The sequence below is a fragment of the Eucalyptus grandis genome, chromosome 3, assembly GCF_016545825.1.
Source record: "Eucalyptus grandis isolate ANBG69807.140 chromosome 3, ASM1654582v1, whole genome shotgun sequence".
NCBI classification, from domain to species: Eukaryota; Viridiplantae; Streptophyta; class Magnoliopsida; order Myrtales; family Myrtaceae; genus Eucalyptus; species Eucalyptus grandis.
The window spans coordinates 64,117,090-64,180,133 of record NC_052614.1 but is presented as its reverse complement, the minus strand read 5'-3'; the positions used below and the strand labels follow the sequence as shown (position 1 = coordinate 64,180,133).

Here is a 63,044-nt window from a genome sequence, read left to right as displayed (position 1 = left end):
CCACTTTTGGTTTCACAATGATCGAGGAAGATCACTATGTATATGTCAAGCGGTCCGAAGATAAATTTGTGATTTTATCACTTTATGTGGACGATATTCTATTGGCTGGAAATGACAAGATTTTGGTTATCACCATAAATGTGACATCCTGAAATTCGACCTCGTTTCGATAAAGTGAAATGAGCATTTTGTCGACGTGCCTATGGTCCTTTTTCTCTAAACTGATCACTCACGAGTTAACTAACCTATTGGGTGAAGCCTTTAAGGGATGTATCCGCGGTAAAATCCCTAAAAGCTACCTAATTTGTTGGAATGGACTAAAATCGCGTTTGAATGATTCTAACCATGAAATTTAATTTGGTTTCGGGAATCGAATATTCAAGCGTGTCTCAATTCATTTTTAAGACCTCATTTCATCGTCCGTCAAATTATTGACGAGTCCAAAATTTCGGGAAAGAAATTATCGGAGGAAAAATCGAAGACCAGAAGAAAATAAAAAGGGAAAGAGAAATGAAAAATAATAGTAGCTCGCCAAAGACCGGAGCAGCCACCATCCCCCATTTCCGACGTGACCAAACTCTCTTCTTCCCTTCTTCTTCGTGCAAACCAGCGGACTGAAGACAGAAGTGAAAGAAGAAGACAGCAGCTCGCCAAAGACCGGAGCAGCCACCATCGCCGCCCACGCACTGCCGCGCGAGCCCGGGCATCCACCGCTCGTTGCCGTCCCCCTGCTTGCTGCCGCCCGTCCCCTCGCGCCACCGCCCAGCTTCGTTCGGCCATCGTCCGACCTCGCCTTGCCGTTTTGGCCACCGGACTAGCTTCGGCCAGCCAAGGGCAAAAACCGACCGAGTGGGTTTCCAGTAGCTTCGGGCTCGCTTTTGGGCCGTTTTTGGGCCCCGAACCCGAGCCGTGCTTTAGAAGGAATTGATCCTCGCGCCGTCCCTGTCAGATTGATTCGAGTTGCACGCGATTCCAATGAGTAATCTCACTAATCCTTGCTTAGTTTACTAATTATGCTTAGGGATTGGTTAGGTTTAATTAAATGCAATTAGGTGGTTAGATTATAATAGATTTGTGGTTATTAGACAATTGTGATGCATATTAGACATTTTGATTGTTCAATTAGCAAGTAGACGTAGTCTACCATTTATTGAAAGTATCTCGGGATTTTTCCCGACCCTTAGCGGGCTTCAATTAGGCAATTCGGGCCTAAATTGGATTTTTAGTAATTAATTATTAATTTTCGAAATTAATTAATTATTTATTTATTTTTCTGGAAATTCAACCGGAATGGCCGGTGACCGGAATTTTGTACTAATTGTCATGGTGCAGTCCGTTTATTTATTTGAGCTCTACGTTGCATGAAATTAAATTAATTGTGATATTTTATCAATTTATCTTAAATTGATGAAAATTGAGTGAAATTGAATGATTAATTAGTAGATGGTCGAGTATGTTTATTTAGCATTTATAATGCTTTGATGAGTTGTAAAGTAAATAGAATCATGAGAGTAAACTGGAAATACTCTAGGCTATAATCGATCAGGTACGGTGTTGTGGGCCTACGTGGTTCAGTGGATAAGGACGTTATTGGCGAAAACGGCGTCTTAAAGAACGCACGTATCGGTCTAGTATTTATTTTGTTGTAGATATGTATGGTTCGGTGATTAAGGATATCACTGGCGTAAACGGCGCCTTAAAGAACGCATGCAATAGTCTATTGAAAACATCGTCATAGGCATGTGTGGTTCGGTGATTAAGGACATCACTGGCAAAAATGGCGCCTTAAAGAACACATGCAATAGTCTATTGAAAACATCGTCATAGGCATGTGTGGTTCGGTGATTAAGGACATCACTGGCGAAAACGGCGCCTTAAAGAACGCATGCAATTGTCTATTGAACACATTATTGTAGGCATGTGTGGTTCGGTGATTTAAGATATCACTGGCGAAAACGGCGCCTTAAAGAACGCACGCAATTGTTTAGTAGATACGTCACCTTGGCAAAGTTGACACCCGAGAGGATTAAGATGGCTCTGTGACTGAGAGTGTTATTGAAGGTCACATGGTATGAGACGAATAACCTAGTGAGGGTCCGACTGACATGTAATCGACTAAGTCGATTGAACTGTGATTTGGCTAATTGTTCATTGAGATATATAAAGCATCTGTATATAACCTTGAATTGCAGGTTGGGACTGATGCTAAGGTACGTCTTTTGACCTGTGCATGTTTAAGCAGCCTATAGTATAATGGTTTACTAATCGGGCCTTAGTGGGGTAGAACTTGCTAAGACGTAGTCTCATCCCGGTTGTGGAACAACATTTTAGGCCTGTAAATGAACCTAAGGAGGAGGAATCGAGAAGGAGAACACTGAAGTGAAACCTGAGGAGGAGAAAATTTTTTGAAGAAGAAGATGATCCATAAAGGGATCCTAAGTATGATCGGATGAGGACCGAGGTCCCATCCTCTTTTGGGAATCCTGTTTTGATGTGAATAGAGTGAAATTAGAAAGTCGTGAATCGTTTGTGAAATACTTTGAGTTATGCTCGTATAAAAGTATGTTTGTGAATTTCAATATGAAAAATATGGCATTGCTTTTCTATCCCATCGATTTACGTCTCGGTATTTATAATTGCTTCTGTATGTGCTTAATAAATGAAAGGGTCGGCGATACATAGTCTTAGGATATCGCATTATAAAATCAACCAATCGAGAAGGATGTGTGCGTGCCCGAGAATCGGGGCGTGACATCCCATTTTTGTGGTATCAGAGCGAAGTTCAAGATTGGAGTAATAAGGAGCGTTGACCATGGGATAGTTGGTAGGAAAGGCCTTTAAATTCATGCCGGTGCATGTCTGTGTTAGCTGAGTGCTAAAATTGTTTGCTGTTTGGATCGCTCCGTTTCTAATTCGGTGTTGAATTGGAAACAGGTGTTAGTTGAGTAAAGATACACTATGAGCGATCAAGAGCCGAGAACTCTTGCAAAGAGGACCAGTAGGGCCGTTATTCGGGGTAGAGCTCCGACTCGTGTCGGGACCCGAGGCGGACGTGGTTGAGCACCAGTATAGGCTAGCACGAATGGAGTGATTCCACCTATCGTAGATGTCAGGGTAGCAGCCCCTAATGATCCTTGGGTGGATGGGATCTTGCGTGTTCTGGAAGCGATGGGTACTAGAATGGATCAGCAAGTCGCTACCATTGAAGCTGTTGCTCAGGCTACTGCAACTGCCGCTACCGCCCCTGCTGCCGTACCTGCAGTCACACCTGTCGTTGCTCCAGCCGCTGTGAATGTTGAAGGTCCACTAGGGATAGTGGTCGCTGCAAGACCAATCCATAAGCTGATGGAGCATTTCCTAAGGTTAAATCCGCCGTTGTTTACCGGGATAGAAGATCCCGAAGCTGCCGCTTCATGGGTTCAGAAGCTTAAGAAGGTGTTTGCACTGCTGATGCGCAACTAGACTGAGAAGGTAATGTTAGCAACTTACCAACTGGAGGGAGTTGCGAACACTTGGTGGATGACTACCCGTGAAACGATCTTTCCAGAAGGCGCTGTTCAGGACTGGACCACTTTTCGTGAAGCCTTCAATGATAAGTATTTCTCCGAGACTGCCAGAGAGGTGAAGATGGCAGAATTTCAACGTCTTCGCCAGGGTTTCCTATCTGTTGATGAGTATGAGGCGAAGTTCGCTGAACTTTCGTGATATGCCCCCGAGTTAATTGAGAATCCTGTGAACCGAGCGAGGAAGTTCAGAGATGGATTCAGACCGGATTTGAGAAGTGCCTTAGTCCTTCTGGATCTGAAGACTTATAACTAGGGGTGTGCAAAATACCTGGGAACCGCCCGGACCGCCCGGAACCGGATTGGAACCGCCCAAAACTGGCGGTTCTTGAGGGAACCGGTTCGATTCCTGATTCCAATTTTTCGGAACCAGTGAGTACCGGTCCAGTTCCCAGTTCCATTGGCGGATCCGCCCACTCGGACCGGACCGGAACTTTTTTAATATTAAAAAAAAATTACTAAAAGAAACCCTAGATTAGATCTCATCTCCTCACTCCCTTCATCTTTGGTTCTCTCTGTCTTTGTCTCTTCCTCGGTTCCTCCTAGGTTCCTCCTAATCCTATCGCCATTTCGATTCCTCCCCGAGAGTTTACGCTGCCACCGCTGCTCCTCCACCGCTGCTATTCGCCCCCTCGCGTCGACCGCCACCCGCCACAGCCGCGGAAAATTGTTTCGCGACTATTCTATGTTGAAAACCCGACCATAGACCTCATCCCCCTCCTTCCCAACTCATAGACCTGACCGTTCTATATTGAAAACCAAAATTGTTTCACGTCAAGATCGATTCTATGGATCCACCCGAGAACCGGACCGGACTAGCGGTACGGTTTCCGAGTGGATCCATGCAACAAACGGGTGGATCCCGGTTCCAATTTTTCGGAACCGGTCCTTAGCGGGCGGTTCCCGGTTCTAGGTTGGGAACTGCCCACCCAGACTATGCACACCCCTACTTATAACGACATATATCGGAGAGCTCAAAAGATTGAGAAAGATAATAATGATAAAGCTACCTCATCTGGATCGAGGTTTAGCTCTCATAGAGACAATATCCGCCAAGGAAAGAGGCCGATCGTGCCTGCCCAGCAAGAAAAGTGGATTTAATAGGCCGGTACCCAGTAGTGTTGGTGCGTGTCACTTTTGTGGGAGAAGAAACTGGACAGCACCGTGCCTAGCTAGGACGGGTGCGTGTTTTGAATGTGGTCAGTAGGGCCATATGGTCAGAAATTGTCTAAGGAAGCAAAGAGGACAACCTCAGTTGCCGCCGCCGCCACCGATAAGACAGATAAGAGGGTATGCCCCTCAGAATGCACTGCAAGGAGGACAGCAGAGACCTCCAGTTCAGGGCACCGTGTACGCAATTACACAAGGTCAGGCAAAAGCTGCACCTGACGTGATTACAGGTACGGTCTCGCTCAACGACCAACTTGCTTATGCTTTGTTTGATTTGGGAGCAACCCATTCCTTCATTGCCGAGCAATATGTTAGGATGCTAGGGTTGAGTCATGTATTGTTGGAGTCGGCAATTTGCATATCTACACCCTTGAAAGATAAAGTTATTGCTGATTTGGGATGTTCGGGGTACAAGTTAGAGATTGGTGAGCGAATGGGGAAAATTGACTTGTTAATCCTAGCCATGTATGATTTCGATTTGATAATTGGCATGGACTGGCTCACCAATCAACGAGCTAAAATGGACTGTTATCACAAGGCGATTCAATTTGACCCGTTGGGGGGTAAAAGCTTCGAGTTTGTTGGGAATCAATGAGGACCTTCGATTTCCTTAATCTCGCCGCCGAAGTAGCTCGTTTGTTAGACGAGGGTTGCCGAGGATACTTAGCAACTGTCGTAGATACGACAGTTGAGGAGCTGAGAATGGAAGATATTGCAGTGGTACGGGAGTTTCCAGATGTCTTTCCAAAAGAATTGCCAAGGTTACTGTCAGAAAGAGAGATTGAATTTGTAATTGAGCTAGCACTAGGGACAGAACCGATCTCAAAGGCACCTCATCAAATGGCGTTATCTGAGTTAAAGGAATTGAAGGTGCAGATGCAATAATTACTAGATAAGGGATTTATTCGTCCTAGTGCATCACTTTGGGGAGCACCAGTTCTGTTTGTTAAGAAGAAAGATGGTTCATTGCGTTTGTGCATAGACTATTGGCAGCTCAATTAGGTAATGATCAAGAACAACTATCCATTGCCGAGGATAGATGACTTGTTTGATCAACTGCAAGGGCCGTTAATATTCCCGAAGATCGACTTGAGGACAGGATATCATCAGCTGAGGAGGAAGGAGGATATTCCTAAGTCGGCATTTCGTACCCGATATGGTCATTACGAGTTTACAGTGATGCCGTTCGAGTTGACGAATGCTCCAGCTGCCTTTATGGATTTGATTAACAGAGTGTTCAAGGAATATCTGGATTAGTTTGTGATCATGTTCATTGATGACATCTTGGTCTATTCGAGAAGTGATGAAGAGCATGAGAATCATTTGAGAGTAGTACTTCAGACCTTAAGAACTCATCAGTTGTATGCTAAGTTTAGCAAATGCGAGTTTTGGTTGACTCGTGTTGCGTTCTTAGGTCATATCATTTCCAGGGAAGGAATCTCCATCGACTCGAGCAAGATAGAAGCCGTGATCAAATGGCCGAGACCGACGACAATGACAGAGATAAGAAGTTTTCTGGGGTTAGCAAGTTATTACAGATGTTTTGTGGAAGAGTTATCATCGTTAACGTCGCCTCTGACAAAGCTCCTAAAGAAAGAAGAGAAATTTGTATGGTCAGATAAGTGCGAGCGTAGTTCCCAAGAGCTAAAGGAAAAGCTGACTACCGCACTTGTGCTAACGATTCCATCTGGCCCTGGAGGATTCAAGATCTATAGCTGATGCAACATGGCAGGGTTGTTGCATATGCTTCCAAGCAGTTGAAACCTCATGAATTGAATTATCTGTCGCATGACTTAGAACTCGTAGCTATCATATTTGTGTTGAAGATTTGGAGGCACTACTTATGCGCGGAAAAGTTTCAGATCTTCACAGACCATCAGAGTCTCAAGTATTTGTTCTCTCAAAAGGAGTTGAACATGAGACAGCGCCGATTGATGGAATTGCTGAAAGATTACGACTGTGATATTCTATATCACCTAGGAAAGGCGAATAAGGTCGCCAATACTTTGAGTCAAAGTCTTCAGTGGCTCATATACTGATTAAGGAATGGAATTTAATCGAAAGAGTACGAGATTCGGTGTTCAAATTTGAGGTAGGCCACCTCTCGAGTCTTATGGCCGCCCTCAAACTTGAACCGGATGTGCAGGTCAGAATCAAGCAACTCCAACCGACAAATCTAGACATACAGAAAATTCTTCAAGAGGATACCGATAAAAGAAGGGCTGATTTTCAAGTTTTTGATGATGGGGTATTGAGGTTTCGTGAACGTTTGGTTGTACCTGACGATGTAGAGCTTAGAGATGATATTTTATCTGAAGCACATCGTAGCAATTACAACTTTTCCCATGTCCTTCATTTGCGATGGAGGCAAAATTTATTGCATGTTCTGCCGTAGTGCAAGAAGCAGTATGGCTAAAACGTTTCTTAGAAATTTTAGCCACTGTCACTAAGGTTCCAAGACCGGTGGTAGTTTATTGCGATAGTCAAGTAGCCATTGCCTATGTGAAGGATCCCAAGTATCATGGAAAGACAACACACATTAACATAAAGAACAATTTCATAAGAGATATAATAGCGCAGAAAGAAGTGATCCTACAATATATTTCAACCAATAGAATGGTTGCCGATCCATTTACGAAGGCTATTCCTAGAGACATATTCTTGACCCATAGGACGTCATTGGGATTGCGTAGAATGTGACATGTGTTATTGTAAATGATCGTTGGTTTATGTATTTGTGAACATATGTATTGTACTTGTTTGTTTATTAGTGACTTGATGTTTTTATCAATAAGTATGAATACAGTATGAGACAAGCACTACACACATATATTATTAAAAAGTATGTCAGCAGGCAAAGATTGGCTCACTTACACGAGCAATCGCCTCAAGTGCTTTAAATAGCACATTAAGATGAGACATTATGTACAAATGAATGCTGAAGAGCAAGTTTGGTACATAAAATATGTCGCCTTGATTGGAGTCAAGATGAGGTCTGTGATTTGTTTATAACAAGACCGAACATGATAGTCCCACAATCATGTATGCCTGAATGATGCCGGATGCGAGTACTTAATTGGGCACTATAGAAATCGAGCTGATATAGCACTCAGGCTAAACATGAGTACGTGAGAAGCACATGACTATGTTTAGGTTAAGATCAATATAGTGGATATATTTGATAAATGACATATGCTCTTATAGAAAGAGAAATCCACTATAACATGTAATTCATACTACATGTACATTATACAATCGACAAGGGAATTTGAGTAAAATTATTCCTATTTATTCATCGTGTGAGCCATTGAGGTAATTTATAATTTACCTCAAGTTTGTGCCCTATGTTACTTTTGATTATGTTCTCAAAGTGAAAGATCAAAGTTGCTACTTTAGCATATTACCGGCGGTCATGAATAGATATAGCCTTATGGGACGTGTCTAGGAAAGCAACTATTCTGAAATAGAGAGAGACATGAGTGCAAAGGAAAACTATTATTGTTTTACATCTATCACATGTATTTACTGGTCGACTAATTATATCGCCCTTTTATGGTTGCGGATATAATTGTAAGTACATGGTATTTTTTAGAATAGTCAAGTATGGCCTTTAAGGGATAGGTATACTTGGATTGATGTAACAAAATATGTTTGAGGCACTGTGAGATATCAATTATTTATTTCTTTTCGGTGTTGTAGCCATTATGTCATCCCTAACAGGTGCATAATTTGAGCTCCCAAGTGCAAGTGTACTCACTGGTCGCACGGCTTACTTGCCAGTATGAATTGTTATGTAAAGTTGATGAATGTTGAACGCCTTGCCTTATATTCTTGATAGAGTGCTATCAAGCCCATCATGTCCAAGTGAGAGATGTTGTGCTTTAGCTAGTACGTCCATGATGGGGTGCAATTGGAACGCACCGTTTCGTCTTGATGCGTTATGATGGAAAGACACTAATGGAGGGGTACGAAGGAAAACGTATAAAAGCCTCCCAAACACAACCGTTGGAAGTGTTGGCAGATCATTCGCACCAAAATTTCTCTCCCTTTCCTTCAAAGAATAAGGCATTTCATTTCACTTTTACAAAGAACAACTGGCATTTACGCTATGAAAATCGGGTGTTTTCCTCGTGATTGCATTCAGACCAAAGTGAAGTGTTTTTGTTCGTGATTCATCCGCAATTCAACGTTCGTTCTGGGGCTAATTGCTGTTTGCGCATCAGAATCAGGTAAGTCGTCTTCCACCGACACGAATTCCAACACTAACTAATTGCATCTTCCGTTTCTAAGAGCTGCTGCTCAACCACCAGCCACCAGCTGATTACAGGAAGCTATCAAAATCATCAGCTGTTCATCTAAATCCATTATAAGCAGCAAAATTTTCAGTAATCTGACACCGAAAAAACTGGAACAAATGAAATCATCAGACACAAACCCTGAATCTAATTCGCAGCATCGAGGACCTCATAGAACAGAGGAGTATAGCCTTGGTGCTTCTCGTTCCTCGACAGCTCCATCTTTTCGCCCAAAGGCAAGCCGAAGAACCGCCTGCTCTGGACGAAGACCTCCTCCATTCAGTCCTGGCCGATTCCATGATTGATCACGTAGAAAAAGCCAAAATCCAAGCCCGCCTGAGGCCAACAGATCAGATTCATCCGCCAGCGTTGTCACGAATCGAAAAACCTTAGTTTCCTCGGTTTCCGGTACCGAAAATTGTATCGGAACATTGGAAAGACTCGAGAGAATCGAGGACCTCTTTGAGCAGGGACACCAACTGTCGGATATCGGAGCTCGAGAGATCGATGCAGTGGAGAGCCGAGGTTGGAACTCCAGCGACTTCGACGGCGTTCGCGTCATCCATGCTCGCTGATGCTTCTCCGCCCGGCAGGTCGTTGCTCGCTTGCTAAGATTGCCGTCCGTTCGCCCGTCTGATTTCGCAGCGATGATGACGACGACTGACGATGATCGAAGACGGACGGGATTTTGAGTTGCTGGTGATTGGAGGGAGTGGGGGAGGGTTGAAAAGAAGAATAAAGCGACGGCGTCTCTGAATTTAAAAAAAGTTAGTAAAGATATTTGGCGCGACATTATCCTTTTGACAACTCATCATGTGGGACAGGCGTCTAGGAGGCACCAAGTCCGCCACTAACAAAGATATTTCTCGTAAAATTCACTGGAAGTGATGACCTCAAATCATTCTACGTGTACTTCAAGGAAAAAAACAATGGTAATAAGTTTTTAATCATATTCCTATGGTATAACGTTTTTTTTTTCTGCCGATCAAAACAAAAATTGCCCTTCATCTATATATTTAACTCAAAAATGGGTTTTATCTCACTTTTTGATTTCCCATTTAGCCCTCATATTGTAATGTAATTAAACTTGAAAGAGAACAATGGAAAACTAGCCAAAGAAAGAGATAATAGACAAAAGAAAAAGCATGTTATATTTCATCGTTTCTATAAGGCCCTTGAATAAATGCTTGTTTTAATCATTGAAAGAATAAGAAGATATTATTTGATGTTTGCCTTCAAAAGAATTATAACAATAAGAAAATGAGTTTTGATACTTTATTTCTCCATGCAATTGAAATGATAGTCTTATTACCATCCATTATGACATTGCATAGGGAATGAAGATGATTGTATAGGTGTGTAATGCAGGCATGATAACTCTATTTTCTTCTTTTTTTTCTTTTTTAAGGCCAAGCTTACTGTCTATTCCATTTAGTTTGATTTTGCTTTACAATTTTAATATGGAAAAGTTAAAATAATCTTTTGTTGGATTAAAATAAATTATAAGTATCTTTTTTGTAAAAATAAAAGGAAAATTGTAAAATAGAAAAGGGGTTGAAATTGGTCCAAACAGCTACTGGGCCCAAGCTTGGCATGCGGGCTGGAAAGGCTTTGCCCTGCCGAGCTGCAAGGGTCATGGGTTGTGCTGACCATGACGCGAGAAGAAGTCAAGCTTCAAGGAAACAATGTTTGTCACTAGCAAATCTACCAACTCTCAAACGAAGTTTTTACTTAGAGAACATGGCAGCTGCTACACCTTCTGAAGTTGGACATGAATTAGATTCTCAGTTGCAAATCTAGTCACGTTTTGAATTGTTTTCCTTTGATTCAAAAAGCTTAAAAGAAGATTAGGAACTATGTTGCAGAGTAGTCCACACAATGCAATAGAAATGAAATTATTGAGTACAAAATATGAAAAGGCTATGTTCAAATTCTCTAAGCTACTCTCAGCCTTGTTTTTTTGTCAAGGAAGTGACAACTTGATCTTGTTGAGCTTAACCCCAACAGTTTTCATGTCCATTCTTTCCTCGGGCAAGTCCTTTGAACATTCTAGTCCTAATTCTAGTATCAATAAAACTATGCTATTGAATTTCAAAAGCATTGGATCTTCATGTTTCGTGCGAAGGATTTTGCTATCCACAATGTCAAGTACTCTATTTGGAATTGATGCACCTACCCATTGCCTCAAGCTGATATCGGCATTGAACATTTCATCAGTTGGCTTCCCAGTAATAACTTCCAATAACAATATGCCGAAACTATATACATCTCCTTTTGTCGTGACTTTACCTTCCGAACCATACTCTGCAAGCATCATAGTTTGAGACATAAGAACATTGGCAATTGATCTATTTCTTTTTGGGACATTAGTAATAAGATCAAGAGGCAAACGAGTGCTAACATATCTGTATTACATTATACCATTATATTGGCAATCAAAGGCTTGAATTAGCTAATATTCGACAAATGTACCTAGAGCAATGTAACCAATCGTGCCGAGAGTTCGGGTTTGTGTTTCAAGCTTGTTCTCAACCAAAATCTTGGAAATTCCAAAGTCACAGACTTGTGCGACCAAGTCCTCACTTAGAAGAATATTGCTAGGCTTTAGATCGCAGTGCACAATGGGTTCCGGTTGGCCATGGTGGAGATACTCGATTGCCATTGCGACGTCGACCATTATCTTCACTCGTTGATGGAGATCCAAGTTGTGGTTGTCGGAGTATAGCCACTTCTCCAAGCTCCCACAAGGCACGTATTGCAACACCGAGCTCTTAGATTGGCATTCGTGCAGGTGCTGATCACCTTGACGAGATTGCGGTGTCGGATCATACGAAAAGCATCGCATTCTGCATCAAAACTTTTCAAAACACCTTCGATATAGAGATTTAGTACTTTGACCGCGATGTCTATCCCGTTGGCCAGAGTCCCTTTATATACAGAGCTAAAGCTTCCTTCTCCGAGCAAATTGCTCTCGCTGAAGTTGTTAGTAGCCAAGCAAAGATCCCGATATGATATCATTGGGTGGTCATTTCTAGGCAAGTTCTCCATCAAAATTGAAGCTTTTTCACTAGTGTTCCCACGCTTTCTAAACAAGCAAATGATGAGGACTAGAAGTATAGCTAATACAATCGGCACAATAATGTATAGTATATGGAGCCGCTTGTCCCTTGATGATTTCATTCCATTTACCTTGCAACGTGGGACTTGAAAAATCTCATTTCCACAAAGTGCTTCATTCCCAATGAAAGAGAGAGCCGAGAAATTTCCAAATGGCCCGCCATTAGGAATCTCTCCTGATAGCTTGTTAAAGGACAAATTCACATTTTGCAGATATGCAAGTCCTTCCATGGACTCAGGTATCATGCCCGATAACTCATTGTAGGAGAGATCGAGGAAATCCAACCCTTTGAGATGGCCGATTGATTGCGGTATTGATCCTTGAAAAGAGTTCCTCGACAAGTTGAGAGAAGCAAGGCTCTCAAACTCCTGGATGGAACTTGGTATGGCACCAGTAAATCGGTTCCAAGAAAGATCGATGCTCACTATAGCTCTCATCTTCCCTACTTCAAGTGGTAGTCCTCCATTGAAATAATTGAGTGACAAATTGAGGAAGATGAGTTCTTGAAGGCCCCACAAACTAAATGGTATAACCGATGTCATGTTATTCGAGCTTATGAGAAACTTTTGAAGGCTGCTAAGGTTTTCAATGCAATTTGGGATTGATCCCGATATCCTGTTTTGCTGGAGCAGCAACTCTCCTAAACCTGTCAAATTGCATATCTCATCAGGGATCGATCCTTCGAGATGGTTGTTGTCAAGATACAACCTTTGCAAACTTTCTAGTCCTCCTATCGATGATAGGATGTTGCAGTCTAGAGCATTATTGCCCAAATCTAGCCAAGTCAATCTCTTCAAGAAACTTATTTCCTCGGGAATACGACCTCTTATTTGACAATTGTAAGCAGTTAGAATTTGTAGGGAACTGGAGAAGTTTTTGATAGATTTGGGTATGGAGCCACGAAGCAGGTTGCCTTCCAACCCCAAGACTTACAACGATGGACAATTAGATAATTCAGAGAGAAAACCGAGCTCCGAACCGTAAGTCTCTCCTGTTAGCTGATTAGACCGAATACCAAAGACTTCAAGGTTCTTCAAGTTGCCCAAACCCGTAGGTATGGGTCCGCTGAGTTGATTTTTCGAGACATCGAAAAGGATTAGGTTCGAAAAATTCAAGAAATACAGGGGGATGTTGCCGCCAAAGACATTGCTTCCTAGATATAGTTCTTCCAAATTCGGAAGGCTTAGATCACTACCTGAGGGAAGGCTTCCGGAGAGGGAATTGTCCACCAAATTAAGCATTCGAAGCGAAGAAATATTAAAAACCTCTTGAGGCACTTCGCCAATTAGCAAATTTTCCCTAAGGACCAGTGATTGCAGATCGACCAAATTCCCAATCTCACTCGGAATCTCCCCTTCAATGGGGTTAACTCCTATTTCTAGTTTGTGCAAGCTCGACAAGTTACCGATGGTTCGAGGAATCGTGCCAGTCAAGTTGTTAACAGAAATATAGAGCGTTTGTAGCTTTTGCAAGCTACCTATATCTCGAGGAATGCTTCCCTGAAAACAATTGTATGACAACCACAATATGATAAGCTCTTTGCATTGGGGTAGCGTCTCTGGTAGCAGGCCGCTGAATTGATTTTGACGCAGTGAAAGAATCTGAATGTTAGGCCAGCGGTAGCAAAGATCGGAGGGAAGGCTTCCAGAGAGATAATTATCCCTCAAATTGACCCACGTGAGCGATCTATTGAAAAGTGCTGAAGGAATCGAACCTGTGAGAGTGGCATTGGCCAATTTAATGACTTGCAATGTGGATATGTTGCCCAGGAAGCTTGGAATTTGACCTCGTAAGTCATTTGAGCTAAGATTCAGCTGTTGCAACTTAGTGAAAACGCCAAATTCTCTTGGTATGCCGCCCGTTAGCCTGTTTGTCGCAAGTGACATGACTTCAAGGTTTTGACACTGGGTTAAGATAGGAGGAATGTTTCCTTCGAATTGGTTCAATTCGAGTATAAGTTTTTTGAGGCGACGTAAATGGCCAATTTCTGTCAGAATCATGCCATAAAAACTATTGTTGCGGAGATCAAGAGAAGCCAGGAGAGAAAGATTCCCAAGGTAGGGAGAGAGCTTTCCTTGGAGGCCCATGTGCGAGAGGTCTAAAGCTATGACTCTGTGCCTGCGGTTGCTACAAACGACACCAATCCATTCACATAAATTTGCTTCCACGGTCCAATTGCCTCCTTTGATGGTGTTTGTTGGGTCGACTTCCATCATCGATTTGAAGTGGAGGAGAGCCTCTTGATCAGTGAAGTTGCTAGAACAGATGACGGGTTGAAACATCAATAGGGAAGCCAACAGAACATCAATAAATGCTAGAAAGATGAACTTCTCCATAATGAACAAAGTCTCTTTTGATTGCATCAATAGATGGTTCACTAATTTTGACATGTTCTTAGTATTTAATACCAAAACTTACCAAATGGTTGTCTCAAATAGGGGAAGAAAATAATGTAAAGAAAGACTAACTATCAAACGATGTCCCTCAATCACATCTATGGCTTGTTCTTTACATTTTCGCTTTTAGACCTACTTTCAACTTTGTGAGCATGCAAATGGACCTTTGGACCAATGCTCCAAGGCATGAATGTGAAAAGGCTTTGTGATAACTGTCGTGACTTTCCCACAAAGACAATATCAAGTGTCTCATGGGGAGTTGACTTATTGAAAGTTCCTATTGCTGGAAGAGATAATGTTATTAGTAGTCTATCAAATTTTATCCAATGTTCATGTCATATTTGAACTTTCAATCGATTCCATTAAACCACTTTTGATTAATGTGAAATATCTTCCCACAACTTTCTGTCAGTCTAATTAGATCTGTAATATATTTAATATGTTTTTTTGTCATCCTTTCATTTGTCAGTTTAAATGAAATACGTCATGGATAACAATTTTGTGAAGCTGATGTTTGATGGAGAAAATTACGCGGACTTGGTGCGTGTCATGATGAATTTAAATTGTAAAATTACAATACCCGTTCCTTCGTCCTCACCCAGATCTAGTGAAACATCAATTTGGAAGCCAAGAGAACATCAATAAATGCTAAAAAGATGAACTTCTCCATAATGAGTATAGTCTCTTTTGATTGCATCAATAGATGGTTCGCTAATCTCGACATGTTCTTAGTGTTCAACAACAAAACCTACCAAATGGTTGTCTCAATCAAAAAAAAAAAAAAAAAAAAAAAACAATGTAAAGAAAGACTAACTTTTAAATGATGTCCCTAGATCATGTCTATGGCCCATTCTTCGCATTCACACGTTCACACTTACTTTCACACTTATTTTTGGACCTTTTGAACTTTCAATCAATTCAATTAAATCACTTTTGATTAATGTCAAATATCTTTCCACAACTTTGAATTGGTCTTAGTGGATCCGTAATATCTTTAATATGTTTTTTTGTCATCCTTTCATTTACTAATTTAAATGAAATATGTCATGGATAACAATTTTCTTAAGCTGATGTTTGATGGAGAAAATTACGCAGACTTGGTGCATGTCATGATGACTTTAAATTGTAAAATTATAATACCTGTTCCTTCGTCCTCACCCAGATCTGGCGAAACATCAATTTGGAAGCCAAGAGAACATCAACAAATGCTAAAAAGATGAACTTCTCCGTAATGAGTAGAGTCTCTTTTAATTGCATCAATAGACAGTTCGCTAATTTCGACCTGTTCTTAGCGTTCAATACCAAAACCTACCAAATGGTTGTCTCAATCAGAAAAAAGAAAAAGCAAACAATGTAAGAAAGACTAACTATCAAATGATGTCCCTCGGTCATGTCTATGGCCCATTCTTCACATTCACACGTTCACACTTACTTTCACACTTACTTTTGGACCTTTTGAACTTTCAATCAATTCAATTAAGTCACTTTTGATTAATGTCAAATATCTTCCCACAACTTTGAATTGGTCTTATTGGATCCGTAATATATTTAATATGTTTTTTGTCATCCTTTCATTTATTAATTTAAATGAAATATGTCATGGATAAAAAATTTCTTAAGCTGATGTTTGATGGAGAAAATTACGCGGACTTTGTGCATGTCATGATGACTTTAAATTGTAAAATTACAATACCCGTTCCTTCGTCCTCACCCAGATCTAGCAAAACATCAACTGAGAAGCCAAGAGAACATCAACAAATGCTAAAAAGATGACTTCTCCATAATGAGTAGAGTCTCTTTTAATTGCATCAATAGACGGTTTGCTAATTTCAACCTATTCTTAGCGTTTAATACCAAAACCTACCAAATGTTTGTCTCAATCAGAAAAAAGAAAAAGAAAACAATGTAAAGAAAGACTAACTATCAAATGATGTCCCTCGATCATGTCTATGGCCCGTTCTTCACATTCACACGTTCACACTTACTTTCACACTTACTTTTGGACTTTTTAAACTTTCAATCTATTCAATTAAATCGCTTTTGATTAATGTGAAATATCTTCCCGCAACTTTATATTGGTCTTATTGGATCAGTAATATATTTAATATGTTTTTTTGTCATCCTTTCATTTATTAATTTGAATTAAATATGTCATGGTCAACGATTTTATTAAGCTGATGTTTGATGGAGAAAATTACACGGACTTCGTGCGTGTCATGGTGATTTTAAATTGTAAAATTATAATACCCGTTCCTTTGCCCTTGCCCAGATATGGCAAAACATCAATAAGGAAGCCAACAGAACATCAACAAATGTTAAACAGATGAACTCCTCCATAACTATTAGAGTCTCCTTCAATTGCATCAATAGACGATTCGCTAATTTCGACATGTTCTTAATGTTCAATACCAAAACCTACCAAATGGTTGTCTCAATCAAAAAATAAAAATAAAAAATAAAAAAACAATGTAAAGAAAAACCAACTATCAAATGATGTCCCCCAATCATGTCTATGGTCCGTTCTTCACGTTTATACTTTCACACTTACTTTCAACTTTGCATGAGTACAAATGGAACTTTGGATCATGCTCCAAAGCACAAATGTGAGAAGGTTTGCTCCAAAGCACAAATGTGAAAAGGTTTTGTGATAACTATTGTAACCTTCTCGCAAGGGCAATATCAAGTGGCAATAGCGAGTGTCTCGTGAGAAGTTGACTGATTGAAAGTTCCTATTATTGGAAGAGATAATGTTATTAGTAGTCTGTCAAAATTTATCCATGCTTCATGTCATATTTGAACTTTCAATTGATTTAATTAAATCACTTTTAATTAATGTAAAATATCTTCCCACAACTTTCAGTTGGTCTAATTAGACTCGTAATATATTTAATATGATTTTTGTCATCCTTTCATTTATTAATTTAAATAAAAAATGTCAAAGATAATAATTTTATGAAGCTCATGTTTGATGGAGAAAATTACGCAAACTATGTGTGTATCATGGTGACTTTAAATTGTAAAATTATAATACCCGTTTCTTCGCCCTTGCCCGGATCTGGCGAAACATCAATAAGGAAGCCAACAACATCAACAAATGTTAAATAGATGAACTCCTCCATAACTATTAGAGTCTCCTTCAATTGCATCAATAGACGATTCGCTAATTTCGACATATTCTTAATGTTCAATACCAAAACCTACCAAATGGTTGTCTCAATCAAAAAAATAAAAAATAAAACAATGTAAAGAAAAACCAACTATCAAATGATGTCCCCCAATCATGTCTATGGTCCATTCTTCACGTTTATACTTTCACACTTGCTTTCAACTCTGTGTGAGTACAAATGGAACTTTGGATCATGCTCCAAAGCACAAATGTGAGAAGGTTTGCTCCAAAGCACAAATGTGAAAAGGTTTTGTGATAACTATTGTAACCTTCCCGTAGGGGCAATATCAAGTGTCTCGTGGGAAGTTGACTGATTGAAAGTTCATATTATTGGAAGAGATAATGTTATTAGTAGTCTGTCAAAATTTGTCCATGCTTCATGTCATATTTGAACTTTCAATTGATTTAATTAAATCACTTTTAATTAATGTGAAATATCTTCCCACAACTTTCAGTTGGTCTAATTAGACTCGTAATATATTTAATATGATTTTTGTCATCCTTTCATTTATTAATTTAAATAAAATATGTCAAAGATAATAATTTTATGAAGCTCATGTTTGATGGAGAAAATTACGCGAACTTTGTGTGTATCATGGTGACTTTAAATTGTAAAAGTATAATACCCGTTCCTTCGCCTTGCCCAATCTGGCGAAACATCAATAGGGAAGCCAACAAAACATCAACAAATGCAAAACAGATGAACTTCTCCATAATGAACGGTCAGAAAAATGACTTACGATCTATATATCTTTTAGAAACATCTCAGGAAAATTTATTGGCAAGTGGCGGCTAACGTGGCTAAAGTGGCTTACTATCTCGGTAAGTGCACTTGCCAATGCTGCTCGTAGTCCCATCCACATGGAAATTTTTGGTCTCTCTTCCTCAGCTCTTCAAAATTTCCAATCCTTTGTAGGCTTAGCAACACGCCCACCTCGTCCAGAAATCTCGTCAAGTACGCAGAAAGTTGCATGTACAATCCAATCTACGTATCTATCGTTAAAAAGCTGACAGACCCATCCGTTGAATCGCAGGAGAGTCGATGCTAAGACATGAGTGTGGCATCTCCTTTTCACTTCCTTTCTCAAAGCGTTGCATGTACAAACTGGTAATTTAGGAGCAAAATAAGGCAGAAGCGACTGAACTATTGCTTCCATCAAGAAACATAGACAGATCATTGGCTGTATATGCATATGCATGTACATAAAGGTACCCCATTGGATGCCCGTCTCTAAGCTCATTAGGCACATCTGTACAAGTTCTCAAAGCATACCCCTACTTCGGGCAAACACGGCTTGACAGGCTTCCACTCTCACTGGAAAAATCTAAGCTCCTTCCCTTCTGTATACATTTAAATCAGCATGAGTATCGTGGAGTCTTCAAGACAAGTAGGTCTGACATTGGACAGGCGGAAACCTGCACATTGATGCAATTTTGAACAAACTCAGGATCCCATGCTGGTGTAAATTTGCTAATCTGCACCCTGTCTAATCACTAATGGAGCAACTATGTTAAACGCAGTACCCAAATCCCCACGCGAAAAGGATCCAACCCTTTAAAGAGAATGCAGGCGTGTGGTTGATCGTATCAATTGATCAAATCTGCCACAGGTCAATGCCTAATTCACGAGCAAACATTTTTTTCCTCATGAATCATGGAGTTAAACTTGATGCAGTCCTCTTTACAGGGCTTGAATGATCCCTGGATATGCAATATCCACTTCAACATGCATGTTCAAAACAGAGCACCAGCATTCAAGCACAATGCGTAAAGACACTTGCTCAAATCAAGGAGAACTCTCGTTCAAATCGTGGAGGAGAACTAGATCTTAGGACTGAGAACTGATAAGAGAGGAAGTAGAATTGCACCATCTTGTTGATATATAGGAAAGTAACTAATGTGCAGAAGACAACTTACTTGGGAGGATTTTCCTCTGACATACATGTTGGCAAGCACTCAATGAGACAATCATGACTAGGCTCCAGGAAAAATGCAATCTGCATTTCATGACAACATGAGCATAAGTAGAATCTTTTTTAACAGAAATATTAGCTCATGGTCATGTGTTAGCAATTCAAACTCCTAATTCTGTGGCAGTTCTCTCCAAGGATGCAACCGAAACTAGGAATAATAACTAATTGATCTTCCATTTCTAGGAAATGCTACTCAACCACCTGATTACAGCCATCGAAATCACCAGCTATTCATCTATGTCCACTTTAAGCAGTAAAATCTTCAGCGGGATGATCAGAGACAAACCGTTTATCTGATTTGTAGGGTCAAGGACCTGATCGAACAGAGGGGTGTAGCCTCGATGCTTCTCGTTCCTCAACAGCTTCATCTTCTCGCTCAAAGGCAGACCGAAGAAGCGCCTGCTCTGGACGAACACCTCCTCCATCAGATCCTGGCTGGCTCCATGATTGATCACGTAGAAAGAGCCGGAATCCAAGCACGCCTGAGGCCAACGGATCGGATTCATCCGTCAGCGTCCCTCTCAACTCGGAAACCGTTTCCTCGGTTTCACGCACCGGAAATCGAACTGAAAATAGCGGAAAAAGGCTGGAAAATCGAAGACCTGTTTGAGCAGGGACACCGACGTCGGTTATCGGCGCTCGAGAGGTCGATGAGGTCGAGAGCGGAAGCCGGAACTCCGGCAACGTCGACAGCGTTCGCGTCATCCATGCTCGCGTCCCGTCCGCCTGACTGATTTCACGGTGATGATGACGACCGACGATGATTGAGTGACGTCTTCTTCCCCTGTCTTAATGCTTTCTACAAATTGAATTTGTTCAATTTTTACAAAGCAAACGGCTCCTAAAATTCGAAAAACCTAAATAATAGTCATATTTACATGCATGATTATTCTTTTTAATTTACTCTTATGATATTTCATTTTTGAATGGCTAAGAAAATCATAGATTCTTGGAGAGCTATTCCATTTTCTATTACTCCTCGGACTAACACCTCATCTCAAATGAAGAGACTTTTGAACGATACGAACTCCATGAACCATATCAATTGCATTCCACAAATCATATGAATTACTTGCATGCCCGCCAAAAGTACAAAAACTGCATGAGTTTTTATACTTTAACTAATGCTCTATGTTACATGATGCAAACAATAGTAGAGTGAGCCAATGCAAGTAGGGGTAAGCACCGAGACTGATTCAATCCGAGAATCGGATTGAATTGATCTAAACCGATCAATTTAAGGCCGATTTTAGGGAGAATTGATATAGTTCTCAGTTCCATGAACTTAGAACCAATCTAGAACTAGCTCAGTTCCCAATTCTAAGGCTGGAACCGCTAGTTAAATAGGTTCCACCACTTCAGTTTTCAAGTTGAACTAAGAAATGAATCATGGTCTCCATTGTGAATAAACAATAACATAATTATTTCATCAAATATGTTACTAAGTGAAAAAGTGCAACTCTTACAATTTATTATAAGAATTTGATTTTTAACACAAAAAAGAGGAGTAATTCACAAATAGAACTGAAACCAGCAAAATCAGGAAGCAACAATTCCAAAAATGACCGATTCAATTCCCAGTCTCGAAAATTCGAAAGCTAGAATCACGAGGTGGATATCTAATTTCAAGTCGAGAATCAACCCACTCAACAACCAATCATCCCTAGATACAAGATTGTCAAAATTTCGAACGTAACGGGCGGAACAATGAATGTCATAGCATCTGTTTCCACAAAATATTTCCATTTTAATCTCTTGCATAATCAATTAACTGTTTAGAATACAAGAAAGCTAGAAGAGTATAATTAACTTGGTAACTGCTAATTTAACTGTCTATCTCACTATCTTGGGAGATTTTCCACCTACATTGAGAACAAAGAGCTAAAGAGATAGCCAGGTTCTTGTCGGAAGTTCTGTTTCCAGCGCTTGTTTCTCTTTTTTTACGTAGCGGAAGCGTCAGCTAGTCAAGCGTCACAGGAGGACTTCGAGAAGGGACTGACCTACTCCGCCCTTGAGAAAGATCAGAAAGATTTCTTAGAAAGTAGCAGCCAGCGTAGCAGCTAAAGCGACATACGATCTCAGTTTGTGCCCTTGCTAATGCTACTCCTAGTCCCACCCACACAGACATGCTTGCTCTCTCCTCGTCTTAGCCCGTCATACTTTCTATCCTTCGTAGGCTTAGCGACACGCCTACCTCATCCAAAAAATCTTGCTAAATATGCCAAAAGTTGCATGTACAGTCCAATCCGCTGAAACTATCGTAAAAAAGCAACTGTCCGTCCGTGGAATCACAGGAAAGTCGGTGCCAAGAAATATGCATGGCGTCTCCATTTCATTTCCTTTCTTAAAGAGTTACATGTACAAACTGCTAATTTAGGAGCCAAATCATGGAGGCAAGAAGACCAAAGTAAGGCTGAAGCCGCTGAACTATTACTTCTATGCATAAACATAAGCAGATTATTAGTTGTGGGTGCATATGTATGTACACGCGTGTACCCCATTCGATGCTCTTCTCTAAGCTCATCATGCACTTCTTTACGAGCTCTCGAAGTGTACCCCCTACTTCGGGCGAGTGCTGGTTGACAGGCTCCAGCTCCTCACAGGCAAACTCTAGACTCCTTCCTTTATGTATACATCTAAATCAGCATGAGTATCGCCGTATCTTTGGGCCAAGTAGGTCTGACATAAGATGGGAGGAAACCTGCACGTGGATCAAATTTGAAGAAATTTAGTATAGGATCCGATGCTGCTGGTGTAAATTTGCTAATTTGCACCATGTCTAACAACTATTGGAGTCACGATCAAAAAACCAAAAGGTAAATTACTGGAGTAGCTATGATAAATACAACACCAAGATCCCCACGCGAAGTGGTTCAAACACAATGCAAGCACGCAATCGATTGTATCAATTGATCAAATCAGGGACAGGTCAATGCCTAGTTTCCGTATAAACATTTTTCTTCATGAAAATGGAGTTAAAACTTAGATGTAGTATTCTTACTTCTTACCAAAAAAAAAAACTTAGATGTAGTCCTCTTAACATAAACGAAAAGTCCAAGCACAAGCATATGAGTTTGGATGATCCTTGGTAATGCAATATCCACTTCGACAATCACGTAAAAAGCAGAGCATCGACACTCAAACAAAACGCATAAAGTCCGTCATTTGAATCAAGGAAGAGAAGAACTAGATCTTAGGGCCGAGATTTGACAACGTGGGAAATACAATAGCGACATCTTGATGATATATAGGGAAGAAACTAATTTACGGAAGACAGCTTACTTGGGAGGATTTTCCTCTGACATACATGTAGGCAAGCACTCGACGAGACACTCGTGGTTAGGCTCCAGGAATAAAGCAATCTGCATTCCGTGAGAAAATGAGCATAAATAGGACTTTTAACAGAGATTTTAGCCAAAAAAACTCATCAACAAAAGAGAAGGTAATGGACGAATAATGCTAACAAGGGAATAAAAACAATTAGACTTTTTTTGCAGAAATAAATGTGCATTATTCCTGAAGATAGTTTCGAGTTGAGAGGAATTTCCCAAGAGTTTAATCACATGCTCGACTGACTTGCCACTAGAACGTGATCTCAAACCTAGGACCACTTTTAATCAGCCTACAACTATCCCAGATTGGCTTCAATTATACACTGCTCTTCCTATTAACCAACCAATCGGACTTTTATACACTGCTCTTCCTATTAATCAACCAATCGGACTTTTTTCAACAGACTCGACAAAGCTTCAATGGCTTTTGCCAAATTTTCCAAAAGATGACGTGAGAGAGAGAGAGAGAGGGGCCATACAGAATACCGTTCTTGACCATTCCCTATAACTCGATGGAGCGTGGACCTGATTGCAAAAGCCAAAATATATATATATAGATTAGTATAAATTTGACAAAAAGAAGCGAAAAAGCAGCAAGTCAAATACTTAAAAAAAGAATAGAGAATGAACTTGCTAATTATGGAGAACTACAGGACACCTATACAGCTCATTTCCTATATCACTAAACACGTTCTCAAGCATGACGACCGTGCATGTTAAGCCTTATCTGTGGTCAGCAATCTCAGAACACATACAAGGATTGATATCGAAAAATTGACCAATAAGAGCAATAATAACAAAAACGCTAGGATAATTCTTTTATGGTTTATCATTCACAAAGTGGACTCTGCGTAGAAAGTAATGCAGGTCATCAACATAGCATTCCAATTCAACAACTGTGTTTAACTTGGACTTTCTTCCCGAGGCAACTCAGCCAGTAATTAGGCAATGTCAAGAGTAGATGCTCTTGCACTACTAATGGGCTACTAATATCAACAAGAGCCAAGAGGGTACAGCTGAACTGGTGGAGTTTGGGACTGGTTACCAATCTATAGTAGCTTGCTTTAGAAAATCTCCAATCTTCATATTCAAGCTTTCCCCATGCCAATTTATTTGAATAGACTTCTATTAAAGCATATTACCTGAAAATACAATTGCTCCATCGTTCTAGCATATCACCAAGATTCACTATGAACGCTCTGTACCAAATAGCCATGGAAAGAATGTTAGTTTTCAGGATTGTTGTGAGATTGTTATGCTCTGTCAAAAAGTTATGCGGAATAAAAAACATGCTTGAGCAATGACATATTCTCTTCCGAAATTTTTCCCTCTCAAACTTCTTGCAACTGGACATATGTCGTAAGACATGTTCTAATAATTGGACCAGCAAACGATTAACCAAGAAAGAATGGTGGAAAACCATCATGTGAGTGTGTGCAACGGTGTTTGAGAGAGAGAGAGAGAGAGAGAGAGAGAGAGAGAGAGAGAGAGGGAGGGAGGGAGGGAGGGTCATCATCAAAAGGATTGAACTAATCAAAGTTATGATGAATACTTATACAGATGCAAATCGCAGATATGAAAGGAGAAGTGGATGAGGGCACCTCTCTAAATTTCTAAGTTGGAACTAATTTTTATCACCCATCTGACAATAATACTTTCTCTCTAAACTGGCATATCATTGCCTTTGTATGAACAAGAACTATAGTAGCAGATCAGGGTCAGACAAACAACGATGTTTGTCAGAAAGTTGTGACTAGTCCAGGGGTAGTATTCCACTCAACACCAGCATGAAGTAATCTTCCAATCATGCGTGTAAGGGGAAAATGTTATCATGAACATGCTCCAATAAATCAAAAAAGTACAAGATAAAATCAAAGTTAGTCCAAGTTAAATTAGTAATCCACAAATCACTAGAATGTAAATCCTAACAAAATGGCTTCTACCAAAAGTGTTCAATTTAGTTTAAATATGAGATCTCGAACATCTTCATCTCAAGTTCTGTTGGGCTTTACCCTTTCAAAGGTTGCACATATTCCCATGCCTGAGGTTTAGCATCCTTGTTCTTGCAAATCTGAATAAGTTTAAAAAGTTCCCTGCATTATAACCATGCATAGAGTCTGCACCAACAGTTTTATAGGAGAATATTTCATACTTGGAGACCCGGCACGTCATCTGTTGCCAACAAGGTAATAAACCCAAAGTCCGAATGTGCCCCAGCTCCATATATCCCTTTAGAGGGATCAGAGATTAGACCTAAAGGAATATCAACTGGATTAGAAGAAAGACTTGTCAGGCTTATTTTGTAGTTCACTGAAGTAAAAATCTACCTTCATAGTGCAACAAGCGCAAGATCGGAATAGGCTTGCTGAGTATTTCTGGCTTGTCAAAAAAATCAGCCTCCAGATCAAGTGCTAGAGCAATGATCCTTGCAACTACTTTCACCACATTTCTGATGAGCATATTTACAAATCAAAAAATTACCAAGATTAACTACCATCACTTTTTTATATCAACAGATTGCACTTGATCTTGCCACATAGATCATCTAGGCATTACTCTTGAGATATAACCAGATCAAAAAGTCAACTGTTTGAGAGATCCTATGCAATGAAAATTGTGACTACAATATCAGCCCTACCAATATAAGAAGTAGACACTTGAGTTGAGGTTCTTGGTTAGTGTGATTAATAGTAAATCTCAACAGCTAAAATTATTTTATTCAAATTGCAGCAGAGTTTCCTAGAAATTGTTAATTCAGCAGTTACAAATAACTTGAAGAGATTTACACCTTGGCCAACATAGGATAAGAGCCCAGGAGAGCATCAGCAGTTTGGCAGTCAGGGGCAATTTAACCCCCCTGGGGCATTAAAAGAACTTGGCACAATTTGACACAAGTGGAAGGGGAAGATGGTGACTATTGGGATATTGGAAAAGCCCCAAATTTCCCTTAAGAGAAATGGAACATCTCCGTATTATCTTTTACTCAGATGGAATAATCTTTCGCCTCTTGCAACTCACAATAAAATTTAATGTCCATAGATCTTTATCATCTATAGCAAAAACTCACAATGCCTGACTATGAAATATCTCCATCGTCTGCCTCCATCTTGGCAATAACTCTAGTGAAAACACAACGGTGAAACCAAAATAAGTACATATCACCAGCAACAGTTTGAAGTTGCACAGATATCATATTAAGCAACTGGTTACCTTCAGAAGGCCAGAGATTTGGTCCAAGATGAGGCTTCTGCGCATCAGGATCATCCTCTGGGACTTCCGTTCCTATATAGTATCCCTCCTTATAATCTCCTATATGATGTCAATGAAATCATTACTACTCAACCGATCTTCTAAAAATTATAACCATATAAATACTAACAAGTTTCATCTAAATCCTCCTTGCATTGTTCATGGTTTCGTGTTAGCACTTCAAACAACTCGCTCCTATTTCTGTGTCAGCTCTGATGAAGTATCCTCACTCCTCCCAGAATATAATTACAACCAGGAATAATAACTAACTAATTGCATCTTCCTTTTCTATAAGAGTTGCTACTCAACCACCAGCCACCAGCTGATTACACGAAGCTATCAAAATCACCAGCTATTCATCTAAATCAGCTTTAAGCAGAAAAGACCTTCAGTAATCTGACACCGAAAAGCGGAACAAATGAATTCGTCAGACACAAACCCTGAATCTGATTCGCAGCATCGAGGACCTCATCGAACAGAGGAGTATAGCCACGGTACTGCTCGTTCCTCAACAGCTTCATCTTCTCACTCAAAGGCAAGCCGAAGAACCGCCTGCTCTGGGCGAAGACCTCCTCCATCAAATCCTGGCTAATTCCGTGATTGATCACGTAGAAAAAGCCAGAATCCAAGCATGCCTGAGGCCAGCGGATCGGATTCATCCGTCAGCGTCGTGACGAATCAAAAAACCTTAGCTTCCTCGGTTTCGGCACCGGAAATCGAATTGGAATATCAGAAAAACTCGAGAGAATCGAAGACCTGTTTGAGCAGGGACGCCGACTGTTGGATATCGGAACTCGAGAGATCGATGCGGTTGAGAGCCGAGGTCGGAACTCCGGCAGCTTCGACGGCGTTCGCGTCGTCCATGCTCGCCGACGCCGCTCCGCCTGGCAGGTCGTTGCTCGCTTGCTGAGATCGCCGTCCGTTCGCCCGTGTGATTTCGCAGCGATGATGACGACGACTGACGACGATCGAAGGAGGACGGGACTCTGACTGAGTTGCTGGTAGGTGATGGAGGGAGTAGGGGACGGTTGAAAAAGAAGAAGAAAACGACGGCGTCTATGACTTAAAAAAGACAGCAAGGATATTTGGCGCGACATTATCGTTTTGACAACAAGTCACGTGACTTCCTCGTCGCACATTTCAATGCTTTCTATAAATTTCAAAGCATTTTTTCGTCTACTATCTTATGTGGTGTCAGCAAATTAATCAGTGAAGTTGACCGTTTTGACATTTTGAACACCGTGCTTTATCGATCTCAGTGCGCCATCAAATTCCGAAAAGCACATCTCCACGTGTGCTCGTGGGTGGAACCATTGAATGGATAGGTGGAATCAGGTTAGGTAGGATTTTGAGATTTGTCAAAAATGGCCTAATTCAAATTGATGCATTTTTTTTATAATATAAATCTATTGATCTTTACTCAATTTGATTTATATTACCAAAACACTTAAACTAATTTAAAAAAACTTAAATCCAAAATGGGATAAGAGCACAAAGTGAGCGAGCACGAGATCGAATAAAGGGTGACAGAAAGTGGAGAAAAGTCATAGAAATGTACTGAGTCTAAATAAGTCAAGAACCCATCTAATATCAATATTATTTTGAATTTATTATTTTAAACTAATTTATAACACATTTACTAATACATGATTGATTTATATGACAATTCAACCAATCAACTATCAGTTAAGAAATAGGCTTATGACCCATTTGGACAGATCTACCCGTAGGTTAGCAAGGGCTTGTGTCTCAAATGAGGAGATATTCTAATAATACTAACTCAATGAACTGCATCAATTATACTCCATGAATCATATGAATTGCTTGCATGCTCATCGAGAGCACGGAAGTGGCATTAATTCCTACACTTTTATCGGCACTCTACATTATAAAATATGAACAACAATGAAATGAGCTGATACAAGAATGCCATCGCGATTTCAACCTTAATGGGAGGAACAATAGACGTCATTGCATCCGTCTCATACCATGTATTTCCATCTCAATCTCTAGAATAAATCAATTAAGTGATGGTAAAAGAGGCTAATCAATTAGCTAGCTTTGCCAATCGAACTCACTTTTGGTGTTGGTTCTTGGGGGGATTTCGCACCTCCATAGAGGACGAGCTGTAGAGAGAGAGCCAAGTCGCTATGCAAGTCGAATGGTAGACATGGCCACAGCAGCGCACCTGCTTGGCCTCCTCGCCGCTCTCGGGATTGCCGAAGCCTTCCATGCACACCGCACAAGCACCAGCCGTCGCCACCGTGATCCCGTGAACCGTTTCCATCACCGGGACTGCCACTTCCGACCTCGCCTTCCGATGGCAGAAGCATAGATGATTCACCGGAGTCAGAGCTTCATCGAGGTCAAACATGAGGTCGATCGGATGGTCTGGTTTTGTCATCAGCTCAGAAGTAACGGTGGCCATCAGAGAGAGGGGGAGGTTTTGAATTTGAAGGAAATATGGTTGTCAAATAGTAATTTCTTGGTCACCTTGGGAAGTTGGGAACTCAGGGAGCTAAGGGAGATGATCCTTGTTCAATGTCCGGCCATCTTTCTATTTTGTATGGTTTTGGACTCTATTGCTTGCGAGCTTTCAATGGATGCCACCCTAATGAATATCTATGATTTAAACCTATATATATTATCCATTGATTATAAATATGAACATCACCTACATGAAAAGTTAACTAAAAATAAGTATGCGCAATATCCAAGTTTATGACATGCCAATTGAAATACTATTTGCAAGAAATTTTCTTTATTAATGGAGAACGTGTAATGTAACTCTAATTTGAAAATTCATTTAATTGTCCTAGTCAATGGTGATGGATGGAGTTGTATAATGAAAGATTGGTTAGGGCATGTATGCTAAGTTCCCCCTTTCTTGTGATCCAAATATTTTGGATCACAGAGACATCGGTTCCACTTTTAGAAATCGGAAATCGGACCAATATTTTCAAGAGTCAAACCTAACTAGCCAATTTGGTCCAAATGGTCCATTTTGCAAAGAGTGGACAAAATTCACTACACATCCTCGAATTTCATATAAAACCAACTACACAAATCCCAAAAATTCCATCTCCCAAATCAAGTCCACCTCTCCGGACAATCTTAAGAGTGCACTCCTCCGTATCGATCTTGTACATTTGGGATTTTTACTTTTGGAGTGCTCGCGCACGCTTGAAATCAAGACCGCAAGAAAATGAGCAAATTTTGCCGCCATCTAAGTGAACACTTGTTGGTTCCATCAAATGTCTTTAATTCCCTTAGTAAAATAACCCGATATGAACTTGCATGTGTTCCGAACTTACCAAAACGAGTAGACATGTACAAACCACGGGTGCTTTAGCGTGCTTTGGTCGATTGTTCTTTTAGATTCCTCGATCATATTAGAGACACCTTGTCTCGAAAAGCCTGAATAGAAGAAGAAAAAAAAGCAACAAAGACTATCCTCCTAATTCTTCCAATCGAACCCAAACTTGATTGTTAATCCTTAAAACCCTCACCAAATTGTACGTCCAAAATCCCTAGCAAACATAATCGGTTCCGTGGTAAATCCCTTTGCTTAAAGCTCTAGCAAAAGCACCTTTCACAGATGCGGTTGCCAAGGGACAAGGGCCCATGAATGGGATACAAGACACCTTCGCAGTGCAACATCTGAGTATAATATTCAAACAAAAGGTCCGTTTGTTTTATTGTAAACTTTATAGTAAAGAAAAATTATTAATTTTCATTTGTTTTATGATTTATAAATATTGGTTGCCTTCTTATTAGAAAGAAAAGTCATTTTCCATCATCTAAACTTGTTTGTTTTCGATTCATAGAAAGCATTTTCTGTTAATCAAATACCGAAAATTCGAAAAATATTACTTCAAAAATAGCTTTTCTTCACATAGACGGACTCGAAAAAACAGATATATCGAAGGGTGGGACGGGGATTTTGAACGAATGGTAAGGGTGGAATCTGGAAAATTGCAGAATTTAGAAGCCCTTCGATTTCAACGCCCTGCCAAACATTCATATCTAAAACCAGAGGGCACTTGATATGATCACTACCTAATAAAGGACTTGCTGCGTGGCAACAAATGGCGAGAGCGATAGAGACCTTTCCCGTACTTTGACATGATGACTGCCTAGTAAAAAGGCTCGTCACGTGGCATTCCAGAGAGATTGTGTCGGGGATATTTACACAAATCGCAAGCGAACCGAGCGATTACGACTTATCGACATGCCATACGGCTTTTGCTCTTTGGACAAACGAGAAACGAAAGTGATTTGGACTGTTTATATGCCCCGGTTTGGTAGGCTTCTAAATCTTTTAGAAGCATATCGAATACAAAGATTATGTACGTTGCATTCACGCATATGCTCCTAAGCATGATCCTCCAGTGGAAAGACCGAACTAGTGTAGCATATGTAGGCACGTATACCCCTTCACAGTGTTACACGGTCACTATTTGACCATGAAGTATATAGTTCATATATAAAAGACAGATATTAGCCTCTTCAAGTTGTAAATGGCATGCGCTCCGGCAGTTTATTTTTAAAAAGATGTGAGAAAGGAGAAGGAGAATAAGAAAAGATATTAAGAAGTAATGCTGATAATATCGAGATTATTTTACTAAATTGATTCGGATGTGACGGCATGTAATTTGGTCTTTAAATAAGTGAGTGGCATTTGACATCCAAAAAATTTGTTGCGTCACTTACTAAGTCAATTTAGTAAACTCGTGCTGCCCTCTTATATATGGTAACGTGTAATGTATATAGAATATGAGAGTTTAGAGTCTTAGCACTATTGATGTGATGTTGAGTGGACCTGTCTGTCTGGTACTCTTTTTTTGTCAACCCAAATCAAACTCTACTATGATGTTTATAGGTGAACTGTTTTAGGTTCCCTTGCTCATCAAAATAAGTTCATTAATTTTTGAAGTCCAAAACTGATCATGCATACTCAAAAATCCCAAACTTATCATGTCAGAGATCGGTTTCAAGTACACTCAAATTCTACATATATTCTTAATTGAACAATTATGATGAATCATTGCTTCTAACTACAATCTTTTGATAACAACTCATATTTAGATACACATAAATTATTATATATTAATAAAGTTAAAGTCTGATTCATGTATATCATTGGAAAATGGCAGCCCCGGGCCCCCTTGAGGGCCCGAGCCTCTTCATTTCCCTGTACCTAGCCGAGATTGGTTACCCGGGAAAGGCATCATGGGGATCCAAGGGAGTTACTCACCCCCCCGAAGGGGGTGTGGCCGAGTAACCCAGTGGGGCCGGAATATTTTTCGAGCCTCGATTCCCAGGTTCTACCTAGTTCTCCACCCCCAGGAGTTTCCTCCTGGGTTCCGTCACATGGGCTTGACGGGAGCCTTTTATAGACTTATTCAGGTCTCAAAGTCTCATTCATATATATCATTGGAAAATAAAAGCTCAAATTAGTAATTTTGAATTATACACATTATTGGACGCCATGAAATGATGTAAGATCGCGTGAAGACATAAAATAAGAAAAATACAAAGACTTTTTTTCAAATTCTTGGTGGATCAGGAGTCTACTTATCAAAACACGTTTTTCAAATCTTGAAACTTGAAATATGTCATGTACATCCTAAAATTTGTAATCGGACTAATTTCTATCAGTTCTTTTCTTAGGTTTTCAGTTCTTCCCTGAAAAAGGCCCACCCCAACCGATATTCCTTCCTTTGTATCATAATATCTAAGGAAATAAATACCTTTCTTCCCTAAACGATGCCCACCTTGCCTCAACTGATGTCCCTTCTGATTGCTCCTAGAACCAATCACTTTTTTTTTTTACTAGTCGATGCTATATCTTATGAAAAAACAAACAAATAAATAAATAAACACCGATTGCTTTTATTTCTTTAAGAAATAACTATATGTAATCGATTTGGCCCAATTTCTCTTTGAAATTAGGAATTGGACCGTCCAAATACAAGTTTCACTTTTAGGAACTGAAAATCAGATTAACACTCCTAAAAACAAGACCCAATCGGCCGATTTAATTCAGTCTGATTTGATTTGAGCAGTCTATTTTACATAGCTCCAGCTAAGAGTGGACAAAATTCACTACGCGTCCTCCAGTTTCACATAAAACCAGCTACACAAATCCCAAATATTCCATTTCCCGAGTCAAGTCCACCTCTCTGAACTATCTTTCAAGGTGCACTCCTCCTTATCGATCTAGTACATTCTCGGTTTTTTCTCCTGAAGTGCTCCCAATTACGCTTGAACCCAGACTGCACCAATACGAGCGAATTATGTCGCCATCTAAGTCGACACTTGTTGGTTCCATCTAATTTCTTTTAAGTCCCTTGATAAAATAACCCAATATGCGCGTACCTATGTACAATTCTACCACGAAACTTCCTTTTTCCCATGTGCATTCCGAACCTAGTAAAACGAATATACATGTGCAAACCACGGATGCTCTAGTATGCTTTGATCGGTTGTTTTTTTGTAGATTTTTCTATCGTACCAGAGACACCCTGTCTCAAAAAACCTGAAAAAAGAGAGGAAAAAAACGCTGTAACGAAGACTATCCTCCTATCTTTCCGATCGAACCCAAACTTGATAGTATATCCTCAACACCCTCGCCAAATTGTACGAGCAAAATCGCTAATAAACATAATCGATTCCCTAATAAATCCATTGCTTGAAGCTCTAGCAAAAGCGCCTTTTGCAGATGCGGGTGTCAAGAGCCCGTGAATAGGACACAAGGGACCTTCGCGATGCAACATCTGAATGTAATATTCAAATAAAAGGTGCGGTTGTTTTATTACAAACTTTATGATAAAGAAAAGTTTATTAATTTTCATTTGTTTTATGATTTATAAAAGTAAATTCCCTTCTTATTATTAGAAAGGAAAGTAGTTTTTCTCTCATCTAAATTTGTTTGTTTTCAATTCATAAAAAAAATGTTTTTCATCATTTAAATATCGAAAAGTCAAAAAATAAATTCGGAAACAATTTTTCTTCGAATAGACAGACTAAAATAATATATATGAAAGGACCACCGCCGCGGTGGCTCCATTGATAAGCGCCCGATCCTCGCCTTTTTAGAGGTGAAGGGTTAAAACCTGGAGGCGTAGGTGTATTAAGTGTGGCTCGGGGTGGTGGGTCCTCCCGCTTAAGTGTCGCACCCCTAGGGGTTTACGGCGCGGCGTCGATCATTGCCAGGTTCCTCCAACACAAAAAAAAAAAATAATAATAATAATAATAATAATAATAATAATATATGAAAGGGTAGTACAGGGATTTTGAACGAATGGTAAAGGGTGGATTCTGGAAAATTGCGGGGCTTCGAAACCCCTTTCGATTACGACGCCCTGCCAAACATTCATATCTAAAACCGAAGGCGCTTGATATGATGACTGCCTAATAAATGGCTCGCTGCGTGGCATCAAACGGAGAGGAGCGAGAGTAGAGAGAGAGAGACCTTTTTTTCCGTACTTTGGCATGATGACTGCCTAAGAAAACGCCAGTCACGTGGCATTCTAGAGAGATCGCGTCCGGGATTTATATAAAAATCGTAGCTGGATCGAGTGATTAGGACTTTTTAACTTACGTACGACATTTACTCTTGCAGCGATTGGAGAAATGAAAATGATTTAGGCTGTTTTATGTGCTCAGTTTGGCAGGGTTCTAGAATTTTTAGAAGTACATCGAGTAGAGAGACTATTTATGCCGCATGCGCCAAGGCATCATCCTCTGGTGGAAAGAGTAAACTAGTGTATCATTTGCACGTGGATATAACCCTTGACAATGATTTATAGTAAAGACAATAATTCGCATCTTCAAGTTGTAATTGACACGCACTCCCCCAGATACATATCTTAAAGTTTGAAATTGGACCGAATTCTTACTGGTCTGATTTTCAGATTTCTAACATGGAAGGGAGAGGTAAGGGGTTTAAATCTCCACTTTCTTAGGGGGATGGGGTGGGGACGCGTAAGTTTCAGGAGTGGGTTTCGACTCCCACGTCCTATAAGAGACAGGGCAAAAGTTTAAGAATGAGTATAGAGTAGGAATAGAGTAGGACTGACAAAAAAAAAAAATTGTTCTCTAAACATGCGCACTCCTCCGATGTTCCTTCCTCTCTAATGTAATATCTAAGGAAATGAATACTCATGAAAACCAGTCTCTCGTAGGGCGATACGTGTCCACAAATAGCGTGGGGCCCCCCCTGCGGTGGACCTGTAAATAGGCCCCTCGCTAGTCAGCTGTAAGCCGTCCGATCCAAATCCGAATCTGAAGAGGTGTCGCATCGGCGTTCGCCTCGCACGTGGCCGGTCCCAACTACATGGCCTCTGCAGAATGCAGAATGCTCTACTGGGTGAAAGATATCGCTCGACGAGAGCCCTAGCGACACGTGGACTCCGACAGAATAGCTACTGAAAGGTCAGTTTCAAGCCTTAGCTGGAAAAGCAAAATTCATCGAAGTTCCTAGTAACTTTTTCCAAACGTAGGAGTTGAAAATAGGAAAATCTCACTTGATACAAATTTCTAAAAAAAAAAAAAAAAAAAAAAGGTCGGCATAGCTGATTGCGAGATTTCTACCTCGCGAATAGAAAATTATCAGTTCAAATATCGTCACTTGTGTATGGATTACTTTGAATTAGAGTCATCTACTCGCATTAAAAATTAAAATTGAATCAGTTTATGAAGTTTATTAGTCATTTCATAAATCTCCATACAACAAAACATATATGTCATCGGCCTTGAATTAAAAAAAGGAAAAAACCATTTTCAGATTGTTTTGCTTACATTGATTGATTTCTTTTAATGGTTTGGATAAGATCTTAGTTGAAAGGGATAGGAAAGGATAACAATAAATAAGATTGAGATTCTAAAGTCCGGTTATCAATACAAAATTAAAAACAAATGAATAAATAATTAGTAGCGTCGACTGATGGTGAGATGATTTCCAATTTTTTTCTTTAGGGTTGCCTTCAAGAGAATCAGATGTGTGACGTGATGTGATTTGACATGATGAATTAGTTCATTATTAAAGGCTAATTGATAAAGTCACAAATCCATATAAACATAAGGTGAAGAGAGAGGCATGTGCACGTAAGATGTTTGCATATAATTATTTCATATCTGTGTGTAATTTTTCACATTATTTCACGAATCAATTTAAATTCATCAATCTATCACTTGAATGGGTATCTTCACAGCAAAAATTAAGCTTCATTGTAAAACCAAGTGCACCATCAAATTGAATAAATCATACGTAGAAAAACAAAACCAACCACTGAGCATGGGACGTCATTTGATTCCTTACCCCTTTCATACCTTGGTAAGGTGTCCTGAGATAGATGGGCAATTTAATGTCGTGTGATTAGGGATGGAAAAAAAAAACCATATGACGTGGCCATTCAAGGAAGTTTCCTTTGCGGCGAGACTTTGAACAACAAATACCGTCGTTTTAGCGAAAGGTCCCCATCAAGAGGTCAAATTCTACCTAATGCGCGGGCCCCAGTCGCGACACTTAACTCGCCACGTAGCCGTCTAGGATGGTGCACCTGTCGTGGTAGGTGGGGCCCCGCCGAAAGTTCCTACCGATGATTTTCAGATTCCTCGTGATCCGGTGTGGGCTAGCGTAGGCAAAGGCATCACGTTAGCCCGTCGAGCGCTCTTTTCTTTTTTTGGCTATTTAGTTTTTTTTTTTTTGAACAGATTGGCTATTTAGTTTAGAAAATGAGCTTGTAATTATCATTCAGATGAACACAATTCTTATATATTTTTTTTGAAGAAATTGAACTTGATATTCAAAGATGAGTTTGTGATTGATCAGTTCAAAAATTTGAATTATCACATGAGATGGGGTGTATTTTTACGTGATCATAATAAATTTTGCAAGTAAATAATATGAAATTGATTTTTCTATCTCTTCTCATGTACAAATTTGATGGAAAGCAACTTGCATAGCTCGATAACAACCAAAACTTGGTGATTTATCGAAGAGTTGCATCTGCTTTATTGATTTGAGAATCCACAAATACATAAAATTGTGATTTTTTACAATCATATATATTATGAGGTGTCTTTTATAATCTTGGGGCACGGCGCGTGAGGGTCCTGCTATTTGCAAGTCTCGTAGATGGACCACTAAATATTAAAAAATGATTTCCATATGGTTCCTACCCATGAGATATTATGATAAGCAATTAGCAATTTGCACGCATAAAAAATAGCGTTGACTCGCAGGAGTGCCTTACGGAAAAAGTGCCTGTCCACATTTAAGTTTATTCGAATTACGATAGCATAAGTTGAACTTGTAGCATATGACGACAGGTCAAATTGAAAAAGCAATTTATTCTTTTGAAAAAAAAAAAGAGCAACGTTAGATATATGACAAATTGTCTATAAAATTAGTATTCTTAACAATACGACGAATTGTAGATAACCATTTAAATAAATCGAGTTGTATTTAATCTCCCAATAAGTGTTTGTAACGTAATTTAATAAATTAGACTATCATACTTAGCATTATCCAATTAAAAGAGCCAAAAACTAAAATTAGAGATAGAACATGCGTCCACTACATAGACATCAAAGTAGGCCATATTAAGATTTTAGCTAGAGGGCCAGAATTACCATCTTCAACATTTCTCATTTAAATTATATTAGCCTTTCGAAGCGCATGTGTGATTATTTTATGTGCAATATCACAATGAATTAATAATCACATTAATAGCTTCGAATGGAGAAATAAAGTTATTTTAATCGTAACACCATACGGATTTTAATTTAGAAAGCAAACTTTCGGTGAACATGTTGTGATTATCTTTAAAAAAAAAAAATAGAAAGAGAAAAGTGAGAAAATGATGAAATTGGATGTGGCCCCGTAAAGACAATTAAGGAACTCCACAGCATAGCTTTTAGGGAAATTAGATATGCTACCCTTTTTTTTTTTTGCCTTATCAATTTTATTGGTCAATTTTCACTTTTGTCGCTTTCAAGATAAAATGCATCACGCTGTGCGGAGGACACGTATATGACACTTTTGATATAAATATATAGGTGGACATCTTGAGAATTTTAGTTTATTTTTATTACTCGTCTTTCCACGGCGCTCCAGAGTCAGTCGCCCCTTTTTCCTTTTCCCTTTTTCCCTTTTTCCGCAAAGAAGCGCCTTATAAACGTGGGGTTCGATTTTTTTATTGAAAAAATAGTTTCGGGTTCGCTCAGATAAAAAAAAAAAAAGGTTTTTTCCGCCGCCTCGAAACTTGAATTCAACGCCTTTTCTTTTATTTTAAACACGAAAAAATAATTTAAAAAAAAAAGCCTCCGAGCAAGCCGCTCCGAGAATTAAAAAGAAATGGAAAAAAGCCGGCCATTTATGACGCACCGTACCGATCACCCCGGCCACGTCATGCGCAGGCAGCCCGAGCGCACGGGCTCCCGTCGACGTTGCGAAGCACCCGATCCATCCCCCCGCCCTCCCTTCCCCGCGCGACCCGCAGAGACGGTGAAAGGACACGTGGCGGTGGAGCGGAAAAAGGGAACTGAATACGACTCCCAATGACGCCCCTCATTCCTCTCTGCGGATGCGTGTGTCGTCCGACTCATATCCCCTCACACGTGTCGCCATCCTATATGCTCCCCCTCCCTTCTTCTATCCATCTCCTCGCTCTTTCTCTCTCTCTCCTCCCCCCCCCACTTTCTCTATCTATCTCTCTGTAGGTTTTCCTCCGGTGAATGAGAGAGAACCGGCGCGGAGAGGAGAGAGAGGGATTCCGCCGTTCGGATTATATATCGGAGCTAATGGAGCAGCCCGAAGAGGAGGAGCAGCTCGAGAGCTTCGACTCGGAGAGCTCCGGCGCGCTGTCGATACTGACCATCACCGAAGATCCCACGAGCGCCAGCAGCTCCGGCGACCTCTGCTCCTCCAGCGGCCCCGGGAGCAGCGGCGGGAGCTCCGGCGAGATCCCTGCGTGCGCGGAGGAGGCGGCGGCGGCGGCACCGAGCCTGCTAGCGGCGGAGCCAGCTCGGCCGAGGGAGGAGGGGCTGGCGGGGTCGACGGAGGCGGACGCCGCGGCGGCGGCGGCCGGGAAGCGGAAGTGCGTGGGGAGGAGCAACAGGGGAGTGGCGTGGGGGTCCACCTCGATCATCGGGCGGCGGAAGGAGATGGAGGACGCCGTCGCCGTGGTGCCGGGGTTCATGTCCCGCGCGTGCGACCACGTGGGGCTGCTTGGCTCCCGGCTCGAGGATCTCCGGCGAGATCTCGCCCGTCCACTTCTTCGGCGTGTACGACGGCCACGGCGGCGCTCAGGTAAACTCCCGCTCGCGAACCGAACGCATCTCCCCCGCGTTCATCATGTTTAATTTGCCTTTTTAATCCATTAACGCCGGCAATTAGGCCCGGAACTATCTAAACCGATGGATATCTTACAATGCACGGCCATCCCAGTATTTTGGAAAAATCGAAATTAATATCATTATCTTCCTAATTTATTTCCATATCGTGCAGTAATTCCATTCGAGTCAGCCCAATATGGTTTAATTTATCCTCCTCCCAGTATAATTTAAAATTTCTTGGCCGGATCCTAGATTGGCACCTTTGAAATTATTTTATTAGGCAAAACGAAAAAAAGCGTAAATTTTTTTTTTTCACTTTTACCGACATTTTAAGTGACTTTATTTTTTAAAAGACATCGTTTTTTTCTATTGAATGACCCTGGGGGTTGAGCAATAATGAATCCCTGATGGAAGCCGGGAACACTTGTCGCTCGCGGAGTGGTGCGTGCGTCGCAGCTTTTCCCCCTCCCTTTTTCGAGAGCCCGGGACACGCGTCTCCGCTCAGGCCGCGACAGGCTTTCCATCTCCCATCGAAATCCTGGGGCCGCGGGGGAGGCATCGTGGCCGTCCACGTAGCCCGGGCCTCTCCGGGCAGATGGGAACGTGGAGCACGAGGAGGCGGAACGATCCAAGGGAGGCGATCGCATCGCTTAGTAATTCCAAATTTGATTTTGGAAGCGGAAGCCGACGGAGGGATGAAGATCGTAATTTTATCGTCTAATTGTGCTAATTAAATTCCGGGTCGGACAGAAACTGGGGACGGACCCCGGCGTTTGCGTTTGCTGCCACGTGTGGCATTAGAGAGACAGGTGGTCCCCTAGGCGCTTTTATGGCGAGCATAGCTTGTCGGAGCGTGTTCTCATGATCGGGTTTACCATGTGGTCGCGTCTGGTTGGATCTTTTTCGTGAGGTGGGGACCTCGGAAACAAGGCCCAAAGGTGGATTCACTGTTTAAAGTTCGCTTTTTTATCTTTGCCTTTTCTATATAGAAAGCTCATGGTTATTCGAGTTCGGTATAGAGGATTTCCAAGCGGGGGATTGTTTGTGCTTAGTTTAAGAAATTTGTTCCGACCCGATACGATCACAGTTGCGCCGATCATTTGAGACCCACACGTGTGCCGAGTTTCGGCAAGAATTTGGCTAGACCACTGAATGTGTGTTACATGATGACTTCTAGATGAATTAACTAGTCAGGATTTGAATGGTTCCACTGCTGCTCTAGTTTTTTATACACCGTTGATGTTTGCATGTCAGCGGAAGGTGCCATGCCAAATAGGGACAGCTGTCGTGTATGACCAACAGCTATCAGAGACCCATCAACATCAGAATATGGCTGGTACTGGTACATTTTATTCCAGAAGTGGCCTAACTATACAAATGGAACTGTAATATTGGCGGGGAGGGGACCCAAAAAAAAAAAGGAACTTGTCTGCAGTTCATGATGCCTTACGGTACTAGGTAGTGACTAGGACCTTGCTCAATCCTAGGGGGTGGGAGGTAGTTCACGATACCTTCTGGTGCTTGTGTACTTTTGTGTATGGTTGGTATGTGACAAATGGTATCCAACAAAAAGGAGCAACAGTTTAATCCCACTTTTCTATTGCTTTTTTCCTGGTCTCATTCAATGTGCTTATTCAGTGCTTATGAGAGCATATTCAGTGTGATTGGTCTGCGTTTGTTGGGTCGAAGGAACTTTTGCGAAGTCCAGCACTTTGTTAATTATATGCGTTCTAGTAGATTTTTCAAGAGCAGGAAACTATCTACTTTCCGTTTGTGGTTATGCAGGCACATGGCCGATAATATTGGTATGGTAATTGGGGTCATGAAAGTAATGGTATTGGCTCTAGTTGGTTGTCATACGTTGGTGCAGTAATCTTTTCGCTGAAAGATGGTGCTAATATTAGTGTCAGTTTTGTTTGATTTTCATGGATCTTGTTATGGTATTCAAGGCAATTGACATTTGAGAAAAATTGAAATTTTTCTCACTTTTGAATGGATGAGTAACTTGATTAACCCAATTTAGTTTCTTCATCTACGGAGGATGTACTTGGAAATCCTCCTGGATCAATATGAAAATGACCTCCTTTACTTCATAAGTCATAAAGCTAAACTTAACAGAGGACATTTAGTGGTATTCTCCTGGAAGAGATCTGGTCTGAAAATTATGTTTATAGTATAGTGAAATGTAGCATTGCAACAATGACGCATAATCCTGATCACCATATGCAATACAGTTATAATAATTTTAGAGTATGTAGGTGGCCAATTTCTGTGCTGCGCGGATGCATGAAGTTATAGCCGAAGAATGGAACAGGGAAGTAATGGATGGGTTCGAGTGGCAGAGAAGGTGGGAAGCAGCTTTTTCTACTGGTTTTGAGAGGGCTGACAGTGAAGTCATGACTGAAGCGGCTGCACCTGAAATGGTAGGATCAACTGCGGTTGTGGTGATTCTATCCGGCTGTCAGATAATCACTTCCAATTGTGGTGACTCAAGAGCTATTCTTTGCCGTGGGACTCAAACAATCCCCTTGACTGTTGATCAAAAGGTTATTCTATGAAGCACTTAAAATTTGACAAGACCTCTTGATGATATTAGTCCTGTTCAAATCTTTTCACCCATTCGAAACATCTGCTGTGATTCTCCATAATATGACCTTCGAGAATACAACTATCCCGTGTTGACCATGTATGTGCATTTGATGGGATTACATTGAACATGGGTTACACATCAAACTATGGTGACTTTGTCACATATTAATTTCATTAGCGCCCATGAATCCAGAAAGGATGCTAGCCAATTATGGGGTTATCTGAGTAATCCGGGCAATGTTCTTTGATGCATCTTATGTCTATGCTGATATGACCTTTAAAAAATTTGTTGTTTTTGCTGATTTTATACAGCCAGATAGACATGATGAACTGATGCGGATTGAAGGAATGGGAGGGAAAGTCATAAACTGGAATGGTGCTAGGGTGTTTGGAGTACTTGCTATGTCCAGAGCTATAGGTTACTCTCATCTCTGCCCTTGCCATTCATCTGGTATCTTAATTCTTTAAAATCGTTACCATTTCTCTTCAAAGGAGGTATCTCTAAGAGCATCTAAAATATGCTCTCATCCTTCTAGAGTGCTTCTTCATCCTCCTTTGGTTATGACTGTAGAATAGATCTGCGGAATTTTTGGAATTCCACTAGAATGAATGCTTTTAACGTGAAGAAGGATCTCAGAGGAGTATTTGAGTACTGTGTTAATGTTATTGCTCCTTACATGCTTAGGAGTCCTCCCGTTTGATAATATAACAGATAGGCTTTTCCTTTTCCTTTTAAAGCATGTTGCTTTGCGGGCAACCTTTATCAACTAAATTATTCCACCTTGAAGCCGTGAAATTTTATTGTGCTTCTGCCACAGATAGATTTTGAAGAGAACTCAAAACTGCCTAGACTTACAATGACAGGACCAAGGTGATAGGTGCCCTGATCAAATTTATTGATTTAGAAGTGATGATATGGAGCAGATAAAAACAGAGAGCATGACGACAGTGCAAATAAAGACCTTATTTTCTATAGTTGTTGCCTGGAAGTATGAACTGGGAACATCATGAAGAAAATCTACCATGTTATGGTTTGTCTAGTATAAGAAGTACAACTTTGACAAAGAGAAAGTATGACAATGGCGACTTCTCTAATCTTGACTTTATAGGTGGATTAATTTCACCATCCTACTTGTGGGAACTTAGGACTAGATTCTTGGGGATTAACTAAGAGAACCAAACGCCGTACTTTCAAAGATTTGACTGTGGACATAATTAGTGCCTGACCTTTTTATATCAGCTTGCAATGTAAAAGAAATTTCTAGTCATGTATATTTGGACTAATGAGCTTTGGTTTTCGCTTAATAATCATCTGATGAGTTTTAAGAGCACCACCAGCTGGCATTGCCACCAAACCACATTGAAAAGTCAGAGCAGAAAACCAATTTTCTGAATTGTGGTCTAATGGGCTTGGATGAGTGTTTGCCGTTGAACTTAATCAAAATTGGTCATCCTCCTAGTTTCTGAGAAAGCTATATATGTTTGTTTTAGGAATTAGCAATGCAAAAGAAGCAGGAAATTACGTGGCGATTATATTTGATTTTTGCCATGTATGGTAGTTTCAGACAGATTGAGTGATTTTGCAGAGCATTTGTTCTGGTAGGTTGTCAATCAAACGTCGAGGGGAGTAGATCTCTCTGAACTCAACATATGGTGGTTGTAACTTGAACAGAAACATGATTTTACCAGTGGAGGTTTTCTTCTTGACTCCTTTCAGCAAACCAAATATGAAGAGATTTTTACGTTTGTCATGTCTTATTGGATCAATTGTTGTGACCATCATAAAGCAGATTCCTTAAAGGGAGTCCTTCATGAGTGAACATGCTTTAATGTTCAAGATGGCACACGACCATGCTCATAGTAATTTATTTTATTTTCTAGTAGACTTATCCAGAAATGCACCACAAAGAGATTGTCACTGTGATATTGTTGAAATTACATTTTGTATGAGCATATATTCTGGTTCTGGAAGTATGAGCAGATTAAGTTTAACAATTGTATGCAGTACTTATGCATTGGTGCTTAGGGAGTCCATCCATTCTACTGTTGGTAATTTCCATCTATCTTATATTTCAGGTGACCGGTATCTGAGGCCGTGGATTATTCCAGTGCCTGAAATCACTTTTACCACAAGAGTGGATGAGGATGAATGTTTGATTTTGGCAAGTGATGGGCTCTGGGACGTCATGACTAATGATGAGGTTGGAGAGGTGGCTCGGCGCCTACTAAGGAGACGCCGCCGCCTCATGGTCGATGAAATCTCTCCAGCACAAGCCATAGCTAATTATCTTACTGAGACGGCCTATGGGAGGAACAGTTCTGATAACATATCAATCATTGTTGTTGATTTAAAAGCGAAGAGAAAGCGCCAGCAAAGGCCACAAGAGGGTTGAAGATACAATCTTTATCCCTATTACTTACATCCCATTACTTTCCAGCTCTAATATCTGGAGACAAGGAGACCAGGAATGATCTAGTGATATTTTGCATTTCACAATGACTAAAGGAACGAATTTAGCTTGGATAGCTATCATCCCAACCTGTACAGAGCTGACTGGCGAAAATTTATCGCTTCCTGGAACTAGAATCGGTTGTTGCCATGTAACACTAAGTCAAAATCCTCAATTTTAGTTGGTTTGGTCAAAAGGAAAAAGATGACGAAGCTAGCATTGTTCCATAGGAAGCAAAGCACTGTTCTATGTAACTTATTCAACGATTATCCTGCAAATGAAAGCCAAATTGTTCTTTCTTTGCATATCTTCATTTGAATTACCATCCGTCCACACTCTTTGCCTGGTTCCTTGGAGAATGTTGTGTGTTTGGATGAGGGCAACCCAGATTCCCAAGCCATTACGTGCTTTTTGGCATTTGAAGAATCCTAGAATTATGAGATGTCTATTCCTCTGTCTCACGTGCTTTAGGAACAAATTATATGTATGTGCTGGCTTATAAACTTCGCGTTAGATTTATCAAAGCTTCATGTTTGTAAAATTAGCATTACTCTGAATATGCATTATGGGTGGATTGTCAAATCTGGTTTATCCTGCCAATCGTGACCAACAAAAATATGGATGTATAGCTACAATGTATTCTTTGGATAATAACAAATTAGGCAGAACAACTACTCCATGTACTAGATTTAGCTGGAGGATGAAATCACTGTACTGTGTGGAAGGAAAATACAGCAACTGTTTTGACAGGTATCGAGTTTACAAGGAAAAGGCAAAAGCTGTTTTCACAGATTGGGATCATTGAGAAATGGCGACAAATTTATCTTTCTGTTGTGTCAAAACTTTCTTTGTGCCATTTGTTGTTGCACAACCTTGTGGCATATCGAAGTGGTTATAGTAGCAACAATCTCTAACCTTACTTGTGAATTATGTTGCGTTTTCTATCATGCATTATCGGATTATAAAAACAAAACTAGACACACCATTAGTACTGATGTCATGATTAGAAATGCAATCTATACTCCATTATCTTCCTAGAAATGATTATGTGTTTTTTTCACATTTTCAAAAACGACTTCGTTTGACATCGGAATCACTCCAAAATGTGGATGAGTTGAACTTTGGCAGATAGAGTTTGAAAATCCTCTTGCATTTACTATCCGATCTAGAGGAAAATTTGCAGATATGGTGCAGGATCTGGCATTTACACATGCGAATCCAAATCCTTGAGGCGCAATGCTCAAAACCAACGGCTTCAAAGGTTCAATGTGTACACAGCCAATCAGCGGCAGTTTAGATCCGCGCGTGTTTGTCACTGCCAATGAGTAAGCGATGCGAACGTCCATTCTAGGTAAGAAAATTTCAATGCTGAAGCATCCTAGTATTTCTCTTGCTCATAAATTTCCGAATCTGAGATTTCAAGGATCATTTAATGCGTGCTCATAGAATTGCTCACACCATTAGCCTGAGTTTCAACTATAAATACGGGCTTTGGCTTGTCAATAGGACTCAAATCTACAGACCCTGCATTTGAACTATCCTCTCTGCTCTATCTGTTCTATCAAGAAATGGCGGATCTGCATCAACAGCTTACCACCATGAGGCAGTCGTTGCTAGATGAGGTCCTCCCTGCACACCAATTCTCTATATAGTGATGGTTTACTAGCCCTGTTCATTTGTTTTCTCCAGATAACAATTTAATTACTTGGTGTTCCTGTAAGACTGTTTTCACTCTCTTTCAAGACGTGCACATTCTCCGTCTCTCTCTCCACATGCAAACTTGTGTCTGGATTTGCTTCACTACATTTACCATCAGCCGCGACTCATGAAAAACATCGCTGCAGCCATGCCGTTTCCTTCAGTCTCATGGTTGCAATAGGACAAACATTTTCCAAGTTGTTAATACTACTCAATGATTGTTGTACTCTTGCATCAGGAACTCCTGGACGAGCAGTTTGTTCAGCTGGAGGAACTTGAGGCTGAGGGCAACCCCAACTTCGTGGTAGAAGTTTTTTCCTTGTATTTCCGGGACTCTACCAAGACCCTGGAATCTGTCGGGCAAATGCTGTATGTGCTTCGTTCCTTTATCACCTCTCATTCATTTTCCCCATACTTCGCCTTAATATTAAATCAAAGTTCTAATGTTATCCTGCGCGATCCTGTTCGCTTAGGGAGAAGACACCTGTTGAGTTTGACAAGGTGGACAGGGCTCTTCACATGCTGAAGGGCAACAGCGCCAGGTAATCTGATTAGTATTTTCCCTGTAACTGTTCTAAAGAGGCTCTGTGAAATATGGGAATTGTTCGATCGGACATTCCACGGCTATTACTAAAGCAAAACATATGTTCTTTTCTTTGTCGTGATATCTGTTCTTGCGCGTCACAGCGTCGGTGCTTACAAAGTTGTGACTGAAGTGAATCGCATGAGGGATCTCATCGAAGAGAAGAATCCGGAGAGGTGATGAAAAATGTTTTAAAGTCACCTTTAAAATTTCTTGAAATTTAATCTGAATAATTTTCCTTGGCAAGAGATGGAAATCGTACTACTCTAGCTGACGATTTATCCTTTTTTTTTTTTTTTTTTTGGGGGGTCATTTTATTTGAGAAGTTGCAACGCCACTTATGAGCAGCTGAAGAAGGAGCACGACGTGCTCAAGGGGAAGATGGAAGCATATCTCCAGGTCTCTCTCTCTCTCATTTTCGTAAAAGCGTGCATATCGAACCCGCTCTTTTCCTGGGTTTTTTTAACTTTGCACGCACTGATGCGTCGATATCCACGCCGTTTCAGCTGCTGAAGGAAGCGGAAGCTGCCGAGAAGCCTAGCCAGGGTGGCGGCGGCGGCGGCGATGACGACGAGGACCCGATGAGCAGCACAGAGAGCTCCTGAAGGCAGATGGAGCCTCCTGGCAGATCAGTAGGACTGGAATAAAGTTGGCGTCTGTTGTTTCCGTTAAATGTGTCGTCGACTGGGCCTGTCGTTTTGGCGGGGACAGTCTCGTTCATTTGCCTTTGCGTCTATCGTGTCGGAGACCCTTTTTGAGGGTGTTCCTGTTGTGAGTCGTTTTGTTTCTGTAATGAGGGGCTTCCCTATGTTCTAGGATGTCCGCCTCTCCTGTTGTTTCCTTTGGTCTTGTCTTGTGTCTAATGAGAACTTCCTCTGGTCTGCCATAAAATTATTGAGTCCTAAAATCGTTGCTTGGGTTCCTCTAATCATCATTTTATGGTTTAGACTATATTCCACGATACCAGCGACCAAACATAGACATAAACTTAAGATTGTGATCGTGCACATTGTTAGATGATAGCTCTATCGCGGCGGTTGAATTTCTTGCTTAATTGAAGAAAATATTTTAGGACATGAATACTAAAGAGAAAAATTGGATGCTATAAAGTTAATGGATGTATTAAAAAATTATATTTCTAATGCATTTCATGTTAAATGGAAAAAGTCATATGTCAAGAGTCAATTTAAAGACATAAAATATTGTAAATAACATATGTGAGAATATAGCACCTTGTTCTAGGGTCTTGAATATAAAATCATTTTTTAAAATATTTTTCCGAATGCATTGCTTAATTTATATAATCGATTTACCGTTTAGGATACGAGATTTCAAACGACTTAATTCACGAGTAATTTGAATCGAATTAGTCAGGTCATATGAGGTTCGATCCCCAAATCACCAAATACCATTCGGATTTTACTCGATTTCTATAAGTTAGAGTTTCAACTTCTTTTCAAATGGTTCAATTTGTCTCATAAACCTAAATGGTAAATTAACGGCCAACACAAGTTTAAGCGCTTGTTCGAACTGAAGCAATATAAATTGTTATTCCTCGTAACCATCGATGGTAATTCATATTGGATTTACACGATCTAACGGCTCTTAACCCTATATAGCCGTTAGTTGTCTATCTTTTTTTTTTTTTTTTTTTCAAAGTAAGAGTGGTTTTTCTTCTATGGGAACGTGGTCGCCATCCCGCCAGTCCTTGTCCGCCCATTGATCAGCAAACGGAGCCGCGGTTTGACCCGAACGACCCGACCCGACCCGACCCGCATGTGAAGATGAAGAGGACAGTGTGTCAGAGAAAGTGGAATCACATGCCAGATTCCCTCCTCTCTCATCGTAAATCTACTTCTCTCTCTCTCTCTCTCTCTCTCTCTCTCTCTCCATCTCCGATCAGCGTCTCCCGCCGCCGGCATTGCATTCAAATCTCGGCCACCGCCGCCGCCGCCGCCGGTGGTGAAACCGAAGCTGCTCCAGGCGGCGACATCCGCCTCCCTCTCGCAACTCCTCGCGGCACCCGTGAGAACCTCCCTCCTTTCCCCTCGCGCTCTCTCTTGCCTTTTTCTAATCCGGTATCTATTCAAGCGAGCGCTCTGCTCGGCAGTCGTTCGAGTCCGCGATTAACGGCAACGATGAATGTCGATTCGTACTCCATGACAGGTCAAGTTCGAGGCGATGGTGATTATCGCGGTGGCGGTTTTGCTGGGGATTTTAGGCGCTCTTCTGCTGCTTCTTCCTCGGAACCGCAAGTCCGGTAAGGCCTTCTCCTGCCTTTGCTTGTTTGAATATACAGCGTTGACTAAGTGAAGATTCAAGTCAAAGGAAAAGATGTTCGTTTTAGCCTATTGATTGCACTGATTTCCACTTCTTTTTTATCTTTTACATCTTTCGTGCAGGCCATTTGGAAAAGGTTCAGTCCAATTCCAGCGCTCAGGTAACCGTCGGATTTCCGAGGCTGATGTGTTCATGTATTTGCAATTGGCAATTCTAGTGCACATAGTATTCTATTGTGGAACTGTGGTAAAGGAATGCGATGCGATGCTTATTGTTGTGCGCGGGGAGGTTGTTCTTCGGCGACTGATTCTTCCTTTATGTCTGCAATTACCTGCATACACCACCCGCGAATGATATACATACATCTCTGGGTGTGCACGCGCAAGTGCACATGCGTGTGTCCTGTCCTGTTTTCGCGGAGTCTGAAATTTGATCGGATAAGGAAAAAGCTGATTGTAGTTTCCTAGATGTGTTCGGGAGATCCTTTATTCTGTTTCTTCACGTTTTGGCAAGTGAGACTTCCATTTAGTGACGTGATGAAGGGCGATAGTTCTATCTGGTTTTGTGGTTGAGTTTGGATTGGGACTAAGCACAGAGTATCAATTCTGAGGTTTGGGTGTGAGTTGAATTTTAAGGCTCCATTTGTTTTGTGGAAAATGAATAATTTGAAAAACATTTTACTAAAAATGATCGTTTATATTGCTTGAAATAATTAGCTAATGAAAAATATTTTCATTATTGACAAAAATTCATATCAAAACATTTTTGTTAGCGATGCATATATTTTTCTTTTATTCATTTTTGAAGTGATATAAGTGATCATTTTTAGGAAAATGATTTTTCAAATCATTCATTTTCTGGCGAAACAAACAAAGCTCAAATGAATTATTTATGGTGAAGTAGTTGTACTTGGAGTAGGAGCTCCATACTTGTAATGAGTGCACTTTTGCTCGTGGAATTAATTGCAAGCTATATATCATCGAGTATCTAGTCAAGCAATGTTTCAGATGTATAGATGTTCATATATGTGCAATCATTTGCATATATTAGTGGGTACATATACGAGCATTGGCACACCGATACAGTGGATATGCATCTCATCTTTCATTTGAACATGGTATCAGGCATGAGAAGAGAACTCTAATTACTGATAAATCAAACAGGAGAGGTTGATAAGGTGTACGAAGCATCTATTTCTGTGAAAATTGTTATATTTTGTCTACTGGCTCAAAGAATTCAGTTTGAGGCTGACTTAGTATGTCGTCCAACTTTATCCAACATATTTTGCACAAAAAGTGAGGGAGCAGGAAAGTTCTGCGACATTCCTCCAGATTAGGTTATAATAGGTAGGTCCACGTAGGAGTCGTTTCTGGGGAACTATGGTGTGTTTCCTGTTTGTTCCTGTTTCACATTAAGTACTTTTAGCTTCAAGCTATCTTCAAGTTAAATTGCGTAGCAGTTGTCTTATGTTAAGCCTGTTACTTGGTATTAAGCACATTTTTCTTCTTAGTGTACTGTTTTAATTCCCCAACTTCTTGTTCTTCTGTTTATACTTTTGTATATTTTGATGTTGCCTTGTTAATGGACATTTTTCCTTTTGATGATAGGGATGCAAATCTTACACCAAAGTGGATGTTGCTCTGCACAACAAACGAACTGATTGTTGGATAATCATTAAAGACAAGGTCTGAGTTTGTTTTCCTTCTTTCTGTTGACTTTTTCCTTCTTTATGTTAATGAATTCATACCAATTTTAAGTTTCTTTTGTTTGGCTCTTGACATTAATACATGGTTTTGTTTTTCACTGTTTCCCCTATTGAATATCATCCCTTTGTAGGTGTATGATGTTACCTCTTATGTGGAGGAACACCCAGGTGGTGATGCCATTTTGACTCATGCAGGGGATGATTCTACAGAAGGATTTTTTGGGTATGCATCTATGATCTGGAATGGCATGCATTGGTCTTACTGCTAATTTGTGGGGAAATATGTCAGACCTTCTCTTAAATCTTAATCAAATCTTAAGTTACTTGTAGTATGTTGGTTTAATTGGATTACTTTCTAACAACCCATTATTTTAATCTTTGAGTGATATCAACCTGATGAAGCAGTGCAAAGGGTCGTAGTATCCAAGATAAACTCAGTTATGACTACATATATATAATATATATGTATATGTAAGTACAAAACTGTAGTACTATGTAGGGATGATATGTTTGACACATTCAATTAATCTCATAATCTCTGAATATGTGGACAGGATATAATGTTATGCTACTAGATCAGAAATTCACTTTGCTGTTATTTGTCTAAAAAAGTTGTGAGATTCCCGAAGAGTTTGAAATCGAATTCGAGTCCTGGAAAATCATAATAGCCTTCCCTCTTCGGTAAAGCAAAAGATGAATACGGCCCTGGAAGTGCACCTGGGTTTGTCCTATGTATGGTGGTTATTCAATGTTGATGTTGAGATGTTGACGATCAAGATCAATTTTGTTCCTCTTCTTCTCCTCCTACTGATATTTCTGCAAACATATACTGAGGCTTCCTGTCTAATTTTCTGAGACAACCGTATGATCTCTTCCTTGTACTTTCAGGCCACAGCATGCGACCCGAGTTTTTGACATGATTGAAGACTTTTATATTGGGGATCTCAAGCAATGACCGCTCATGGAATTCGGTTGCAAGATCATCTGGTCAGGATGCATTTCGGACATTGCATCATTTACTTTTAGGTGGTGCTGCTTGTGTAATGTTGCTTGAGCATCTCATTCTCGTTCTCTCAGGATACCTCCCAAGAGACAAAAGGCGCTAGTCAAAATTTTCAAATCTCAACTTATTTCCTCTCTTTAGCAATGAGGGGACACCACCTCTGTCAAATGCATTTTTCAACGGACTGGTTGACTGATGACTGACGTTGGGCCGATCCCAAATTTACAAATTTCGAAAGTGGTCGCTCGCGAAAGAGCAAGCGACTTGATCGGACCACATTTAGTATTTCAAATGCACTTTTTGATGACCTTCTTTGTTAATTCATAATCGAAGATAATTTGCTTTTCTTCACCCATTATTAGGCGTGGGTATAATCACCGAACTCAGGGTTACATGGACTTAGCATGACTACTGAAAGTAGAGTGATGTTAGGTATAGGCTGCTTTATCAGATCAGTGTATGAAGGTAAATGTTTAAGCGAGTGAATTATACTCAACATCTTCGACCCAAAAAAAGTAAAAAAAAAATTATATTCAACATTTAGTATATCAAGTGCAGAAAGAAGTGCACAGACTCTCATAACCTTTTAAGGTACAAATCACATAGAGAAGGATGTGGAATAGGGCAAAAGCAAAGGCCTTTGAAAGTACATTCAAGTGCACATTCAAGTGCTTGCATCTTTTCGCAGTCTTTATATCATAGCGTGACGGGACAAAGGTGATTACAGCATACTCACAAGTTAGAGATAAGCCGACTCTGACTAAGTCAGGCTATATTTATTTGGGTAGGAATTTTTTTTGTTATCGAAACTTTCACATATTTGATTTATTGAAAAAGATTATTTACAATCAAATACAGCATACACCCTTAAAATTAGGAAAACAAATTTCCTATCCCGAAAAGCTAAAAGATATTTTTTGTTAAAATAATTTCTCAAATTTTTTTTCCTTTATCATGAATTTTTCCCAAAAACAATCACTTTATTTGAGCCGATGTTGAACTCGTGTGCCGGGTCAATTTAACCCCATGCCCAAAGATTGAAAAAGATCAACAACAAGCAATGTGATTCATAAACAAATACATCGTATCCAGTCATAACCCACCCTCCTTCTAAACCACTCCCCACCCCCAACACCACCAAAGAAGACGAGGCTTTGCTAATTTAAAAGATGAACTTGGAAGATCTACAACACTCTTGACCCACTGAGCTATCGCTGGACTACAACGGAACACATAAATTACACGACAAAATGAACAACCTTACAGGATCAGCCCGAAAACAGAAAGGGCTGAAACTAAAAGAATATATCGGCCACGGTGGGAAAACGATTGAAAGGAAGAAAAAAATCGAATGACATTCTTAGATTTGCTAAAATCAAACAATGATAAATTTAATTGGCCGAGCAATTTCAAGAGGATCAAAGATTCCACTGGGGGCGCCGCCCGAAGCCCTGAATTCCAACCGCATATGGTCCAAAAATTGGAGGAACAAATGCGAATTCCCTTTCTCCCTTTTTCTTCTTCTGCTAGACATCGAACTTCTTGGGCTGACGCCATTGCGCCAAACTTCTTGCGAGCGAGCTGATAAACAAGTTTTTAGGCGGCGATCCTTTTCTGCCATACAATGTCTTTCCTCCCAAATCTGTGAATTTTGGGCCAAGATCCTTACTCCTGTCTATCTGCAATTTGTCAAGATGTATTAAAATGAGCTGCCGTGAAAAAGCTCGAGTGCCATTGAAGCCGTCAAACTCATAATGGGGAAGCTTAAGATTTTCATGTCCATATACCTTACTGATCTTTCCATCTTTCAAGTGGTAACGGATGCCAGACCAGTTGATAGATTGAGAGAAATGAGAACGAACCGCACTGACAGTGTACAAGAAGTTATCTACCACCATCGCTATAAATACCTGTTAAATCAAGTCATATGGAATGGCATTAGCATCCAACGACCATCAATCCCTCCCCCATCTGCATACATATGAAATACACAAAGATCTTCCCGGAAATATTCAGAAATAAATATTCATTTGTCTTTCTAGAGAGCAAATATCGTCGCGCCAGATTTATTTTATCCATCTCTCATCAAATCACCAAAATCCCTCAAACTATTGACTACACAGGCCATTCTCAACAAGTAAGGGAAGGTAGTGATACTTACAAGGCCCCAGTTATACGAAGCAAGGGAAAGTTGAGGTGCCTCAGGGGATAGCATGTTGCAGAGCTCAACTTCTATTCTTGTCAAGTTCCACATGGAAAGGAGTTCAGTAGCAGTGCACAGAACTAAGCATCCCACCATTAACAAACCTGAACGAGGCAAGTTGTAAGCTATAAGTTGAGTAAGAAGCCAGACAAATCCAATCCCAAAAGGCAAGTTTTCAAGTCGGTAGGCGGTACATTCTGAGCACCCAAGAAAACATATCATCTCAAGCAATTGCAATAAGAAAATGTTCAAAGAATTTTGCAGAAAAAAACTCCTAAACTCTCACAAAATTCAACCAAACCACCATAAACGGCAAAAACAAAATAAAAAAAAAAAACAAATGTTTCTCATGAGTCATCACTTTTTCACCCTCGGCCAGAGAAGAGGGAGCTGTCAATTTGACAAGTTTTCTTTGTATATTAAGAACTTGATGTGTTAAGAGGCCCACTTATACAGTCAGCTAAGATCATCTATATCATGTCCAATGTTGGTGAGTTTCATGCAACTAGAAGTATCCGGATCTCTAAGATTATCTATATGATGTCCATTTGTACAGTCAGCGTCAACCTGGTGACCTGATCACCAACAAAAAGTGCCCGTGGACCCATTTCTTTTTAACTTAGTTATGTTAAGAGACATTAAACAGCATATACAGGATACAAATAGGGAATATTATCTGGGAAATTCCCACATGTCAAACACTATAACAGGATAACAGGATATTTCTAAATCCCGTCTGATATCCAAGATTGCTCGTACATCTAACAGTCTAATCAGGAAACCAGACACAGATTTACATTTCATTTATTAAGTCACCTTTCAGAACTTCAACCCATTTGCAATGTTTTACCAACAACTTTATCATCCATCAAGTAATTTGTGATTGGACCGGAACTAACACCAACAATCAACCTGAAGAAGGGAAAAATGCACTCACCAACATTAGTTAAGCTAGTTTCCTCAAATGAGTAACCTTTGATGTAAGCTCGTAGTGCTGCTGTTACATGAACTGAGGTCATTATATATGGTGCAACAAATCCCCAAGATAGATAGCAGTGCGAAGTAAATAATGCGCGGTTCATTATCCAATTGACTTTTGTCGTGTATGATTCCAGAACAAATGTCTGCTTCCGTAAGTAATTCCAGTACCTAAATAAGATCAGAGTCGAGATGTGAGAAAGATGCAGACATATGCAGACATATTTAAACACGAAGGCCAAGGAAAAATTGGTGGGATGAGGGGAGAGCCATTCAAACCTAGAAAAACTAAGATCACTGGCTAATGGATGAGGAAAAACAGCAACAGGAGGAGATGAAATAAGCCTCTTGTGAGCGCCTGGAAAGGATCAAACAAGAAATCCAATCAAAAGCCAACACTATTATCAGATTGGAAAAGAGGGCTGAAGAAAAGGAAAATGATATTATGACTCATGATAAAAGGTTTTACGGGCATATGAAGCAGAAGACAACATACAAATAAATAACACATCAACTGCTACATGCCACAAGCTGACCTTGGAGGATGCTATTGATCATAAAATATCTTACCAACCAACAGCATTTCAATGGGCAAGAGAAAAAATGATTGAATCTATGCCTACTCCACTGCTGGCACATTAATGCAAAGTACAAGTCGGGAGCAATTTGATATGAGGACCACAACACAAAATGACACATCCACAAATTTGGAATGAGTTTTATTGTTTAAATGTACTTTGAAATCAACCTAGTAAATCAGACTTTTAGAAAGAGTATTACCAGCAATAGCTGCAAGTGTCATATCGTCAGAGTATCCACCATCTTGAAGCCCTGAAACGACTCCATATCGGTCATATCTGAAGTCATCAGCATGCATCTGAAAGACAAATGTAAATGAATAAGAAAGAATGAGTTGAAACAGACAAAACTATTGTAGAAATTGGGATTGGATTCTTGCCATCATACACCCTCCCCACAAAAAGAAGGTTTTTCCACCAGTAGCAAAGCCCATCGAGCAAGGCTGCATATCAAAAAAGTTTCACAATATTGATAAGATGAACAGTAATGTAAAAGCTCAAGCTAAGAGTTTATAATCAAAAGCATCATAAAAACAGGAGGCTTCGCAATTGAGAGGTAAAGGGGAATGCTTGCTTGACAACCGATAAGCAGTACATATGTTTGAAGTCCGAAAAGATTATTGCCTTAAGAATTTCTCTATAGAATTCTATGCATCAAAAATAGGCATTGACAGGACATGTTACATATTGGCGTCAGTAAAAGAAATGAATCACTCATTCCATTACTCTCAGCAATGTGGAATGAGCAAAATCACTCCTCCAAATCTATAATATAGATCTATTGTGCTTATATGCTAGTGACAAATGCTACACTGTCAGTCTGGTTAAGGCTTTTTCAGTCAGGTTGACACCACCTTGTGGCCCTGCAACATCTTTGCTTATTATATAAGCAACACAAGAAAGAGAGAAGAGGGCCATTTCTTTTTTCTGTTTTTTTTTTTTTTTTTTTTTTTGGGGGGAAGGGGAACTTGTAGGAGTCATTAAACTGGTGGGACTCCGAAGACTGAATAGTGCTTGGGCTTTTTGGCTTTAGCCATTGTTGGAATATCTCCCAAAAATTGAATTACAAGTGATTTTCAGATCTACTTTTAAATTCAAAACCAAAATCAGCATCTAGATGAGCACAAAAGGAAAAGATGGAAGAAAAGACCTCACCAAATAAAAAGAAAGCTACAAAGATTTCGAGAATATTATACTTTGATAATATTGGTGCTTGAGATTTTTCCTGTTAAAAACACAATATCTCTTGCCCAAGGCTAGAATCAATCAGTCAGACCAGATGTAGCAAAATGGTTTTATCAGATCCAATGATAGAAGCCTCCTTTAAGTTAAATTCAATCCCATTAGAAGCTGAAATAAAATAGATCTAAACAACCCTTTTCCCAAAAGTTTTAAATGTAAAGATGTGCCTACTACAATCAGCCATATATACAAATATCCTCCTGTTTGTGCAAGCTAGACTTTACAAGTGAAAGGTAGGATGCGGACATAACCACAATCAAACCATAACCTAAGGTCAAAATGGAGTAGTAAACAGAACAATACGAGAGAAAGTGCCGAGATCTAAATACCCGAAGCTCTAATACCATATTAGATTACAGCTTTTCCAAAAGCTGAAATGTGGTGACAATGTAAATCAAGCATATATAAAGTAACAACAAGGTATCGTAATTCTGTTTAGATAGGCCCGTGTGAAAGTATCATGTCAGTGATGCCTTTTTCCTGCTCTTCTACATTACCTAAGGAAAGAATTGAGTTGCATACCATATGATACTCATAAATGCAGTAACTCCCCAGGCTTCCAGATGGCAAATCAAGTGGATATCCAGTTTGAATAAATATCTGCACATAACCTCCAGAGTTAAAAACAAAGCGAAATTATTTATCACAACTCAAACATGATTATAAGGACCAAGTAAAAAACACACAGCATATAAAAATTAAACTAACAAAAATCATCTCCAGTAATTGTCACAATCAAATAAAAGAAGCGAGTACAACAAGTACAGTCATACCTCGGGTTTCTTTTCCATCTCGGCAGTGAGTGCTCCTATGGATCCAGGATGCAGCCTAACGTCATCATCCAGAAACAAAACATATTTGGTGTCTTTGTGCATTTTTTCGACTCCCAACTGCAGTAAGGAGACAGACTCAATAGTGCAAAATAGCTGAGCCAACAAATCTTATTAAAAGCAGAATATTAGCAGGAAGGCATAATGAATCTTCACTTTGTTTCTCCATTTACTTGCTTAGATATACTTAGATAAGCCAAACCCTCCCCCTCCCTTCCTTTTTTTTTTATCTAAAGATATAAAGTCAACTCGACAAAGAATCTATAAAAAAAAAAAAAATCCTTCCAAGGTATCAGTATTGTTCATCTTCCTTCTTTTTTACTTTTTAAGGTTTACTATGTGAGTATCATGCTTGAAGGGCAACCGGATGATTTAATCTTCTATGCAAGAAAGCAAATTTTGAAAATGAAATTTTAGGGATAACCGCAAAGGATAGAATCCAGATGTGTCGAGGAGTTAAAGCTCTCCTGTGATTTCTAAACATGTTCACGAAAAATCTCACTGTAAACTATGCCATAGATATGCAGCAGCTTTAGATACCAAAGAAATCTATTTATTAGTACAACCTATCAAAATTTGCTGCTGCAGCAGCAACAATAGCAACAACAAGCCTTATCCCACTAGGTGGGGTCAAGAAATACATTTACTTAAGCGAATCAGGAAAAAAAAAAAAAAGAAACAGAAGTCCCTTGCCATCACGAAGACCAAATACATGACAAGGACTATTAGGTTTAAATAGACAAACAGCAGTCACCTACCAACTGGTTGTGGATCTTCTGACTACAAGTTGTTGACAGACCAGCCACGATAATCTTAGCATCAACATCATCCTGTGCATATATTGCACGAATATAAATTAAATGTGGACCATTATGCAAAACAAACATTTACAAACAGAAATATGCAGCTGAATATGGAATGTTCTTCAGAATGGTGTGACACTCTATCTGCATCAGTATTTCCCACAGTAGTTGCATATATACCTTATATCTTTAAAATATGCAATAACTGCTAATGATAGCGCATTCCTAGGTGCATAAGAACTACTTGCTGGGTCGAAACAGAAGAAACATGCCGATTGCATATGTACCTTATATTCTGATATCAACAAAGATGCAGCATGATAAGCAGGATCTTCTGTACTTTCCACCACAAAAAGAAATTCTAGAGGACCTCCATAGAGAGATGTGATCTGCCCAATACAAAGATTCAATCTCAGGCCAACCTAGAGATGAAAGCAAACAGTTCCAAGAAGATAGATGGAATACCAATCTTATACAGTTACTTCAACTGCATATAGACCCAACAGTAATAAACAATTCAGAAATCCTTTAACAGAATATAATGCTAAATTGTCACCACTCCCGCCTAAAAGATGTGGAAGAACCTAACCTGACTTCTCCAATTGTGCAAATTGTGTTCGCCAAAACCCTTCAATGGCATCACAACAGACACTCTGGGCAGATTGACCTGCTTGGAGTGCTCCAGGTCATTGATATCATGAGAAAGAAATGCAAAACTATTGCCACGTCTGATACTGTCTTTCATCCGCTTGATCTCTCTATTCCTGAATAAGAAGAGCATGGTTGAAAAGGTCAGCAGCAACATATGAACAGTAAAAATGCATCACCAAGATGAAGTCAGTTATTAGCCTCCAATGAGAAATCTCAGTACCTGACATGTGCAGCGCAAGCCCACCCGAGAGCTAGAACTAGGCATATCAAACATCCCTACAATAAAAAAAATAGAAAAAAATGGCTTAATGTTATCCAAGGTAATAGATAATAGCTCAGTCCAAAAAAGCAAACACGCTTTTTTCCTTCATTGATGAGCAGGATAGAGAATGGGGTTAGATATATCGAGGTAAAGGGCCTAGACATATTAAGGACAGCGACAATATTTACGGAATGAGTCTTCTCCACAAAAGAATTGCATGCAATCCAATACTAACGGTAATGTCCTCGAATCTGCACTTGCAAAGAGCTTCAGATCAAGTTCTCGATCAGTTACGAGCCTAACCGACCGTCGCACATATTCAAGAATTATCGGAAAGCAGTACCCAATCAACACACGCCTGAATTTCCTAAACTAAATTCAAACCATCGCAATTCCCAAACAAAGCCAGAGCTGGACGATTTGACACCACGCTCCTAGAACTCAGAAAACCAATTAAAATCAATAATCTCATTCCATCGACACGCCAGATTGAACTCGAATTCAAACCATCGCGATTCCCAAACAAAACGCGAGCTGACGATTCGACTCCACGCATCTAGAGCTCAAAAAACCAAAATTAAAAACCTCACGACATAAAAAGGAAACAAAACACAAAAATAAAAAAATCCGTAATCTCGTTCATTTGGCTACCTAAATTCCCGCATCGCTCCCTCCTCCAATCAAAACCGACGTAGACTACGCGAATCAGATCCAAAACCCCGGGGGAACGACCGGGAAACGAGAGCGCACCTGGATCTGAACGAAGACGGCGAGAGGGCTACAGAAGGCCCCGCTGAGAGAGAACAGGAGCGCATCCAGCGAGTCGAATGCCGCCATCGCGCCTCCCGCCCCCCTCGCTCCCTCTACTCCTCCTCCTCCTCCTCCTCCTCCTCCTCTTCCTTCCCCCACCCCGCTCGCTCGCTCGCTCGCCCGCCGCAGAACCGGCACGGCAGCAGAAGAAGAAGAAGGAGGAGGAAAGCCCTGGGACGGACGGCGGCGCTCCGGCTCCGATTCCGGCTCCCCGCAGCTCCCCCCGATCGGTCTCAGATCGCCACGGAAAGGAGCGGAGCGATCGAAGAGAGAGAGAGAGAGAGAGAAGGAGGGCGAAATCGAACGGGCGACTGCCAGCGAGGGAGAGAGAGAGAGAAGGAGGGCGAAATCGAACGGGCGACTGCCAGCGAGGGAGAGAGAGAGAGAGAGAGAGAGAAGGGGGAAAGGGGTAGTGAGAGACCGCGTAATTTTATAAGTTTGAAGATGATGCAGAGGCCTGGTTGGTCCTTCTTCACTCGCGTTGACCTCACGTCCTGATGAACCAATCAGAGAGGAGGGGGGGAGCCCGCGAGACCGTTAGATGAGGTCGGGGCCTATTTATAAAGAGAGAGAGAGAGAGGGGTATTCATGACGGGAGGGGAGGGGACCGCGGTGACGTGGCGGCCGGGGATTGGGTGGCGCCCTCGCCGCAGCTCGCGTGTGTGTGTGCGCGAACCGGGAAGATGCCGCTTTATGATCCGAATCTTCTTCTTCCCCCCGGGCCCCACCTCCACCATCGCCATCATCGTCGTCTTTTCGGTCGATCGTCCTCGTACGCAAGCTTTCTCTGTCCTCCCTTCTCTCTCCTGCCAAAAAATAAAAAGAAAAAGAAAATTAAGCAAGCCGCAATATGAGATCGCAAGCAACTCACGATATTCAGACCAAAAAAAAAAAAAAAAAAAAAAAGCAACTCACGAATTGGCTTTTAGTTTTCATTTAATTAAAGTTACTATCACGAAAAACTTAAATTAATATATTTATGATAAATTTATTTTAAACTAATTTAATGATCATTAAAAATTTTAAATCAATACACTTATAAATAAATTGATTTTTTAACTACAAAAAACTCAAAACTGAAAATATTTGCGATAAATTTATTTTTCATTAATTTTCGTTACATTAGATTAATACTTTTAAAAATCACAATATTTGCCATGTGTTATCCAATTAAGCAATTTGACATTAAAATTTAACATAATAAATTTATCCCATTTATCGACAAATATGATCCTCGAAATTACTTTGAGTCGGGCGGAACACAAAATTAACGTCTTGCTCAATCAAGGTGGAATCCACAATAAAACGAACAAAAGAATAAATTCAATGATAGTGCAATTCGTGTGTAACCCTCTTAATTGCCAAAAGGGGTTGGGGAGGAGCAACTTTATCATAGAAAATTAGATATGTTATATATTAAAGCATCGCATCGCATAATAATTTACAAAAAAGGGGGATTGATGTTTAGAGCATCCTTATTTTATGAAAGCAAGATCAGGTATATATCACTCTCTTGGTTATATTTCGGAAAGACAATGAGTTTGTAAAGTCTAGAGGTGGGCATAGTTCTTAGGTAACTTAAATCTAAGAATCGAACCGATGAGAACTTGTCCGATTTAGATTTAATGATATGCGGAGTAGGTTTCAAATTCCAAAAGTTGCGGAGATTTTAGATTTAATGATATGTGGAGTAGGTTTCAAGTTTCAAAAGTTGGGAAGTCTGTTTCAACGGGTGGGTTCCTAAAATTTAAAACTTGAAGCAAGTTTTCTTTTTTTTTTATTTGTGTTTTCGTGATATCCTACGGTATTCCATGGTATTCAATGATGAATGCATAATCTGGAACTACTAGTCCAAGTTTCTATTTTATGACTAAAATTTTATTTTAATAATGTTTCAATTTTTTCGTGTGTTTAAATATAAGTTGTAATTAATTGATGGTAAAAGCAAGTAGTGGTAATAAAAAGGTAATGCTTAACTACAACCGTTTAATTATCAATATAGGTGGAACTTGGGTAAATTTTAGAACTTGTGACAAGGTAGGTTCCGAATTATAAGATATGCATGGTAGATTTCAGATTTCAAAAATTGAAAACCTATTTCAATGGATAAATTCCAAATTTTAAGTTCCAGATAGAATTTACATAGAACTTAAAACCCTGAAACTTGAAACCGCTCACCCCTATCACTAGTTTCGATGTGCAACACCTTTTGGATCGTAAGATGACAGTGGGTCAAACCTGAGATATGGGCTCCATAGGATAGGAGCAAGAGACAAAACTAAACTTAATGGCTACTCAAATCGTCTACAGGAAGGAAACGAAAATTTCCATCGCTAAGGCACTGAGAAAGAAAGAGAATGGTCCGCTAGTCACGTCCGTTTAATATTTGCATTGACTTCGTGGTTTGGCTACTTGCGTGAGGCTAGAGGTCATGTGCGTGATTGCGATCGATTTTCAATCCAACCCTAGGTGTGTTCCTACGTGGCTTCTTGAACATTCGTTTGAATAATCGATTGTCGCGTAGTCCGACAAGTCCGACAAGTTCTGAAAGACGGACCCACAACTTGTTGACATAAGTTAAGTGCAAAATGCCCTCTCGAGAGACGAGGAAATTACCAACAAAGGCTTCAAACTTATTGTACTTGAATTAATTCAGGCATAATCCCTAAATTCATTATACTTGGGTCGATGACCTTCGCTAGCCCTAGGTTTGGACGTTGACATGGACATTTTAATAATTTTTTTTTAATTTTTCTATTTTTTTCATTTTTCTTTTTCTTTTCCTTTACTTTTTTTTTGTTTGGACTTAGGGTCAGCAAGGGTAGTCGGCCAATCCTCACCGACCATACACAAGGGCATCCTAGCTTTCACTCAATCCTACAAGTTAGTTTTGGACTATTTTGGTAATTGTTCTCTCGAGAGATTTTATACTTGTTTGCCCCATTTCCATATATGTGATTTCGACTTATTTACGTAACCTCGATTTTTTTTTTATTTTTTCTGGTTGAAGATATACCTCGGTTGACTAAGAATAAACTGATGCAAGCTGTGGAAGAGTGCAAGAAAAGACAAGAGAATAGTTTTTGTCGACTGGCCCGTAGGAAGATGAAGTCCTGGCATGGAAGGAACAGCGTCGTTTGCGTTCGCGCTTGGAATTTGAGGCTGTCCAATGTCAGTTGAATCATCAGCATCTTTCTACGGTACGACATCGCATCGTGCAAGTGTAAAACTGACTTCTTGTTCTTCTTTTTTTAGTCTTTGTTCTATGGTCATTTTCTATTTAAATGTCGCAACAATATGAAATAAATAGGAACCATATATTTAATATTGAATTGAACTGAACTGTTGAAATGTTGTGCAATATAATATCGTACTAAGCTCACATGATTTGGAAAATATTTACCTAAAAATGATCATTATTGTTTGAAATAATTAGTTAATAAAAAATATTTTTATTGTCGATAACAATTTATGTATAAATATTTTCATGGAAGATGAAATCATTATTGTTTTTTTTATAAATGATATAAATAATCATTTTTAGCAAAATGATTTTCATATCATTCATTTTTTGTAAAATAAACAAAGGCCCCGTTTGGTTCAAAGATGTAAAAAGGGCTTTAGGGTTCTAAAGGAGTTTGAGCAAAAGCAAAGGTGTTTGATTCAATTTTTTTAGCACTTTGGGGAGATGCAATTGCATCTCCAAGGGAGTTGAAAGGCCTTTGGGGGAATGGAGGGGTAGAGGTCTATTGGGAAGTTGCATTTTCGGAAT

The 63,044-nt window shown here is 40.1% G+C and overlaps 6 protein-coding genes across 8 annotated transcripts; 3 read left to right on the top strand and 3 right to left on the bottom strand.

The window, feature by feature from the left end:
* Positions 1-11,710: 11,710 nt before the first annotated feature.
* LOC104432082 (LRR receptor-like serine/threonine-protein kinase GSO1) lies at positions 11,711-14,482 on the bottom strand. Its single transcript, XM_039309912.1, has 2 exons — positions 13,080-14,482; positions 11,711-12,971 (listed from the first exon to the last, which is right to left on the bottom strand). Exons 1-2 carry the CDS (start codon positions 14,480-14,482, stop codon positions 11,711-11,713), a joined length of 2,664 nt encoding a protein of 887 aa, XP_039165846.1.
* A 6,938-nt stretch (positions 14,483-21,420) lies between these two features.
* On the bottom strand, positions 21,421-27,276 carry LOC104440319 (2-oxoglutarate-Fe(II) type oxidoreductase hxnY). 3 transcript variants are annotated; one of them, XM_039308813.1, is made up of 11 exons: positions 27,019-27,276; positions 26,702-26,897; positions 26,224-26,322; positions 26,081-26,132; positions 25,341-25,462; positions 25,166-25,266; positions 25,026-25,084; positions 24,156-24,212; positions 23,500-23,538; positions 22,964-23,043; positions 21,421-22,382 (listed from the first exon to the last, which is right to left on the bottom strand). In XM_039308813.1, the coding sequence occupies exons 1-11, from the start codon at positions 27,124-27,126 to the stop codon at positions 22,318-22,320; spliced, it is 978 nt and encodes a 325-aa protein (XP_039164747.1). In that variant the 5' UTR covers positions 27,127-27,276; the 3' UTR covers positions 21,421-22,317. The 3 variants fall into 3 exon arrangements, with proteins under 3 accessions (XP_039164747.1, XP_039164746.1, XP_039164745.1); XM_039308812.1 differs by having other exon boundaries at positions 23,493-23,538; positions 25,166-25,242; XM_039308811.1 differs by having other exon boundaries at positions 23,493-23,538; positions 27,019-27,274.
* A 10,668-nt stretch (positions 27,277-37,944) lies between these two features.
* On the top strand, positions 37,945-44,020 carry LOC104438220 (protein phosphatase 2C 77). The gene is given in 5 exon segments (XM_010051316.3): positions 37,945-38,492; positions 38,494-38,581; positions 40,866-41,153; positions 41,509-41,614; positions 43,273-44,020. Coding segments are annotated over 5 exon segments (1,284 nt in total). The 5' UTR covers positions 37,945-38,007; the 3' UTR covers positions 43,590-44,020.
* Positions 44,021-45,214: 1,194 nt separating this feature from the next.
* On the top strand, positions 45,215-46,878 carry LOC104438219 (histidine-containing phosphotransfer protein 4). The gene is made up of 6 exons (XM_018870373.2): positions 45,215-45,268; positions 45,583-45,713; positions 45,818-45,886; positions 46,032-46,103; positions 46,254-46,326; positions 46,434-46,878. The coding sequence occupies exons 1-6, from the start codon at positions 45,215-45,217 to the stop codon at positions 46,530-46,532; spliced, it is 498 nt and encodes a 165-aa protein (XP_018725918.2). The 3' UTR covers positions 46,533-46,878.
* An 881-nt stretch (positions 46,879-47,759) lies between these two features.
* LOC120285944 (cytochrome B5-like protein) lies at positions 47,760-51,266 on the top strand. The gene is made up of 6 exons (XM_039310093.1): positions 47,760-47,952; positions 48,094-48,187; positions 48,330-48,367; positions 49,815-49,892; positions 50,044-50,135; positions 50,801-51,266. Exons 2-6 carry the CDS (start codon positions 48,109-48,111, stop codon positions 50,865-50,867), a joined length of 354 nt encoding a protein of 117 aa, XP_039166027.1. The 5' UTR covers positions 47,760-47,952; positions 48,094-48,108; the 3' UTR covers positions 50,868-51,266.
* A 791-nt stretch (positions 51,267-52,057) lies between these two features.
* On the bottom strand, positions 52,058-59,622 carry LOC104438217. The gene is made up of 14 exons (XM_010051311.3): positions 59,213-59,622; positions 58,421-58,476; positions 58,139-58,313; positions 57,837-57,938; positions 57,505-57,576; positions 56,690-56,806; positions 56,439-56,516; positions 55,055-55,117; positions 54,877-54,973; positions 54,376-54,454; positions 54,056-54,267; positions 53,077-53,222; positions 52,703-52,825; positions 52,058-52,594 (listed from the first exon to the last, which is right to left on the bottom strand). The coding sequence occupies exons 1-14, from the start codon at positions 59,297-59,299 to the stop codon at positions 52,442-52,444; spliced, it is 1,560 nt and encodes a 519-aa protein (XP_010049613.1). The 5' UTR covers positions 59,300-59,622; the 3' UTR covers positions 52,058-52,441.
* Positions 59,623-63,044: the final 3,422 nt, after the last annotated feature.

Excerpts from the sequence above, each read along its gene's own strand:
- LOC104432082 (XM_039309912.1), bottom strand. The coding sequence starts at position 14,482 with ATGGAGAAGTTCATCTTTCTAGCATTTATTGATGTTCTGTTGGCTTCC. Across the intron at positions 12,972-13,079 it reads TTATCTAATTGTCCATCGTT|AGGTCGTATTCCCGAGGAAA; the intron begins GTAAGTCTTGGG and ends TTGTCAAATAAG.
- LOC104440319 (XM_039308811.1), bottom strand. The coding sequence starts at position 27,126 with ATGGACGACGCGAACGCCGTCGAAGCTGCCGGAGTTCCGACCTCGGCT. Across the intron at positions 24,213-25,025 it reads TATGTGCAACCTTTGAAAGG|AGCGTTCATAGTGAATCTTG; the intron begins GTAAAGCCCAAC and ends TATTTGGTACAG. Across the intron at positions 23,539-24,155 it reads TGGAGCAATTGTATTTTCAG|GTCCACGCTCCATCGAGTTA; the intron begins GTAATATGCTTT and ends TTTTGCAATCAG.
- LOC104438219 (XM_018870373.2), top strand. The coding sequence starts at position 45,215 with ATGGCGGATCTGCATCAACAGCTTACCACCATGAGGCAGTCGTTGCTA. Across the intron at positions 45,269-45,582 it reads GGCAGTCGTTGCTAGATGAG|GAACTCCTGGACGAGCAGTT; the intron begins GTCCTCCCTGCA and ends CTCTTGCATCAG. Across the intron at positions 45,887-46,031 it reads CTGAAGGGCAACAGCGCCAG|CGTCGGTGCTTACAAAGTTG; the intron begins GTAATCTGATTA and ends TGCGCGTCACAG.
- LOC120285944 (XM_039310093.1), top strand. The coding sequence starts at position 48,109 with ATGGTGATTATCGCGGTGGCGGTTTTGCTGGGGATTTTAGGCGCTCTT. Across the intron at positions 48,188-48,329 it reads TCCTCGGAACCGCAAGTCCG|GCCATTTGGAAAAGGTTCAG; the intron begins GTAAGGCCTTCT and ends TCTTTCGTGCAG. Across the intron at positions 50,136-50,800 it reads TCTACAGAAGGATTTTTTGG|GCCACAGCATGCGACCCGAG; the intron begins GTATGCATCTAT and ends TTGTACTTTCAG.
- LOC104438217 (XM_010051311.3), bottom strand. The coding sequence starts at position 59,299 with ATGGCGGCATTCGACTCGCTGGATGCGCTCCTGTTCTCTCTCAGCGGG. Across the intron at positions 58,477-59,212 it reads CCGTCTTCGTTCAGATCCAG|GGATGTTTGATATGCCTAGT; the intron begins GTGCGCTCTCGT and ends TTTTTATTGTAG. Across the intron at positions 54,268-54,375 it reads AGTGATCTTAGTTTTTCTAG|GTACTGGAATTACTTACGGA; the intron begins GTTTGAATGGCT and ends GATCTTATTTAG.